Below are 72089 nucleotides of genomic sequence, written 5' to 3'. Positions count from 1 at the left end.
GCTATATACATATATAGCCAAAGCTATCTCCAATCGCACATCAAGTGCCACATTTAGCCGAAGCTATTTCGAACCGCACACTAAGTGCCTTTTTTTTTAGTCGATATGTCGTTAAACATAACAATAGTCACGTATATAAAATTTATATAGTATCAAAGCATTAAAAGCATAAATTTAACAATACTTATTACATACAAACTTACCTCAATCGTTAAAACGACGGAACAGATCAATTAGTCCGGTACTTTATTTTTCCCCCGTTCTAGATCCTATTCTCGATTATCTCAATCTATATAATATCAAATTTACTTATTTAATCAACATTTCATTCAATTTAACACAATTTACACATTTTGGAAAAATTATATTTTTGCCCCTATTATTTCACATTTTTGCAATTTAGTCCTTATCACTTAAAATCACAATTTCATGAAATTAAACACAAACTCAAGCTAGCCGAATTTTCCATATATTACTATTAGCCCATATTTTCAATTTATTTCACATTTTAACCACTAAATTTCCACCTTATATAATTTGGTCCAAAATTGACATTTTTACTCAAAATCACTTTATAAAACTTGTTAATCTAACAACAATGATTTATTTTCCATCATCAACACTCAAAAACATCAAGCTATCATCAATGGCAACTCACAAATTCATCAACAAATTTAGAAATTAGGGTACGGGCTAGCTAGAACAGGAAGCAACAATCACAAAAATATAAAAATCATCAAAAACCGAGCTCAAAACACTTACAAATTGAGCCATGAAGATGCCGAACCCTAAAACCCAACCATGGATGTTTCTTTTCTCTATATTCGGTGGAAGATGAAGAAATATAACATGGTTTTGGCTTTTAATTTATTTATTATTAACTTTAATTACCTATTTACCTTTTTACCCTTTAAAAATATTACTAAATACACTAAATGCCACTCCACTAACATCCACTATCTCATAAATGGGATATTTACTACATAAGGTCCATAGCCATTTAATACTTTTAACTTACAGAATTCAACTTTTACGCTTTACGCGATTTAGTCCTTTTTACCGAATTAACCACTCAAACAGTAAAATTTCTTTACAAAATTTTCACACGAACATTATATCATACTGTAAACCTTATTAAAACAATAAAATAAATATTTTTTACTTCGGATTTGTGGTCTCGAAACACTGTTTTGATCTGACCCAAAAACGGGCTGTTACAATTCTCCCTTCCTTTAGGGATTTTTGCCCCCGAAAATCTTACCAAAAGAAGTTGCGTCCAAATTTTATGAATCACTTTCACTAATTTCTCAGGGTCACAAATTGATTTCAGCCTCGCATACCTTTTTCCCCTAGCCTTTTAACTTTAACACATAGTGCTGGAGCATATTGTTAAAATTTTGAATTACTCACTCAAAACACATAGCTCAGTTGATCTGTCAAATAGGAACTCTGTATATACTAAATCAATCATGCGGATTTTTGGCCAAACGATCAACCACAATACAAATAACATCTCTTTTATTGGTGATAATGACAACCCCAATACGAAGTCTATAGTGACTCGATCTGTTTATCACACCTTTACCATCACTGACTGCATTAGACCTGAATACACTTGATCTTCGGATTAAACCTATTGGCAATTCAACATCTGAGCACAGAATTAGAAATATCGGGTTTCATACCCGTACTCCAAAACATTTACTTTATATAACTATACATTTTGTTACTCTTGGATGAACAGACGAGCTACTACTGAACCTCATACAAAAACTTCTAAAATTCAGAATCGAAAGTCGTTTCACATTGTACCCGTTTAGCTTGCAATTCACTAACATGTTTCTGAGTTTTTCAAACTCGCAAGGAAAACATCACTTTAGCTTTTTATTTAGCTAACATCAGACCATCATCAAATAAGATCGATCGAGTAATCATTTGCACAAAATAAGCAAAGATCTTTCCATTCGGCATCTGTAACTATATCTGTTTTCTCAGAGATCAATCAACAACTATTTAGAGTCTTTCAATATCTCAAATCATTGATACTGTCTTAATTCCAGATCTTTTTCAGTAACATTAGATACTTTAATCCTGGAAGCATATGACATTTTCTGTCGAACACATGATATCATCAAAGTCACAACACAGTCAAAAAAGTGGTCGTCTTTAAATTGCTAATCGAACAGTTCTCTTTTATTGTGACTTTAACCGTCTGGAAGAACAAACTGCTTGTTGACATTCTCATAATGAAACATATTTCAATCAGTTCAATAGTATATTGCTAAAAATCATAAATTCTTTACTTAATTCAAGCTGAATTCAGCACTAAAGCTTCAGTTAATAATACTTTCAACTGTTTCCAACTTTGCTAACTTGCATCGATCATTCAACTTTCATGAATATGGTAATCTCATTAACTAGAACAACTTTAACTCATAACAACATCATTCGGTTAGAACAATTCAATAAGCATAGTTCCGTATCATACTCTCGAGAATATAATTTCTTTATTCAGATTATCCATATATCTATATACTCATGATTGCTCAAAAATTCATTACCATACCAGAGAATCCTTTAAATACACATAACTTAATTCACATCTCAACAAATTAGTTCACGCCAATATAAACAACTGAGTTGATTTCCACTATCAAATAATAACATATCAAGGTACTTTTCTTTTTCATTCTGCTACTACAACCCAAGTACATGCACTCATTCATAATTCTCTTATCGTGCAAATCAAAGATCTCACAACCATATTTGCTCAAGGAAACGGAGATATTCTGATTAAACTCACTAACCTTAGTCAAGCTTACCCGAGAAAAGAAAACCACTACACATTTCAAGCTTGGGTTTCCATCATTTATGCCTTTTCCAATGATAATTCTTTACATTGAAAATTAGGGAAATCCAGATACTAGAATTTTCCACATTCCTGATATCGAATCCTGAAATACCATCACAATAAACATAATCATCATAGATAAAAAATTTAACAACGTAGTATTCCAGTCATTAATGAAAACCAATTCGGAGGAAATTTCAGCAAACATATCTTTAGACCCCATACCCGATTGAATCAAATAACCGAGACTAATTTTCTTCTTTAACCATAGCATTACATAATCCGTATAATCCTTAAAACATTCCGATATTTCACCCAAACTATTTTTACTTTCCAAACTATTCTCATCTCTATATGCATTACTAATTATTTCACCACCGAACTCTTTAGTTTTCACACTTATGAACTTATTCGACATAATTCTCATAAATTTTTCGTCACAAAAGCAACACTGGTAATGGGGAGTTGTAAAGCCTCTAACTTGACTCTTATAAATACACACATATGACTCAACATTCTTCGTCAATATAATATCATCATAATCACATAATTTACTCCAAGCAAATTAACATACTTATTTATTTTACAAATGTTTCTGTCATCCACAATTTCAAACATCAAATTTACTTACTTGAGCCCAATATCAGTATCTAATTAAATTTCAACATTTAACTTTAATTTTACTTACCAACATTTGTCAAATTAGAGAACGTCTTACGGGTCTAAGTACGTCATTTACTTGATGCCATAGTCCAACCATGGTCTTACACAAAGTCTCACGTCAATGCCATATCCCAAACATGGTCTTATACGAAATCACGTATCAATGCTGCATCCCAGGCACGGTCTTACACGAAATCTCATACTGAAGTCATATCCCAGATATGGTCTTACACGTAATCTCATATCGATGCTAATGTCATATCCCAGATATGGTCTTACACAAGATCTCATATCGATGCTGATCCCATATCTCAGATATGGTCTTACACAGGATCTCATATCGATGCCATGTCTCAGTCATGGTCTTACACGTATCACAATGCCATAGCCCAGCTATGGTCTTACATGTCATCATGATGCCATAGCCCAGCTATGGTCTTACACGCTATTACGATGCCATAGCCCAGTTATGGTCTTACACGTACTACATGTATTGCCATGGTCCAACCATGGTCTTATCCGTTAATTCATCATCGAACGATCGTACTCATTTCTTGCGTTCTACTCAATTTGATCTTTCAACTCAATTTCATATTATCATATTATTTATGATTCCATATCAAAACCATAAAACATAACATTATAATACCTTTAATTTAGCAATTTAAACATAAGAGTCAACCATCTGAACATACTGATTATACATTATTCGATAAGTGTACATTTATTCGATAAGTGTACATAAACACACATTCCGTCAACTTGAGTAAATTAGCTTATCATATTCACTTAATCAGATAGGCTCGGTACACAACATCATACAAATACCAAAACACATGGATAAACTTATCACAACATAAACTTCCATTTCATTCCATGTTTCCACATTTCTCAACTTATAGTTATCTCATTTCGTATATTAACACATAAAGATCATGAACTTATATTCATACATTTCTAAATTTCGACACATCATAGGCACATTTCAATCATCTCAATATCATTTCCAGTATTATCGAAAAATAGCTCGGTTGGAGGTCATCTCTGTCTTACAAAATAATTTCGTTAGAGCCGGGAGATGTCACACTATCAAGAGTAGTAATATGACATGTATAGCTAGACTCACATATGCTAGGTTAGTCTGAGAATTGACTAACCCATAGCTCTAATACCACTAAATGTAACACCCCTTACCCATGTCTGAGGCCGGGACAGTATACGAGGCATTATCGGACTTAAACATACACAATCACATAAAATCAGACCATAAAATTTCATTCAAATAAAAAACATTCATACATATGTATAACGTCCCTTAAACGTGTGGGCTTTGTTTTATTTTAATATTAAAACTAGTCAAAATTGGTGACCAAAAACTCACCTAATTTTGACTTTCTCATCAATTTGTCTCTTATGGCCGGCCAAGCTATCTCTATCTAATTACCCTTTAAAGACTCCTAATTTATAAACTCTAACTATTTGACACTTCTAGCAATTAATTAAGGACTTTTTAACTTTATGCGATTTAGTCCTTTTTCTGCAATTGGGCTCACAAATGTCAAAATTAACTCACCAAATTTTTCATACACTAATATAAACATGCAATGACTCCAAAATAAAATTAAAATAATTTATTCAACTTCAAATTTGTGATCCTGTGACAGCCCAAAATTGACCCTAGTCGGAATGTGGTTTCGGGACCACAAAACCGAGGCATAAAAATAATTAAAAATTTATTTTGATGCCTATAATATGTGTGTGCTCATGTATGACATTTTATGATGATTGATTTAGTGTTATAAAGGCGAATTCCACAAGAAAGGACTTAGTAGTGAACTTTGAAAGTACGATAGGGAAATGTGTGATGACTAATTAAAGCATGCATGCAAAATAATGGACTTGCATGTCAAATTCCCTTTTACAAGTGATGGCCGCCATGACAAAGAGATATGGGCTAAACATGTCATGAAACATGTTTTGTTGGGCATTAGGGAGAAATAATAAACAAATAAGCATGGGTAAGAAAAGAATGAAAAAAAAAATGTGTGTGAGAGAGTAGCATTCCCCATTGCCGTGCAACCAAGAAGAGAAAAAAAAAATTTGTTCATCCTTGTTCTCTCCTTTTGGCCAAAAATACTAAGAGGAAGAAGAGATTTTGCTTCATTTCCTTTGTTTAGAAGAGATCTAGAAGGATATTTGGCTAAACTTGCATCAAGATTGAGGTATGTATGAGGTTGTGTCATCGATTCATGCATGTTTTAGTTGCCAACTTGATGTTCATGTTAGCCATGGTTCAAATCCTTGTTATGCCATGGAAGTGGTATTTGGTCAAGGTTGGTATTGTGATAAAGCCATTGCATGTTAAGTGTGAAGCTTGATGATGATGCATGCAATGATAGATTGTCTACTCTTGAAATTTCTTTGTAGCCATCTTGAGTAAGACGTTGAGTTTTCTTTTGTTTAACCATGATTGAAGATAAAAGGGCATGATTATGATGTATTCGGCCATGATGCATTCATGAGCATGGTTCATGCTTCTTGCATGTTAGTTAAAATTTGTGTTTTAGATGGCTATGGACACCTTGAAATTCGCCATGCTCATATATGTATATATATGTTTGCACATGATGTTTTGGCTATGAAGTAAGTGATGAATATGTTTGTTTAAAGAAGAAGATGTTGAAGAATGCTTGTGAAATTGCAAGCACATTCGGCCTAGCACACATATGAGTGCTTGATGCTATATTATAAGTTTTGAGCTACAACATGCAAAGCATTAACTAGTAAAATGCATGCTGTTTTTGTGTGGTATTAAGTGCATAATTGGCCTCAACATGGACATGTATTGAATTGCTTGATGTAGTATAAAATGTGCATGACCATTGTGTATTCAAGCTAAAGGGTGGCCATTTGACCATTTAAACTCCTTGTCATATTCGGCCATAAGCTAGCACAATGAGGTTTTAATAAATTGAATTTGTTTAAATTAGCTCAAGAGCTTAGAGGGCCACAATTGGACAAGGGGAAGGAAAAAGTGATCGAATAGCCGTAAAAGCCGTTCGACAACATCCGAGGTAAGTCCTCAAGAAGTGACCTTAATTGAATTATGTGGAATGAAATATGGATGTATTGATTATTGATTTATGTGTGTATGAGTATTCGAATGATACCCGGCTAAGTCCCAAGGCGATTATGCTAGTGATTATAATTGTGTTTGAGCCTTAGTAACGAAAATGAAATATGTATGTCCAATGATTATTGATGTATGTGTGCATGAGAAATTGAATGATACCGGGCTAAGCCCGAAGACAATTATGCTGGAAATTATATCCGGTTAAGACCAAGGCAATTGTGCTAGTGGCTACATCCGGCTAAGACCAAGGCATTCGTGCGAGTCATTCTATCCGGCTAAGACCAAGGCATTCGTGCACGTGGTTATATCCGGTTGTATTCAAGAAGCTTGGGCTGGAGGTGAGTGTTGGTTGCTGTAATAAATTCAATTAGTACGCTCGAAAAGCCCAAAGAATAAGGTACGTTTATATGTGCATTGGAAAGTCGACATATTTGAGCAACATTCGCTCAATCGACTAACAATTTCAGCTATTGGAATGGTTGATACTTTGTGAAAGTATATAATGATGAAGTGTGAAGTAAGAATGATTATGAGAATGTGTATTAATGAAATGATGCATTTGGTTATGTGAATGTATTGCCTAAATTAAAGCTGATTTTATTCCTTGAGACTTACTAAGCATAAAAATGCTTACCCGTTGCTTTGGCTCTCTGTTATATAGATTACGCCGATAGCAATCGGATTCGGGATCATTAAAGTCAAGTCATCCACACTATCAACGCCTCTATTTTGGTATAAATTTTGGTTGAACTTTGAAATGGCATGTATAGGACTACCCTTGTTGGTTTAAATATGCTGTGATGTATATGTGTACGGCCATGCGAAAATGGCTCGTAAAAGTGAAGTACGAACTTAGACTATTTGCGGTTTGTATATATATATATATATATGGTGTCATGATGTGATTATGGATTGGAGATGGGAATGTTGGTCACATGATCAGCCATTGGTATGGTTAAAATGATCATATATGAACCTATGTATGGCAAGACTAGTTGGTTCATGGAGACTACAAAATAGGTAAGACCTACCTTAAAACAGATGCTGCCAGCTGCAGTGACGTGAATGTGAAAAATCACCAAAATTTGTAGGAATGGTATTAAATAGTGAATAAGCTATGTAAATTAACCTTGATGAGTCTATTTTCATATGGAAGAAACGAAATGGTCATAGGAGTTACATGTTAAGAGATATTAAAGCTATTGTGAGACAGGGCCAGAACGGTTTCTGGGTCCCCTGTCGCAACTTTAAAAATTTACTATAAATTATCCAGAAAGAATTATGAGTCATGCCTTATATGTACAGATTCCATTTTGAGTCTAGTTTCATTAGAAACAAACGGCACCAGTATTAAAGCCCTGTACAGAGAGATATTCAAGTTATAACGCGCAAAGGTCCGAGCAGTCGATCCCTGTAACATGGGTGACTTTAACTAATAAACTGTACCAATTGGCCCGACCAAAAATTCTAGAAATAAATACATGGATGGATATATGAGTCTAAATTCAGGGAAAATTTACAAAACCAGTTTCCGAGTTTTGAAACTCGAGATATGATTTTTAAGGCGACGGTGATGCAGTTTTCCAGCCTGACTGGAAATGTCAAATTGGGGTCAAAATATGTGAACTTGGCTTGTTAACCCCTCGTGTCCGACACCGGCGATGGTCTCGGGTTCGGGGTGTTACAGATCCCAAGACCACTAATCTGACTAGGCCCTACATCGAGCTGTTACATACACAATTTCTTTCATGCATTGAATTAGAATGAATGAATAATAATAAATTCAAGCATTCATGTCTCTACGACTATCTATAAGACTTATATCTCATATGGCATCATCAAACATTCTTACCTAGGTACTTTTAATCTATTATGTAATTTAACTAAGTCACCTAATCAATTTCCTTTAAAAATAATCAAATTCTCTCATATTAATAAAAAATTGTACTTGACAAAAATCATTACATGCTTTACTATTTTTAACCACTATTCATAGTATTAATATAATCCAAGAACCATGCAACAATTTTTTTAGTAAATAAATAATTAACCAAAGTAATCACACAAATAAAAACACACAAATTAATCCTATATACTTCCTCCCACAATTTAGAACGTACATTATCCCTGAAGTAAAATAATGAAAGTGCAAATAAGAAAACTTCCTTAAGTAGGTTGAATCCTTGTTGTTATGATAATCTCGAGATTTGTAAGCTCCAAGCTGATGAAAAAGTACCTAAAAAATACAACGACAAGAATTACGAAATATAAAATAAAAGAAATTAAAATTCAAAGAAAAAGAAAAAGTGTCGATAATGGAGGACAAAACGTCTAAAAATATTTAGATGAACTGGCTCTTCAATGTTGTAAGGTGGCGTTGTGTTGGATGTCACGACTGTAATACCCCTAGCCATATCCATTGCCAGAATAGAGCTACGGAGCATTACCAGAAGTTTACATATCACAACGAACAAATATTCAATATATTCAAACATAACATAAATCATAGTAAAATTATTCAAACTCAAACATATAGTCCCTTATACGAGCCCTCAAGGCCCAAAAATTACCTTAGAAATGAATCAGGACTAAATTAGAAACATATAGAAGTTTGGGGAGAAAGTTCAAAAATTTCATACAGCAGAGCTCACATGGTCGTGTGGCTAGGTCGTGTGACTCACACAGTTGAAACACACACTCATGTATCAGGCTGTGTGGGTATTCAAAAAAGGGACATATGACCATGTCCCGGCCCGTGTAACTCTTTAACTTGGGTTACACGGCCAAGCCACACGCCCGTGTGCCAAGTCATGTACCCCACGAAACGGCCTCACACGCCTGTATGCTAGGCTGTGTAACTGCCTAACTTGCAAAACGTTGTAAGCTACAATGGACACACGGCTAAGACACACGCTCATTTCTTTGGCTGTATGAACGATAAAAAGGCCATTTCCAAGCCATTTTTCTCACCCAAAGCCTAGTTAATTACACCAACCAAAAGCACCTATTTTCATGCATTCAAGATACACCTAAAACATGTATAAACATGCTAAAACATCATGGTACTTAGCTATACAACCAATACGCCTTAAAGGCACCTCAAACACAACAATCAAAATTGACTAAACATTTGCTAAATTAAGCCATAATCAATCAACCAATTGAACAACTTATATACTACATTTAACATAATATTCACATATCATTTTCGTACTCATAACCACTAATATGACCATTCACACAACTCAATCAATACCTTAGCAACTTAGCCATATGCCAACCACAAACAAAACTACCAAAACTAGCCATTTAATAACTCAATGCACTATCTCATTCCATACCAAGCCAACATTTCATAGCATACCTTTATATTCATCATTTTAACTACCATCATGTAAGTACTTAGATACCAAACTAACAACCATTAAAGTACCATACATACATGTCAACATAAAAACTATTTCATCACTTAAAATAGCAAATTTACAAGCCAAATATAATGGCTAATTTCATCAAACAAAGACACCTATACATGCTATTATAACCATGACTCAAAATCATGAAAATCTATCGATATAGCCGATGGATAGTGTGATGGATATCCGGCTAGCTTCTAACTCGATTGAGCTTTGGAATAATCTGTAAAATAAGAAAGACAACCACATAAGCAATGAATGCTTAGTAAGCTCGTATAAATTTAAACATAATATTCCATTTTAAATATGAACTTTATAAGTCATAAATAAACCTATAACAATGCTTCAAGATTTATCAAACTATATAACTATCATCTCACAAATGAATATGTTCATTAACATCCCGAATACTTTCCATTTATAACATAATAAAGTCTTTTACGCTGAACTACATAATCATCAACCTTTTCTTAAAATGGCGAATCATTTTATTTAGTTACTTACCATTCCATTTACTTAGTATAAGCTTAATTATGTTATCATAATCGATGTATCTATTCATAACATAAGTAAATATCTTCCTTATAAGTAAGTCCTTTAACTCAACAATTCTTTTTTATTTCATCATATTTTGTTACATCTATGAACTTATCATTTCAATATCTATTCTCACCCATTTCATTTGAAAAACTCATTAGAAATAAGCATAAACATCAACCATAACCACAAGCTAGTGCATTTTGACATAGCTCTTTCGCATTTAACTAATAATCATTCTATAATTCATTCATCTCAAACTTTCTTATAAAAATGTCATTCTAGAATCACTTACCTTCACTAAACAAGATTAAAGCTAAATGAATAAATTAATCATTCCTATTATACATTTACGAAGCACTTATAAGCTTAGTATTGAAAATGATTCATCGTATGCTTCCTGTACTATAATAATTCAACCCAAACTCTATATAAACATATATCTTTAACCGAATAATCATCAATATAACGATACTCACATATGATCAAGTAATTTATTAAACATTTAACATTTACTAATATCTTGACTATACATTAGCCTTTAACATTAAAATAATTTTATAAATTCCATTCACAATTAGCCCGACGAACTAGTAACTTGTCTCGGATACTCAGGTAACTACACTACACCAAAGGCATCATAGATGCATAACAGGGGCTCCAAAGTGCAAACAAGGGCACAAATGTGCAAACAGGGGCACCGTAGTGTGAACAGAGACACCAAAGTGCAAACAGGGGCATCGAAGTGCAAATCCCGTACAAGCACACATTCTAACCCTATTGGCATGCCAATCGTATCCTAGTGATTACTACGTTCAACCAGGCATTTCATGTAATCCATTTCCTTTAAACATATTTATCATTCAAGGGCACTTCATCGTTTCCGTACACATTAGATAACATCAATACATATATTCATACTATCAATGTGTCATCACAATGATTAACATCATCTATTAATCACTATCATATTTCTCGATACACATGATGTAACAATTCATAATCATATTGAAATAGCATATATATCATATCTCATAAATATTCAATAGTTTTCTAATAAATCATTTCTCACATTATGTTCAGTCATAATATTTCGAGTTTCACTTACATTTTAAGCATCATATATATAAGAATATACATTCATGAATCAACATTAACAATATTTATATTTATAGGTATGTACAATTCTATACGCATAAGCTTACCTAGGTAAATTGTAGAAATGTCAAAGTACATGGCCATTTTGATCATTTTCTATTCTCTTCGATTTTCCACTTGATCTTGATCTAAATTAATAATTTCATTCAATTTATATATTTAGACAGTAAAACAATGTATTTTATGCACTTTAGTAATTTTGACATTTTTACAAAATTACCCCTAAAATGTTACTTTTATTCAATTTAGTCTCTGAGCCCAAAACATGCAAATTAACCATTTTTAATGCCAATCTATAATAGCCAAATATTCATGGTACCCATATTAGCCCATATTTGCAACAATTTCATATCAAATCCTTGAACTTTTATTATTTTAACAAATTAGTCCCTAATCGATAAATTCATCAAAAAATCACTTAACAAAATACTTTTAATTATCAATCAACATTCCAAATTCATCATTTAACATAAAAAAATTACAAGATTCATCAATGGAAACATTCAAAATCTTTAACAGTTTCAAAATTGAAGGTACGGACTAGCTAGACCAGTTCCAATAATCTCAAAAACATAAAAATTATGAGAAACTAATAAAAAACGGCTTACCAGTTGTTGCTTGAAACTAGACGTGGGTTAGGTTTCTTCTCCCGCTTTTAGTTTCGGCTAAGTGATGAAGAAGATGAATGAATCATCTTTCTTTCTTTCTTTCTTTCTTTCTTTCTTTTTTATTCTTTTACTTATTTAATTAACATATATTATAATGTACTATAATTTAATAAACATATATTTTTTTAACTATAACTCCACTAATCGTCCAACACATTTTAAAAATGGTATATTTACCATGCAAGTCCATATAATTTCATTCATTAAGCCATTTAATCACTCAAATCAAATAGCGATCAAATTTTACATCTTTTACGATCTAGTCTTTTTTAATTAATTAACTATCGAAACGTTAAAATTTTTCAACGAAACTTTAATACCACCTTAATGACACTCCGTAAATATTTATAAAAATATTTACAGCTCGATTTATAGAAATGAGGTCCTGATACCTCATTTTCTAAAACCACTTGATCTTAGAGTCTTACCACTTGAACTTAATAAATCGCTTATATAACAAAAATAACTATATCAACGACCTTTTTTTAATCCATGTTTGACTCGTAAATATTAAATAATAATATTTACGAACTTACTCGTCAGATTTGGTGGCCCCAAAACCATTATGTTTGTCACCACTGAAAAACGAGCTGTTACAGTGACATTAGGGTGTAATGTCACAACATCGAGCCTAGTTTCTACTTCTTCACTTTTTTTTTCAGTTTTGTCACTTTATGATATCTACACCTACTATAGGGAAAAAAACTAAGCACAACCAAGATTAATAAAAATAAAATAAACGAATAAAAAAACTAACAAAATTTAAAGCAGGAAATATAAATTCTTTAAAAATCGAGACGATCTATGTTGCCACCATAGAAGAACTTTCAATTGGTTTTCAACACTTTGATCCATCATTTGTTCCATTGTCAATGTATATGAACCAGCCCCTTCAGTCGATTCCATTAATATTGCCTTATTTTCGATTGACGCGACATCCATATTATGAGCCATTTGGTACGGAATCAGAGCCATCCCCAAATTATTTTTTGAGGTATTATTTCCTTGAACTTTCTCCCCTCTGAGGTTTTGGTAACTCAAGATTTGTTGCCGTTTTTGGATGAGAATAGGTAGAACTCATCGATCTCTTTGACTGGTACATTCTCTGCTATGGCAAGAAAGTGTATTGGCTCTTTTACACTTTTATTCAGAATCAGTTTAAGCTTCATGTTAGTGGTTACTTCTACTTTTACATCAATGGCCACATCTACTTTTATGTTTGTTTCTACATTAATTAGATCGGAGACCACTTTGGACATATTCAATTCGTCCCCATGATCGTCAGTTGCCAACTCTTGTTGACTACTATTGTTTGATTCAGGGTGGTCAACGATAATGTAAGGGTCCTCCAAATCAAGGTTGGGAACATCCTGCACGAATTCTTCCTTTGGAGGAAGTGCCTCATAAATTTCTTGGAGCATTTTCCTCATCTGTTCCATCATGCCCAACATGTTTGATAATATTTCAGAGTTGGACGGCTTAGTAGTTTCACATGAAAGTATCTTATACAAATCACAAGGAGGCTCATTTGAGTGTTTCAGCATATCATTATCTTTGTCATACGGCTCAAAGAGAGGTTTGTCTGAGTACTCATTGTCCTCACACCCGTTATTACCACTCCATTTGTTTGTCCCAGCTATGTTCGACCAACTTGTTATGTAGTTCCATTCATCGTCGCAATAACTTTTTTCAACTTTAAACCACTTATAATCAAATTTCTCCATGATTAAATCTTCTAGTCAACAAGGTAAATAAAAAATAATTGAGAATAAAAATAACACAATTAATAAATATAAAATTAGTACACTATCTATCTCGTTCGTCTTTCGATTATTATTTTACAAAGTAATTAAAAAAATAATTTTCATTATCGTAATCCCCAAAAATGACACAAACAACTTGAACGCCTCCGGACGTTGGCCAAAGCCCTCTTCATGGCCATTGTTTCCTCTTTTAAAGCCATCACCATGGCCTTGAGAGCATCATTCCTCTCTGTCAGCTTATTCCTTATAGAATTGAGTGGCCCTTGCATCTTTCCCATATTGGTCTCGTGAGATTCTAACACAAACTCTCTGAGCTAATCCTCTATTAAATCAAACCCATCAGTGCGTCCCACAACCACCTTGAGCGTCTCACTCATGTCTCATATGGACTCCTTGAGATTGACCTCTCATTCCTCTAAAGCCAACAACAAGCCCCTCAATAAGAATATTTTTCTAGCCTTACCTCAGGTTTCCATTGGCTCAATATGATCAACAATTTCTTTCGACATCTCGAAGAGTGCCTTCCTAACCTAAGCTCTGATACCAACTGTAACTGATCTAAACTTTTGGTCTCACAATCTGTGTGGCCATAAGAAATTCTATCATTTCAAATACACCTAAGCCAGCCTAACTCCCATGAAGTAAAGATTCTTGCAGAATTCCTCCAAGGTACCAATTTATATATCGGAAACAACTCAAGCCAAAAGAATGTTCAAAAGAACAGAATAGTGGCAAAAAAAATGCACGAGAGGTATTTGAGTAAATGCTCTCAATTTAATATTCACTATCAAAGAATATAGAAACAATGAATGATTTACAACCAAGGGAAAAGCTCTCTATTTATATTTGAGCTCCCCCAAATCCAACTGTCTAGCTAAATTTACATCGACAAACGAGATGAAGCCTATCCCTACAATTAAAGGATTTACAAGATTTACAACAATCAAATCAAATCTAATCTTATCAGATTTTATTCTCTTCAATCATATAAAATTAGTTTCCCTATTTACCAAGGTAACCTAATTTTCCATATATGCTTCATTGGGCCTCCCAGACTTAAAACAGACAAGCTTCTCCATCAGTTTTTTGAATCAGGCCAGCTCTCACAGGTCAAATGAGTCCCATCTAACTGATAGACCACCATGGAACACATTTTGCGCAATGGTCACGGGTTTTGAATTACGGACTATGACACTTACTTATGCATAATTAATGCAAGGAAGTATATGAACTACGTATTCAATACAAACAAGATGATAATTAGTAGACGCAATATTTGAATGGTGCATGTTGATTTCTTAATGATTGAATTAGTAATGATATTTAGCAATATTGTTACATTGCGTAACCCCTAAATATGATGTCTGATTATGAAACATTGAAATGAATTAAACATAGAAGTATGCCAAAGGAACTTAAAGGTTAAAAAGTATGACTTCATATGTAACACCTCATACCTGACCCGATCGTTGGATCAAGACTATAGAGTGCTATACTTCATAATCAAACCTAACTAAGACATTTATTTAATACATTTTGGCTATCAGGTTAATTAATTTCCCATAATATTTATATCTCATATCAATAATGAAGTTTTCCAGTTACAAGAAATTAATAGATTTATATTAAACAAAGTAACTTTACTATACAGACAGTTTATTGAGACTTAGGAATATATCTTACAGACCTATGAAATTTTGATTTGTGCCTGACCCTGAAACTCCGCCTCTAGATCACCCCGCAATATGCATATTACACCTAAAGAGCAAGTTCGTCAGAGTCCAGTGGATTCTTGCCTAGTCCCTCATTGAATCCTCACAATTTTCTTTCTACTTGCAATAATACAAAATGACAAAAATGCAAGTTCAACCGAACCTAGTAAGTTATGCATACCTTACAATAGCAGAATGTTAATCAAACTAGCATTCTATGGTATAGAATTTAAGTCTAACTATCGATACTAGAATGGTTCATCATTCTCATTAGCGCATTATTTACATCCTACAAACTATCATACTTGTACTGGGTACATTATCTTCAATGACACCATTACTTATTTACTCACACATCCAGAAGAACATTTCAACTGAATTCCATTTGATCTACTACTGGTGCCTTGAACATAGAAGATTGCATATTCAGTTATACAGAGTCCTATACACAAAAAGCTTTCAATAAGAAGATTTTATAGATGTAATATCAAGATACAGATTAGATAATGTTTAACCTCTTGATGGATTATTTTTGCAAACTTTATCTTCATCAATTACCTATGCGGATCCATATGTACCCATTCCTTGAGGGGAAATCCTCACAAATTATTACTTGCAGGATTATAAAAGTAAACTTATCTCACCCTTTTGCTCAATCATATATTGACAACCAGATAAGATAGATATTGGTGGATAGTTCCTGTTGTGGACTAACATAAATGGCTTGTCCTAATAGACTCATATATGCATATTTATGCTTTACTAAACATACTGGCAGATTTATAAGAAAGATTCCCATAACGATTAATAAAAAGGACCAACACATCTTACTCAAGCAGACAAATCTGACAGATCGTTGTATCCTGCCTCGATCTTATAATAACAAATAATCTTTCATTTACAACTCACATAACTGATAGCTCATACTTGACAGAGACATAACTGATAGCTCATACTTGAAAGACTTATTAAGAGCAGATCCCTTCTTCGTAGAATCCTGTTTGTACAATAGCTCTGACAGATTTCCACTTATAATATAGTTCCAATGAACTTTCACATATAAGATAGTCCCAATGGTCTTCCACATATAAGATAGCCTTGACGGACTTCCACATATCTTTCATAACTTTCATATGCCATGGCCATCAACTTGTTTACACATATGAAGCTTAAAGCATTAGACTCTACAGAGTCACAAATGTTCATAGAACCCACATTGGGTTATCATATTCGTTTGTGCATATATCTTCATACAATCCAACCGAACCTCTGAAAAACTGAAACCATGCATATTCATTCTCTATACTATTCGCTCGAGCTTTCGCAAAGCTAGAAAACACATGTGGCACAAAGTGCACAACGTCATATTTTTTCATCTGTCATCCACTGAAACCACCCTGTACACTCCACATATCATAAACATGCATTTCATACACAGACATTCTATCAACACTACTGTTGATGCATGACACACATTACACCAAACATTTCATGCATTTTTCACATCAACATAACAAGCCTACAATACATCAATATTCAACTATGGAGTAACTCATTATTTATATAACACCCAACCATAGGATGACATATCATTTGCTCAATACTCAACCAACATATCCAGCGAACATCATGCCAACATCTCATTTACCTTATAAATAGACTTACAACCATCCATATACTTTCATATCTACACATAGCATACATCTCGACATATCATCACTCAACCATAAAATTCATCAACTTAGGGCAGGAATTATAGGCCCAACAACAATACCAAAGCGTAAACATCCATTTAAGGCTTGAGTTTTGGAACTCACCTGGAAGTTGATGCTAAAACCTTCTACTTACCTTTTTTCTATGCTACTCGAGCTTTCAGCTTACAAAACATAACACTATTTCAGAATCTTCAATGAATATATCTCATCATCATAAAAACTAAAATTTGTTTACATGCAGAGGCCATTAAAATTATTATCCACAAATTAATCCCATACAGAGCAAAATTGATGGAAAATTGAAATTGTAACAGCAAGTTTTTGGGTCAAATCAAAACAGTGGTTTTGAGACCACAAATCTGAAGTAAAAATATTTATTTTATTATTTCTTTAAGGTCTACAGCATGATAGAATAATTGTGTGAAAATTTTTTTAAGAAATTTTATTATTTGAGTACTCAATTTGACTAGAAGGACTAAATTGTAATTGGTACAAAACTTGAGTTCTATAAGTCAAAGGTGTCTAATTGCTATGAAATTTTAAATTGGATGTCCTTAAATGGTAATTAGACCATTATACTTTAGGACGAACAAAAATAAACATGGTTAGGTAAAATTTTAAAGTTATGCATTGAGGATATTTTAGTAAATTGGTAAATAAAGACAAATTAACCAAATAAGAAGTCATAGCTAAGGTTTTCGACCAAGCTTTCAAGCTCGATTGTAAGTCCGTTCTTGCCCCGTTTTTAATATTTTTATATTTTTGATATCGTTGTAACTTGATTTTGCTATTCCAATGACTAATCTGAAAGAAAGTTAAAAGTCTAAAATTTCACCCATGTTGAATTTGTTTGTATTTTGATGTTAGATGGTAGAAAATGCATGTTTGTTGTTAGCTAAACAATATTTATAAAGTGATTTTCAGTAAAAACGTAAAATAGGGATTTATTTATAAAAAGTTATAAAATGAGTAGAAAAGTGTGAATAAATGAAAATTGTGGGCTAATATGAGTACTTGTAATATTAGGCTAGGCTTGGGTTATGATGAAATTGAAAAAAATTCATTTTACGATCCTAGGGACTAAATCATAAAATGTTAAAATGTTAAGGGCAAAAATGTATTTTTTCCATAATGTGTTTTGGCTTATATTGACTAATGTGATGATTAAATAAGTTAAATTTGACATTATAGATTAAGAAAAACAAAGTTCAGGTCTAGATCGGGGGGAAAACAAAATAATTGACGAATAGATCCTTTTGCCATTTTAGGAACCGAGGTAAGTTTATATGTTAATAAGCTTTGTTATAATTGTATTTTAAATGCTTTAATTTATGTATGAATTGTGATATCGACTCTACGGACACATTTGATGATGTTCTGGCAAGCGAGAAATCCCAATTGAACCTTAGGAATAGATTAGGATACAAGTGTCATGTCACTACAGTTTTATGTTATGTGATCTGGGTGCTGGTCCTGTACGTCCTACCAGTTGCTGAGTATACCGACATATGTTGCTGTTACTTTACAGATTGTGTTAGCAGCACCGGGTATCTACGTCTTGACTGACGGCTAGTGTGAGCAGTCCCGTTGATGGCTCGAGAGTGAGCATATATGTGTTATGAGATAGAGGTAGCAATGGCTACATATGTGACACCTTATGTGTAATATTTCCCGAGTATCCGACATTATTATTCTAAGTGGTTCATTATGTATGTTAAAGATGAGAATAAGTATGAAATTATTATGAGATGGTACAGGTATGTGCATAAAACTTATGATCCCATAGCTCCTCAAGGTATGGAATTGTTAAGACTGAACAAGCCTCCATTTGATAAGATTAGAAAGCAAGGGGCTGAAGAATTTAGAGCCAATGTTGACGATGATCCCGAGAGAGCAGAGTTTTGGCTTGATAACTCTATAAGGGTTTTTTATGAGCTTTCTAGCACACCAGATGAGTGCTTGAAATATGCTATATCACTTCTGAGGTACTCGGCATATCAGTAGTGGAATACTCTTGTATCCGTGGTACCGAGAGAAAAGGTTACCTGGGAATTCTTTCAAGATGAGTTCAGAAAGAAATATATCAGTTAGCGGTTCATTGATAAAAAACACAAAGAGCTTTTAAATCTGAAACAGGGTCATATGTCTATGACTGAATATGATCGAGAGTTTCTTAAGGTCAGTAAGTACGCTGGAGAATGTGTTTCAAGAGAGGCTATCATGTACAAGAGATTCAAAGATGGGTTGAATGAGGATATCAAACTACTAGTTGGGATTTTAAAGTTGAAAGAATTTGTGGTGCTGGTTGACCGAGCTTGCAAAGCCGAAGAGCTAAGCAAAGAAAAGAGAAAAGCTAAGTTTGAGTTAGAGATTCGAAAACAAGGCCAATGAATAAGTTATTTCAATCTTTGTCAAAGAAATCGAGGGTTCTGTATACTCATTTGAATGTTTCAACTGGGTATCCCAATAGAGATCGTGGGAGGCAATATTCGGGTTCTAAGGCTCAAACTACGTCAATAGCGAGCATTGGTAATGCTAGGTCTAATAGGCTTGAATGTCAACACTGTGGTAGACGACATCCCAGTGAATGCAGAATGAATAACCAGGCTTGCTTTAAATGTGGTTCCTCAGATCACTTTATTCGAGATTGCCTAGAAATGGTCGAGAAAGATAATTTTCAGAATGCAAGGCCGAGTAACACTGCCACTAAAAGGAGGCCACCGAGAAATAGGGAACTGAGATGAGATCAAAAGTCAGAATACCTGCTAGAACTTGCACTATCACGCTCGCAAAGATGCGTCATCCCCTAATGTTATTGCTGGGCACATTTTCTCTTTATGATACTAATGTAGTTGCATTGATTGACCCTGGATCGACTCATTCTTATATTTGTATGAATTTGGTATCTAGTAAGAATTTCCTGTTGAGTTCACTGAGTTTGTGATTAAAATGTCGAACCCCTTAGGCAAATATGTTTTAGTCGATAAAGTTTGCAAGAATTGTCCTTTAACGATTCGAGGTCATTATTTTCCGACTGACTTAATACTTTTACCGTTTGATGAGTTCGATGTAATTCTTGGAATGGATTGGTTGACTCTACATGATGTCGTAGTGAATTGTAGACGAAAGATTATTGAATTGAAATGTCAAAATAATGAAATCCTTCGGATTAAACCGGATGAGTCGTGTGAGTTGCCTATTATGATTTGTTGATGTTAGCTTAAAGATATGTAAGAAAAGGTTATGAAACTTATCTTGCATATGTACTGAATATGAACGTGTCTGAATTAAAAATCGAATCCATGCTGGTAGTTTGTGAATGCCCAGATGTGTTTCCAGAAGAGTTGCCTGGGTTGTCACCGATTAGAGAAGTCGAGTTTGCTATTGATTTAGTACAGGGAACTTCACAGATATCGATAGCTTCGTATAGAATGTCTCCGTCTGAATTGAAAGAATTGAAATCTCAGTTGCAAGAATTGACAAATAAGGGTTTTACGAGACCGATTTTTTCACCTTGGGGTGCACCAATGTTATTCGTCAAGAAGAAAGATGGGTCCATGAGACTTTGTATTGATTATGTCAGCTAAATAAGGTTACAACAAAGAACAAGTATCCCTTACCGAAAATTGATGATTAGTTCGATTAGTTGAAAGGGGCAACAGTGTTTTCGAAGATAGACTTGAGATCAGGCTATTACCAATTGAGAGTTAAAGATTAAGATGTGCTGAAGACCGCGTTCAGAACAAGGTACGAGCATTATGAATTCCTTGTTATGCCGTTTGGATTAGGAAATGCTCCTGCAGTTTTTATGGACTTGACGAATAAAATCTTCAGACTGTATTTAGATAAGTTTGTGGTTGTATTTATTAATGACATCCTGATTTGTTCATGAGATGAGTCTGAACATGCTGGGCATTTAAGAATTGTATTACAGACTTTGAGAGATAAGAAACTGTTTGCTAAATTCAGCAAAAGTGAGTTTTGGCTCTGAGAAGTCAAATTTTTGGAACACATTACGAGTTGATCAAAGTAAGATTTCGATAGTTGTTGATTGGTAACCATAAAGAAATGTATCCTAAGTCAAAAGCTTTCTGGTTTGGCTGGTTATTATCGACGTTTTGTTAAAGGATTTTTGATGATTGCTACACCTATGACCAGATTGTTATAAAAAGATGTGAAATTTGAGTGGTCTGAGAAATGTCAAAAGAGTTTTGAGTAGCTGAAAGCGTTGTTGATTGAGGCACCAGTGTTACTGCAACCTGAGTCAGGGAAAGAGTTTGTGATTTTCAGTGTCGCGTCATTGAACGGTTTAGGTTGTGTGTTGATGCAAGAGGGTAAAATGATAGCTTATGCCTCAAGACAGTTGAAACTGCATGAAAAAAATTATTCGATGCACGACTTGGAATTAGCCGCTATTATGTTTGCATTAAAAATTTGGAAACATCATTTATTTAGTGAGAAGTGTCACATCTTACAGATCACAAGAGTATAAAGTATTTGATGACTCAGAAAGATTTGAACTTGCGACAACAGAGATGGCTCGAACTATTGAAAGATTATGAGTTAGTGATCGATTATCACCTAAGGAAAGCGAACGTAGTCGCATATGCTTTAAGTAGAAAGTCTTTGTTTGCTTTGAGAATGATGAATACGCGTTACCTTATCCAATGATGGATCGATTTTGGCCGAGTTGAAAGCTAAATCGGTATTTCTTCAATAAATTTTCAAAGCTCTGAAAGGTGACAATAGTTACAAGCTAAAAGAGTTCAGTGCAAATCGAATAGTGATTCAAAATATTAGATTGGACCAGATGATTGTTTGGGGTTCTGAGGTAGGATTTCTGTACCAAGAAATACTGAATTGATTCTAAAAATTCTTCATGAAGAACATAATGGTTGTCTATCTATTCGTCCTGGAAGTACAAAGATGTATAATGATTTGAAGGAATTGTATTGGTGGTCAGGTATGAAATGAGACATTTCAGAGTTTGTAATGAGATGTTTGATTTGTCAACAAGTGAAAGCCGAACATCAAGTGACTTCGGGTTTACTTCAGCCCGTGACTATGCCCGAGTGGAAATGGGATAGAGTTACGATGCATTTCATATCGGGGTTACCTATGACTCCGAATAAGAAAGATGTTGTTTAGGTAGTTGTTGATAGATTGACGAAATCAACTTATTTCATTCCAGTACGTACCGATTATTCACTTGATAAACTAGTCGAATTGTACATTGCTGAGATTGTTAGATTGCACGGAGTGCCTACTTCTATTATTTCAGATAGAGATTCGAGGTTCACGTCGCGATTTTGGAAGAAATTGCAAGAAGCTTTGGGTACAAAGTTGAATTTTAGCACCTCATTTTATCCACAAACCGACGGTCAATCTGAGAGAGTGATTCAAATTCTTGAAGATATGCTTCATTGTTGTGTTTTAGAATTCGAAGGTAGTTGGGAGAAATACCGTTGGTTGAAATTCGAAGGCAGTTGGGAGAAATACCGTTGGTTGAATTTGCTTATAACAACAGTTTCCAATTGAATATAAAGATGGCACCATATGAAGCATTGTATAGTCGCAAGTGTCGAACTCCACTATACTAGACCGAGATTAGTGAGAAACAGATTCACAGGGTTGATTTGGTTAGAGAAATAAAAAAAAAAGTAAAAGTAATTCGTGATTGTTTAAAAGCAACTTTGAATTGATAGAATCTTATACAGATTTGAAATGGAAGAATATCGAATTTCAGGTTAGTGATAAGGTGTTTCTAAAAGTGTCTCCGTGGAAGAAGATTCTTAGATTTGGTCGTAAAGGCAAATTGAGTCCACATTTCATCGGGCTGTATGAGATTATTGAAAGAATAAGGCCAGTAGCATATCGACTAGTCTTGCCATCAAAGTTAGAAAGGATCCACAATGTATTTCATGTGTCGATGTTAGAAAGGATCCACAATGTATTTCATGTGTCGATGTTGCAACGATGTCAATCAAATCCATTGCATATAACCTCACCATCAGAGATTGAGATTCGACCCGATATGACATACGATGAAGAACCGATCAAAGTGTTAGCTCGAGAGATAAAACAGTTGAGAAACAAAAGCATAGCTCTAGTGAAAGTTTTGTGGCAACGACCAAGGTCGAAGAGGCTACGTGGGAACCCAAGGAAGCTATGAGAAAATAGTACCCAAACCTCTTTTTTGGTAAGATTTTCGTGGACAAAAATCCCTAAAGGGGGAGAGTTGTAACAACTCGTTTTTGAGTCAAATTGGATCAGTGGTTTTGGGACCAGAAATTCGAAGTAGAAATATTTATTCTATTATTTCTTTAAGGTCTACAGCATGATAGAATAATTGTGTGAAAATTTCGTCAAGAAATTTTATCGTTTGAGTGCTCCATTTGACTAGAAGGACTAAATTGTAATAGGTGCAAAACTTGTGTTCTATAAGTTAAAGGCATCTAATTGCTATGAAATTTTAAATTGGAGGTCTTTAAATGGTAATTAGACCATTATTCTTTTGGATAGACAAAAATGGATATGGTTAGGTAAAATTTTAAAGTGATGCATTAAGGGTATTTTAGTAAATTGGTAACTAAAGACAAACTAACTAAATAAAAGTGTTCATCTTCTTCAATGTAGTCCCCCATAATAGAAATTCTCAAGAAGCCATAGCTAGGGTTTGTGGCCAAGCTTTCAAACTCGATTGTAAGTCCGTTCTTGCCCAGTTTTTAATGATTTTTATATTTTTAAGATCATTGTAACTTGATTTAGCTATTCCAAGGACTAATTTGAAAGAAAATTAAAGTATAAAGTTTTACCCATTTTGAATATGTTTGTATTTTTATGTTCGATGATAGAAAATGTACGTTTGTTGTTAGTTAAACAACATTTGTAAAGTGATTTTCGATAAAAACGTCAAATAGGGATTTATTTGTAAAAAGTTATAAAATGAGTAGAAAAGTGTGAATAAATGAAAAATGTGGGCTGATATGAGTACTTGTAATATTTGGCTAGGCTTGGGTTGTGATGAAATTGAAAGAAATTCATTTTACGAGCATAGGGACTAAATTGTAAAATGTTAAAATGTTAGGGTAAAAATTTAATTTTTGCCATAATGTGTTTTTGGGCTATATTTAATAGATGATTAAATAAGCTAAATTTGACATTATAGATCAAGAAAAACAAAGTTTGGGTCTAGATCGGGGGAAAAACAAAATAATTGACGAATAGATCCTTTTGCCATTTTTGGAACCAAGGTAAGTTCGTATGTTAATAAGCTTTGTTAGAATTGTATTTTAAATGCTTTAATTTATGTATGAATTGTGAAATCGACTCTACGAACACATTTGATGATGTTCTGACAACCGAGAAATCCCAATTGAACCTTAGGAATAGATTAGGATACAAGTGCCATGTCACTAGGGTTTTATGTTATGTGATCTGGGCGCTGGTCCTGTACTTCCTACCGATGGCTGAGTATACTGGCATATGTTTCGATTACTTGATAGCTTGTGTGAGCAGCACCGGGTAGCTATGTCTTGACTGACAACTTTTATGAGCAGGCCCGTTGATGGCTCGAGAGTGAACATATATGTGTTATGAGATAGAGGTAGCAATGGCTACATATGTGACACCTTGTGTGTAATATTTCCCGAGTATCTGACATTAATATTCCAAGTGGTTCATTGGGTATGTCAAAGATGAGAATAAGTATGAAATTATTATGAGATGGTACTGGTATGTGCATAAAACTTATGACTATTAAATTCGTGGAATGATGAATCCAATTAAGTTGTGATGGAATGAACTATGGTTATGAGATTATGGTAAATTACATCGTATAATATTTATTACCTAAATGTTAAATGTATGGTAAGATTTGCTTATTTCTTTCATACGAGCTTACTAAGCTATATAGCTTACTCCGTTTTATTTTCCATGTTTTATAGTGTCACCAAGCTAGCTCGGATTGGGAATCGTCGGAGATCGCATCACACTACCAAACTATCATTTTTGGGTATCGATGATTTTAAACATTTTGAGTATATGGCATGTATGGGAACTTGGTAATTTTTTTATATCTATTTTCATGATTTTAGCCAAATGTATTGGCTTGTAATTGTCAAAGGCTTGATTTGGTATTTGACCATGTAAATTGGCTCATTTTGGTTAAATTGGTTGTGAGCTTAAGTATATTCGTACATGTGCAAATATCTCCTTTACGATGTGGTTTATATATGATTGGTGAATAGTTGAATGTGACTTAATGGTTTTGTTGTTGAATTGTTGAGATTGGCTCATTGGTATGCTAGGAAATCTAAGAAGAATTATGCATGATAAAAGTATTTGTGTTGGTACTTGTGGATGTGAGTTTGGTATGATTTGGTTTGGTAGAAAAAGATGTTGTAAGTATGTTATGTGTGATAATGAAATGATATGGTCTAATCTTGATTATGAATGTTTTGGTTGCCAAGTATACCATGATTTATGCCATTCAACTTGTCTGTGAGTAAGTTTAAATGAGGGTTACAAATGGCTTGGTAAATAGCCTTTATTTTTCCCACACGGGTAGACACACGGGCATGTGTCTAGACCGTGTGTGACACACGGCCTGTCTCATGGGCATGTGTTTTGGCAGTGTGTCCCCTGCATCTTAATTTTGAGAAATAGAATGCTTAAAATTGAGCACACGGACAGAGACACGGGCGTGTGTCTCAGCCATGTGAGGGACACGGCCTCAAGCACAGGTGTATGTCCCGACCGTGTGAAGTCTGCACCTACTTTATGAAAATTAAATTAACCACACAACCCAGCACATGGGCGTGTGACTTGGCCATGTGATTTCAATTTGTTCATGACTTGCAAAATAGAAAGTTACACGGGTTAAGGACATGGGCGTGTGTGACAACACGGCCTGCGCACACGGGCGTGTCCCAAACCACACAAGAGTGTGACCCCTGTTTATGGCAAAAATTTTCTAAGTTTTGTAAAAATTCCCTGAGTTATCGGTTTAGTCCTGAACCACTTTCAAAGTATGTTTTGGGCCTCTTAGGCTCGTATTAGGGACTTTATGATTGAATACAAATAGTTTTAATTTGGATGCAAATTTATGACTCGATTTGTATGTTTACTTGTGATGTAAGTCCGATGATGCCTCGTATCCTATTCCGGCATTGAATACGGGTAAGGGGTGTTACAAAAATCCTTAACTTTATTTCCTTTACTTGAATCCGTAACATAGAAAAGTTAAGAAGCTTACCAACTTAATAATTTATCAACTTTTTATGCATAACTTTAGCTTCTTTCCTCCATGCATACCGCTCTTAATCTTTCTTTTCTTTAATTAGACCAATGATGAAGGTGAAGGAAGAATAGAAAAAATGAAGGAATTCCACCGAAAAATAACATTTCTCCCTTATATACTACTCATCAATTTCCTACACAGACCCCAAACTCAATAGGCAAGTGTCCACGTCCATAACCATCATGTCTCCCACTAAAATTTTCCTATTTTAAACTCAACGGAACCAAGGTCGAAATCTGACCTTTACACATCTAGCCTATCATTTCTTCTTATTTCTACTAGAACCCGCAGAAATTGTAAGCTTGTAACAGCCTGATTTAGACCCTAATCGGAACAGTGGTTTTGAGACCACGAATCTGATCAGAAAAATATTTAAAATTTATTTTTTGTATTTATTATATGTGAATTTATATGTGTAAAATTTTCGTGATTTAATTTTATCGTTTGAGTGCCTGATTTAATAAAAGGGCTTAATCGCATAAAGTGAAAATTTGATGGTTATTTTTAAAAGGGCCAAATTGATGATGTCTTTCTTATATGGGGTATTTATGTTTCAATTTGACCATATGGAATATTGATGGACGGTTGTGACCTTAGAATATGTGTTTTAGTTATTAATTTTTAAAGGTTAAATATGTAAAATAATAAATAACATATATATGATATAATATACCATAATTAAAAGCCATGTTCTTCATATTTTCTCATGACCGAAACTAAAGAAAAGAAAAAGAAATAAAGAAAGCTTAGGTTCGACCATTGTCCAAGCTTGATTCAAGGTAAGTTCTAGCTCGGCTTTTGATAATTTTTACGTTTTTGAGATCGTTGTTATGTTATCTACAAAGCCTATGCTCGAATTTCTGATTTTGGTGAATATTTTGAGTTATGTCATTGATGAATATTTGAGTTTTGTGATGTTAGTTGGTGAAATATGAAAGATATGATTTGGATTGATATGTTTTGTATTGGAATTTTTGATAATTTTGAGTAATTAGGACTAAATTGCAAAAATAATAAATTGAGGGACTAAATTGTGAAATAAATAAAATTTATGGACTTGTATGAACACTAGGAACATTCGGCCTAAGCATGATGTGTGCAAATTTTGCATGTTTTGTGTTTTATGCAATTTGGATTAAATTGTAAAAAGTATGAAATGTTAAGGGTAAAATGATAATTTGCCCATTTATGTGTTTTTGGACTAAATTGAGTGAAAATATGTTTGAATGAGTTTAATTTGAATATGTTTAGATCAAGAACCAAAGAAATTGAATTTGGATCGAGGGAAAACTAAAGTTGTCGACTAGTCGTTTCGTTTCGTTTTTCATCGTCCGAGGTAAGTTTATAAGCAAGTAAATGTTGTTAATTTTGAATAATTTAAACTAAAATGTTGAATTGAATTTTATTAGTATTTATATATTATGACCGAATGTGTATATGCTTGGGATTTAAATTTATGAGTTCGATTCGACTGAGTTATAATGTCCGAAAGCCTTGTACAAACCGTAGGATTCTGATATGTTTTTTCGTGTAAGACCCCATCTAGGACGTTGGCATCGATATATGTGTTTTGGTGTAAGACCACGTCTGGGACGTTGGCATCGATATATGTGTTTTCGTGTAAGACCACGTTTGGGACGTTGGCATCGATATATGTGGTTACGTGTAAGACCATGTCTGGGACATCGACATTGTATTGATTCGTGTAAGACCCTGTCTGGGACAGTGGCATTGATATGAGATAGCATGTAAGACCACGTCTGGGACGTTGGCATTGTTCATATATGTGGTTAACGGGCTTAATCCACTTACTTGCACAGTTCATTTTAAAAATTTCCAGACAGCCGGCTAACTGTGTCACTGTCACCTTAAAAATCATATCTTGAGTTACACAACTCAAAAATCTGTTTCGTGATTTTTCTCTGAAACTAGACTCATATATGCATCTACAAATTTTTTTTCTAGAATTTTTGGTCACGCCAATTAGTACAGTTTATTAGTTAAAATCTCCCCTGTTACAGGGTATGACTACACTGACCTTCCTGCATTACGATTTGGATATCTCCCTGTACAGGGCTTCAATACTGATGCTGTTTGTTTATACGGAAACTAGACTCGAAAAGGAATCTGTACATATATGGCATGACTTCTAATTATCTCTGGTAAATTTATAATGAATTTCCAAAGTCGGAACATGGAATCCAGAAACCATTCTGGCCCTGTTTCACAAAAACCTAAATATCTCTTAACATACAACTCATATGACCGTTTTGTTTCTTCCATATGAAAGTAGATTCATCAAGGTTCATTTACATAATTTATTCACTATTTAATTTCATTCCTACTATTTTTAGTGATTTTTCACATCCACATCACTGCTGCTGTCAGCATCTGCCTTTAAGGTAGACTTTACCTATTTCATAGTTTCCATGATTCAATTAGCCCTTTTTGCATACATAGCACAAAGTATAATCATGATTAACCATTCCAATGGCTAATTGTTTCCAAACATTTCCATACCTCTTAGTGATCAACATACAAAACGATTATAGTACTATGCTAAAAACGTATAAAAGCCATTTTCGCATGGCTATCCAAATTTACACAAAATCCATGGGTACATGACCAACAACAAAAAGGGTAGTCCTATACATGCCATTTCAAAGTTCAACCAAAATTGTACCAAAAGGGGGCTTTGATAGTGTGGGAGACTTTGACTTCCAAAAATCCCGAGTCCGATAGCTGAAGAACCAAAATCTATAAAACAGAGAATCAAAGAAACGGAGTAAGCATTTAATGCTTAGTAAGTTTGAGCCATGAATTTAAACACAACCAAAGTATAGCATTCATGTAGCTAAACAGATAATTTCATATGCACAAATTCTCAATATCATACTTACTTCACATTACCAACCCTTATATTCATACACAAAGATCAACTTAGCCAAAGGCTGGTAGCTCATTTATCAACTGAGCGAATACTTATTTGTAAGGGCTCAACTAATTCAAAGCGCATACGAAACATACCTCAATGTTGGGATGTTACAAGCGTATTAACTGAAATTTTTACAGCAAGATCGTTCATTCCCGAATCACGTACCTTCGGAATTTAACCAGATATAGCTACTCATTCAAATGCCTTCGGGACATAGCCCGGTTATAGTAACTCGCACAAATGCCTTCGGGACTTAACCCGGATTTAGTAACTCGCACAAATGCCTTCGGATCTTAGTCCGGATTTAGTAACTCGCACGAATGCCTTCGGATCTTAGTCCGGATATAGTCACTTAGCACAAAGCCTTCGGGACTTAGCCCGGACATCATTCGAATAACCATGCACATTTAACAATAAATCATGACACATTCGTATTTCATTTTCATTAGCAAAACTCAAACACAAGACACTTATCACACTTGCAATTTCGGCTCAATAGCCACACACAAAGAGCATGATTTTGATTTTCTTAAAACATGATCTAATCAAATCATAATTTAAGCTCTATTACTCAAGAACTTACCTCGGATGTTGTCGAACGATTCCGATGGCTATTCGACCACTTTTTCCTTCCCTTTATCGGATTTAGTTCCCCTTTGCTCTTGAGCTTAATTTAACAAATAAATTGATTTAATCATTTGAGCATCGAAAAGAGGAACTCAAGGTACTTAGCCCACATATATTCATTAGACATTAAAGTCACATATGTACGGAATCATGAATCAAACTCAACACATTAGTTAGTACTCTCCTTAGCCGAATTTTCTAAGTCAAGATAAAGCCTTCAACATGCTTACCTATGGCCGAACAACACATCAACCTATGTACTCATTCATATGGCCGATTATGCATGTCTATGTTGAGGCCAATTATATACTCAATACCACACACAAATGGCATACCTTTTACTAACTAATGCATTACATATTATAACTCAATATGCATCCATCATGTACTCCATAACCGAAACACCATCATATGTAAGTATATACCTTGAGATATCGTATATGTCATACCAATACGTCATGTGCAAACATATATATATATGTGCAAGAGCCGAATCTCAAAGTTGATTATAACTAAACATGAACATAAATCCAAAACACAAATCTTACCTACCATGCAATAAGCATAAATCATACTTATGGATATACCATGGCCAAATACATCACAACACCATACCATTTCAATTTTGGTCATGGTTAAACAAAGAACTTAATGTCTCACTCAAAAATGCTAAAAAGAAAATCCAAGAGTCATCAATCCACCATCACATGTATCATTATCAAGCTTCATATTTAGCATGCAATGGCATTAACACAAAATCCACCTTGGCCGAATATCATCCCCATGATATAGCAAAGATTTGAACCATGGGCTAATTAGAACTCAAGCTAGCAACTAAAAACATGCATGAATCTCATGGCACAACCTCAAACATACCTTAATCTAGATACAAGTATGGCCAAACCTCTTCCTAATCCTCTTCCAAACCAAACATGAGCAAGAACTCCTTCCTTCTTCCTTAGAATTTTCGGCCAAAAGAAATGAAAAAGGATGAACAAATTTTTTTTCTCTTTTCTTCAACTCACGGCAATGGGGGGGGGAAACACTCACACCATTCTTTTTTTTTTCCCATTTCTTTATTACCCATACTCCTTATTTTATTTTTTTCCTAACATACACCATTGTCACAACATGTTTTATGACATGTTTTGCCCATCACTCTTTGTCATGGCCGGCCACTAGCAATTAGAGGGGGAAATTTGACATGCAAGTCCTCCCATTTGATTACATGCACTATTAGGTCCTTATAGATTAGCCTATCGCATTTCAAAAGTGTCACACAAGTCCTACTAACTGAATTCACATGCAATCGACTAAATCGAAGCTTGAAATTTTAACACATTCATAATTACATATTCTAGACAATAAATATTACGTTCAAACATTTCGGTGACTCGGTTTAGCGGTCTCGAAACCACTCCCTGACTAGGGTCAATTTTGGGCTGTCACAATCCGAGTATCCTATTCAATTCCAAATAGTTCAACGAGCAATGATAAGTTGTGTTCGAAGGTGTAAAACGAACTAAATGATCGGGTATGAGTTAGTTGATCACTTCTTTGAAATTAAGGTAAGTTGGCCATTTGATATGTTATGTTAAATTTTACTAGTTATTAATGTGAACATATGTGTATTTTAGTCGTATATTCAACCATATACTATGAATATGTATATTAAGTTATATTTTGATTCATGAGTATTTGTGTACGAGAGTAAATGTACTTTGTTAATATATGTATGTACATTCGGTTCCAACTAATTCTATATGTGAAAGTATATGATATACATGAAATTGTAAGTTTGTGATTTAATGTGAATATGATAGTATAGTTTGAGTTGATTATGTTATTGAGATGTTTATTTGCTTATGACTTACTAAGCTTAAATAACTTACTGTGTGTGTTCTTGTTTACCTCTGTTTTATAGATTTTGGATTCAAGTTACAAGCTTCGGGATCGTCAGCAAAGTCTATCACACTATCGACCATTTTTGGTACATTATAAGTTAGAACTTGACTTTATGGCATGTGTAAGCTAGGTTATGTTTAATAAGTTTAAAGTTGTGTATATATATTAAGCCATGCGAAAATGGCTAATATGTTAAGTGATTATATGAAACTTTAGTCATGTTTATATGTGTTATATGCTTTGAAAATGGTTGGTGATTTTGGATGTGTATATGAGGTTGATTTGGCTATGGTTTATGCATGGATAAAAGTATATGTGAATTTTGTTAATATGTTTTGTTAAGATGTTATTATGTGATTTGGTGATAAGGAATATTCAGTTAAATCCAAACATGGTTGGAGATTAATTTGGTATGTATATTATATGATATGTTTTATATTTATGATTAATTTAATAATTTATAAATATATATATGTATATTAGAATGTGCAATAATCTTTATGTTCAGTTTGTAATGGAAATGTATAAGTATAATTTGTCTAGTGAATTGAGCATGACTTGGTAATAAGGTAAATTGATGAACACATGGTTGATTGTGTAATGGCTAGTTTGATACGATTTGTTATGGCAAGATGGAAATATGTTTTATGAATGAATGGTTGGTTAATTGAGCTAGCATAATGTGTATAATATTTAAGGTTAAATAACTATAAAATGGTATATTTAGTTAAGGTATCATTACATGTGGTATAATCTTATGTGATTAAATTGATAGTGAATAGATGTGAAGTGAATTGGTCATGTATATGTAATTTAGTATAATGTTTAAATATAATTCTTAGTTTGTGAATTATAATATGAAATAAATTGTTATTTGTGTCCAAATATGGTTAATGATGATATGGTGATTTGTGTTTGAACTTGGTGAAATATGGTTGTGCTTAATATATGTTAGGTTGAATATTAATCCGTAAATGTGACTTGCCATAATGCTTTATTTGGATATGCTTATATATATATATATACACATACATACATCTGAATAGGTGTTTTTAATTTGCATTAATGTACAAAACAGGTAAATTCATATTGACTATTATATTAATGCCGCATAAATGATTGATAAGTTAAATTTTGAAATTTGTTTTGTTTGATGTATAATTTATACCTATGCTAAAGCCATATAATGATTGGTTACTATTTCAATTAATGAAATAGATGATTTGTTATATGTTCTGTATATATATAATTTGTTCTGATATATGTTAGATTAAATTTTGAATTGTGAAATGTAATGAATATCTGTATGAACTGGGATATGACCGGTAATACCTCAAATCTTAATCCGGTGACAGATACAGGTTAAGGGTGTTACAAAGCTTGTCAAATTAGTCCCCAAATTCACTTTTCTAACTTAACTTTGACAATTCGGGGTGTGACATCATAACTTAAAAATTCTAGGGCAATAAATAGCCAAATTGCCATGCTTCTGTTGTAACATAATTTACTTTGTTTTTTAATAATTTTAAGTTAAGGAAAGAAATTATTTTAGCTCATTCATGTCATAGTAATTTAATCTTGTGGTTTGCTGCTTATTATTTTGTGTTAACACTTACATTTTTTTTTTGCTTACTTAGTAATTTTATTTAGGTTAATTAAGTAACTCAATTCATATTTCAATATTTCTATAACTAACTTGCCATTTGAAAAGTTTCACAATATTTTCCTTTCATATACAGTCCCTGTGGAGACGATACTCTATACTTACTACTTTATTACTTCTTAACGACTGTGTACACTTGCACATCATTCAATAATCTCGCGATAGATACCTTCTTCAGCTCGTCTTTCAATATGGTGTTGGCTTTCTTCTAAATAACTTTGTCGTCCATGATTTATCCTACACAAACAAAGAAAGTCAGAAAGAAATTAGTAACCTAACGGAGACCACAAAGTGAGAAGATATTTTACGACATTTTCTTTTCCTCAAATGAAGGAGAGGAAAAACATAACCCACATTCTTTAGGAATTGTTCAGTCCTATATCAAATGGTTCAATAGGGGCCCCTACCCAGGGGTAATAGAGGCAAAGGGTCCACCACTACTGATCTAGTTACATTTGGGCTATGTGAGAATTACAATAGAAGGGATAAGATTCAGTTCGTGCTTTCCAACACCCTTCAAGATCAAACCCTTCCACAAGATCTACCAAAGTATACCTACAACCTTCTACATAAAAAAAGAGTATTTGAAAACCTTTCAAAGAGAGATATTGTGACACTCCATGCCAAACCGACCCTTAGTTCCAGGTATGGAGCATTACAGGTTGACCCCTTCTAAAACACATCTATTTACTTTTCCTTTCTAGAAGAGAACGTTAACCATTTTGGCAGATATCCTCTCTATCGGGGAGATATTCCTTTAGTCTAAGTTCACATTTATTTGGAAGTACAATTTTTAGTGTAATAGTCCGCCATATTTAAGTACTTAAATATACTTGGGTTACTCTATTTTAGCTACTAGATTTACATTCAGTACAAGTTAAAAATTCCAAAGTGACGGTATTTAACAAAAAACCTACACCCCTAGAAATTACATGTTAACCCTAAAAATTTAGAAGGCTCACAAATAGCCATAGACCTGACTATATCCCTTCAATCACCACGCTTAACCATAATTAGCCATGTATGCATTGACTCTTTGAATGAGACTTATCATACATGAACATCTAAAACAAATGACTAAACCACTCACCTGGTTGTATAGAGTTTAGGAGTAAATGATTATAACATAGATACCACACACAGGCTACAGAGGAACTCACCAAAATACTTTACTTAGAGCTCTATCTACTCTATCGATTCTTTTCTTTTAGTATTGGGACCTTCTCTCATTTCTTTAGCTAAATGACCACCTTCGGATGTACTAACATCTAGAGTATAATTCCTACAACCAAATAAGAGTTAGTTAGTTTTCGGAAGTATACGGGTCATGATGTAATATTGTTTTTATAATAAAGTATGGAAGTTCTTCGAGGATTGTACCCAATGGAGGTGAATACTAAATTAATAATAAGTCTGGCATTAATAGATCTCATTAGGATTTTAATTCAATTATATTAGATAAAACATAAAGTGAAGAGAAATTATTTTATAATAAAAATAAATAAATCTAAGCATGGAAGACTAACTTGATACAGAGGTCTTAACTAATTCCTATAACAGGTTATACTCAATCAATTAGTCGCTAACCTAGCAGGATCTCTCGATCTTCCACTAAACAAATGAGCCGGCAAGACCTACTTATCTCTTAACCTCACAATCCAGATTGGGGTAAAGGGTTCGTGGATAGGCAATACCAATTTTAGGTTTGTTCCCACCTAGATGACTTCCTAGGGCTGTCAGGCCTATGGCTTAAGTTCTTTCTATCCCAACCAGCTGACCCACTAAGAAACCCTACATAGAAATTAATTACTCCCACATTTACTTGCTAAGAAACCCTAGTTCGGCTATCATTTTTATGTTAAAGTTCATTGTGCAGACCAAAATGCCCTCAGCTCATTAATTCTTCACGTCAAGGTGATGTCGCAACATCCTCCTCCCTATGTCGACACTGGTGATAGTTTGCTTGGCTCAGGCTCAGATTCAGGGCTGTGTCGCGACATCATTTGGCTAGGTCACAACATCAAAGGCAGTCTTGTTATTTTGGGTATCCTACTTACTATGTTGTGAAATCGAACCTCCGTGTTGTAACAAGGCAACCAGTCTCATGTTCTCATACCTTTGAATGATGTCGTACACACTCACATAACACATTAGTCTTCCTTTTGGACTACTTTGGCCTCTAAAGTCATATAAATTTCTCAAATTACACTTTTTATTATTTGAGAACTAAAAGTGAAAAACTAAATAAAACATGATGGAATTGATTTTATTCAAGTTCCTTGCATACAAAAAATGGTTTAATCTGCTACAACGAATTGCGGTAGATCACTAAATAGAAAAAATTCTTTAATCATCAAAAATAAAAAAAAAAACTTAAGATATAATAAGAATCTATATACAGGTAAATGATTTCTAGTTAGGAATTTCCTTCCTACTCAATAGTTAAGGAAATCCTACCAATCTTGTTCTTAAGTTAGTCTCTATCTATCAGGTAAAACTTAAAGGAAGGATTAAGAATTTACCAGTAGGCAACTAGTAACAAAGTTCTCCTAACTTTATAGTTAATACCCTTGCTAGCAGCGAAGAACTTTCTTGGTTTCTTCAATGATAACAAAATCTGGTAGAGGAGATAAATCAGAAATCTTTTCTCTACAACCATACTATCTTATTTATAGCTAAAGCATATCCAAACCCAAATCAGGATTATCTCTAGTCATTACTTGTTCTCGCATGCTTCCACTAATTAATTGCAATCCTATAAGCCTCTACAAATGTCCTAATTATTGACACATATCCTCTACTAGGATGTTAGGTTACTTAAACGTGTCCTACAAGCCATCGATCTTAAAACACGATTGGTGATCTTTTTAGAGGGAAAGTCTGCCTAGTAAGGTATTCGCCCTTCTATAGCATGCTTATTAATAGGACTAGTACTTAAAAAAATTAGTGAAGTTCTTTATAGCTCTCTACCATGAAGTTACCACCCTCACCCATTCTATGTTTTGCAACTTAGGCTGTCTCCACTGTCGTAGTCTCTCAAATCGATCTGATTTGCATAACCAGGGTGTGACAACTCCCCCACCATAAAAATAAATTTCGTCCCCAAAATTTCGTACCAAAGAAAATATGTGGGTATTGTTCCCTTATGGTGCTTTTTCTTTCCAATGTAGCTTCTTCTACCTTATGGTTCCACCACAACACCTTGACTAAAGGAATCTATTTGTTTCGGAGCATCTTAATTTCCCTATCCAGGATACATACAGGCTCTTCTTCATATGACAAATTTGGTTCCACCTCCAACATTTCCACTTGAACCACATCAATAGGATCTAAGCGATACCTTTACAAAATTGACACATAGATATGTTGTGGATTTTGGATAGTTCTAGTGGAAGGGCTAAATGATATGCCATCAGCCTAATACACTCTAGTATCTTGTAATGACCAATAAATTGTGAGCTAAGTTTCCCCTTTAATCCAAAGCAAACGATCTTTTTCCAAAGTGAAACTTAAAGAATACTTTGTCACCAACTTCATAAGATATATCATTCCTCCTTTCTGTTCGCGTATGCCTTTTGGCCATCTTGAGCAGCCTTCAAGTGGTTTTTAATGGCCATTACTTTTTCTTCTGTCTCACAAACTAAGTTCGGCCCTACTAGCTTCCTCTCATTAAGCTCTATCCAACATATCGGTGACCTATATTTTCTCTCATATAATGCTTTAAAAAGTGACATGCCCAAGCTGACGTGATAACTATTCTTGTAGGTAAATTCAGCCAAAGGTAGATACTTCTCCAATTTATCCCAATGTCGATCACACAACTTCGAAACATATCTTTCAACACTTGGATCACTCTCTCCGTTTGCCCATCGATTTATGGATGGAAAGCAGTACTAAACCAGAGCTTGGTTCCTAGAGATATCTGTTACTATTTCCAAAACCTCAATGTAAATCTAGGATCTCGTTCAGACACAATTGTAGAGGTTATGCTGTGCAGGTGAACTATTTTTGGGATGTATAACTTTGCTAACTTTTCCAACTTGTAGTTTGCTCGTATTGCCACAAAATGATTTGATTTCATCAATCGATCTACAATCACCCAAACAATATTTTCCTTGGATGCACTAATAGGCAAACCCAAGACAAAATCCATCGTGATTCTATCTCACTTCCATTCCGAAGTTACCAATTAGCACAATTACTAAAAGGAACCTGATGTTCTACCTTGACCCTCTAGCAAGTTAGGCACTTCAGTACAAACTCCGATATCTTTACTTTCATTCCTAACCACTAAAATAGCTATTCCAAATCTGTATACATTTTTACACTTCAAAGATGAAGGGAATAGTGTCCTTGATGAGCTTCATCCAAAATTTCTTACCTCAACTTTTATTCGTTGGGGACATACAACCTTCCCATGAAGTGTAATTCACCTTCTTTACCTAGGCTAAAATTATTAGCACTCCCAAACTTAATGCACTCTTTTATTTATTCACATCGTCTGTCTCTTAGCTGTGACTCTAGGATTTGAGATAGGAACACGATTCATGCCCTTAACTTAGCGAGAATCGAATCATCACTCTCCAAACATACATTTGCTCTTAAAGAGGCTAAAGTTGTTACAATATTCCTGCTCAAGGCATCAGCAACCACATTCACTTTTCCTGGATGGTATTCAATGGTCAAGTCGTAATCCTTTAGTAGCTCGATCCATCTTCATTGACATATATTCAGCTCTATTTGAGAGAGCAAATACTTTTGGCTCTTACGATCGAATAATATAAGGCACTTCTACCCATAGTGATAATGCCTCTAAATCTTCAGAGGTAACACCATAACAACTAACTCCAAATCATGAGTTGGGTAGTTCCACTCATGCGATTTGAGTTGGCGTGACACGTAAGTAATCATCTTCCCTTTCTGCATGAGTACACACCCTAACCCATTCAAGGATGCATCCATAAATACAACATATTACACTCTTGATTTTTCTTGACTCAACACTAAAGCTTCAATCAACACTTTCTTCAACTCATCAAAACTACGCTGACATTCCTTAGTCCAATGGAACTTCACATCTTTCATTAGTAATCGTGTTAATGGCATCACTATTGTAGATAACCCTTTCACAAACCTCTTGTAATATATTTCCAATCCAAGGAAACTACGCACCTTAGTAACATTTTTCGGTAGATTCTAGTCAAGTACAACCTGTATCTTCTCGAGATCTACTTTGAATTCTTCACCAAAGTTTATGTGGCCTAAGAAATGGACTTCTCGAAGCCCAAAATCACACTTGATAAATTTAGCATACAACCTAATCTCTCGAAGGATACTTAGAACTATCTATAAGTGTTCCTTATGATCCTCTTCACTCTTTGAGTAGACCAAAATGTCATCTATGAGGACAATGACACAAAGATCTAGATAAGGCTAGAATACTTTATTCATTAGATCCATGAATACGGCTAGTGGGTTGATTAAACCAAAGGGCATTACCAAAAATTCATAACGACTATAGCAAGTACAGAACTTAGTCTTCTGAATATCATCCCATTTTATCTTCACCTAATAATATCTAGATCGTAGATAATATCTGAAAATACCTTAGCTCCACTAAGTTGTTCAAACAAGTCCTCAATCCTAAACAACAAGTACTTGTTCTTTATGATCACTTTGTTTAGTTGCCTATAATTGATACATAGCCAAAGGGTTCTATCGTTTTTCTTGATGAATAGTATTGGAACACCCCAAGGTGAACACTTGGTCTAGTAAACCCTTTGTCCAATTCTTGCAACTAAGTTTTCAACTCTTTTAACTCCACTAGGGTCATTCTATAAGTCACACTTGATATGGGAGCAATTTTTGGTGTCACATCAGTAGAGAATCTCATATTTCTGTTCAGTAAAATCCTTGGTAATTCTTCTAGAAAGGCATTGGGAAATTCATTCACAATTGGTACTCATATGGAGTCTCCCCTCACCGTATTAGAATCTAAGATATATGCCAAATAAGATTCTTCACCCTTAACCAACAACTTCTGGGCTAAAATTGCAGAAACTAAAATGTTCCTAACATCCCGCTTTTTCCAGAGACAAACATATTATCACCATTAACGATTATTAACCATACCCCTCGGGACTTGCACTCAACTACAGCACTATGCCTAGTCTGCCAATCTAGTCCCAATATAACGTCGAACTCATGAATATATCCACCAGAAACATATATCCACTATAACTTAGTGAACAATCCTTTACCACTATGTTCACTACGGTACTTTGGCCTAGGGGGTTGGTAGCTAACATACTGACCTCTTTGGGGGTAACTCTGAGACTCCGCCCAATCACAATTGAATTCTAAAACTCATACATTTGAATAAAAAGATAAAGCATTCTTCTTAAGCCCACTGTAATTTCTTACCACCAACTACAAAATTCAAATTATTAGAAATAAAATATAGCTTTATAAATAGAGGTGTGCATAGGCCAGGCCAAGCTAGGTTCGGGCCAGGCTCAACTAAAAATTTAGGCCCATTTGCTAGACCCGGGCCCGGCCCGACCCAAAAAATGGGCCTAAAAGTTTTCCCAAGCCCAACTCGGATAAGAATGTTAAAACACAGTCCGACCCTATTACCCATATTAATTTTATATTATTTTTATATAATTTTAAAATATATATAATACATCAAAATACTAAAAACATTAAAATAAATATTTCAACAAATTGAAAATAAATTTTAATAAATATGTATACTTAGATAACACTAAGATAGATGCAATTTAACAAGCAAATGCCTCTAAAATAATAACATAATTAACAAATGTCTTTAAAATAATAACAAAATTTACAATAAAATAAGTTTTATACAATATCCAAACAATAACAACAAATAGTAGCAACATAATAGTAAAATGGTAGCAAAATAGGGAGAAAATAATAAGAAAATAATATTAAAAAACAAAAAAAAATTGTCCTTTAGTGAATTTGGCCCCGGGCCAAAAATGCCTTACCTGAAGCCCAGCCCATTTTTTAAACGGGCCTTATTTTTTTATCCAAGCCCATTTTTTGGGACTATATTTTTGCCCAAACCCTCCTACATTTCGAGCGAGCCTTCGGGCTAGGCCGGGTGGCCCGACCCATGAACAAGTCTACTTGTAAACTAGTCCATATAAAGAAATGTTATCATAACAAACATTGAATAATAGTGACAAATCCTACCATAATCTACAAAATCTGGACAAATGGGTTTTTTAACAATTGTTGAATTAATTTAAAAAAATCTTCAAGCTAGCCATGAAATACGTAGTATTCCAGCTTAGCCATTAAATTGTCTTATCTCCCTCAATATATAAGCGATTTATTAGCAAATTCATTAAAGCAACCTAACCTCTTCTTCAACCCCTATTAAATAGATAGAGAGTGTAAAAGGAAGAAGGATAGGTCGCCAAACAAAAACCATTGAAGTCAAAAAGACTTAGACATGCATGGATTTCCAGTGAAAATTCATGTAGTCAATGTACCTCGTCAGGGAATGGCCACACCATTGGCTCTGTGACAGCCCTAAATTGACCCTAGTCGAAAAGTGGTTTCGGGACCGCTAAACCGAGTCATCGAAGTATTTGAATATGATATTTATTGTCTAAAATATGTGAATATGAATGTGTGAAAGTTTTAAGCTTCGATTTAGTCGATTGCATGTGAATTTAATTAATAGGACTTATGTGTGGCACTTTTAAAAGGTGATAGGTTAATCTATAAGGACCTATTAATGCATGTTATATAAATGAGGGGTTTGCATGTCAAATTTCCATTTATAATAGCTAGTGGCCGGCCATGGTATGGGTCATGAATGATAATATGTATTTTCTATTAGCATTATTAGTTTACAAAATAAAATAAGGAATTAAGAATAATAAAACATGTGGTAATGGGAGGAGAAACCAAAGTTGTCATCTTTGCTCCTCATTGCCGTGACTAGAAGAGAAAAAGCTTGGAAAAAAATCAGCTATGGTGGTTAGCTAAATCAAGGTAAGTTCAAGGATGATTCTTGGATTTCTAGCATTTTTTTTTTTTGAGTTAGTCATTAAGCTCTTTGCTTAACTCATGACCAAACTTGAAATGGTAGGGTGTCTTGAGCATTCGGAAATATGGTTGTTGTTCATGTTATTTGGATGAAAAAAAAAATTGGTAGTTAGATGGAGAGGATATGATTTTGGATATTATTGGGCAATGTATGTGCTTTGAATTGAAGGAATGGAGAGGATGCTTTAATTGTGTTATGAACAATTATATGTTAAATTAAGGTTTGCTAAGCTAGCTATTAAGGTGATTTTGGAAAATCGCCATAAATTTGAAGAGTCTAGTTTCTTAGAAAAGAAACCATAAAAACAAAAGAGTTACCGATCTTGAGATATTTGAAGTATTGTGGGGCTGAGTCAAAATGACTACTAGATTCCCTGTTCTGTATTTATAAAATAAGTATAAATTGTACAAAAATGGCCCTAAGATAAAATTTATATGCTTAGACTCCTTAATGAGTCTAGTTTCAAATGAAATAAACGAGAACATATTTTGAATTATGTACAATGAGAAATTTGATTCGTAGTGAAGAGTAGTCATTTAGTCAAATAGTGAAACAAGGTGAGCTTTAAGAAAAATCTGGTATTGTTGGGCTAAACTAAAATTTTGAAAATTTTATGGATAATAGATAAATGAGTCTTCTATCAAGAAAAATTTATGGCAATTGATTTGGAGTTTTGTAGCTCCAATTATAAAAACTTTAGTGATGTTGTTCAGAAGTCACTTATAAGGAAATTGTAATTATATTGTAAACATTAATGAAAATTTGCTAATGAATTAATTATTCATTTTATAAAGCTTACTATAAACTATATGTGTGAAAGTTGAATCCATATGTATTATATTCTGAAAGTAATGCTTGAATAGTCGATTAATGACTAGTTAAAATTTGTTGAACTTAAGCTCAAGAGCTTGGAGGATCAAAGTTGGATAAGGAAAGGAAAAAGTGATCGAATAGCCGTTGAAATCATTCGACAACATCCGAGGTAAGTCGTCGAGTAATGAAACTTAGTTTATGATTTGATTAAGTCATGACATACAAGCATAACAAATAAACGGTGATATAATGATTCTACTTGAATTATATATTGAGGTGATTAGTTTATGCCTATGACGGGTAGCCGAATGTGTATAGAGATCATGTTATAAAGCCAATCAAAATCATGCTCTTTGTATGTGGCTATTGAGCCGAAATTGGTAAGTGTGATAAGTGTCTTGTGTTTGAGCTTTAGTAATGAAAATGAAATATGGATGTGTCATGATTTATTGATATATGTGCATGGTTATTCGAATGATATCCGGGCTAAGTCCCGAAGGCATTTATGTTAGTGACTATATCCGGGCTAAGACCCGAAGGCATTTGTGCGAGTTGTTATATCCGGCTAAATCTCGAAGATACTTGGGTTTGGAAGTGAGCGATCTTGCTGTAATAATTTCAATTAATACGCTCGTAAAATCCCAACGATGAGGTATGTTTCGTATATGCATTGGAATAGTTGATTCCTTTTAAATAGTATTCGCCACCGATTAATAAGCTTCCTACTTTGGTTAAGTTGATCCCTTATGTATGAATATAAGGGTTGGAAATGTGAAGTAGGTATGATTTTGAGAATATGTATATGAAATTATCCGTTTAGTCATATGAATGCAATACTTGCTTGTGCCTAATTTCATTGCTCAAAACTTACTAAGCATTAAATGCTTATTCCGCTTTTTGATTCTCTGTTTTATAGATTTTGGTTCGTCACTATCGGACTCGGAGTGTCAAAGTCGAAGTCGCCCACACTATCAAAGCCCTTTTGGTACTCTTTTAGTTGAACTCGATAATGGCATGTATAGGGCTTCCTTTGTTGTTAGTCAAGTACTTTGGTATTGTATATATTTGGATAGCCATGCGAAAATGGCTTATATATTTTGAGCATAGCGTTATAATCATTTTGTATATATATGGTTATTGAGAGGTGTGGAATGCTTGGCAATGATTAGCCATTGGAATGGTTAATCACGATCATATTTTTGTGCTATGTATGTTAAAGGGCTAGTTGAATCATGGAAATTATGAAATAGGTAAAGTCTACCTTAAAAACAGATGCCAACAGCAGCAGTGATGTGAATTTGAAAAATCACTAAAAATAGTAGGAATAGAATTAAATAGTGAATAAATTATTTAATCGAACCTTGATGAGTCTATTTTCATATGGATGAAACGAAACGATCATATGAGTCGTAATTTAAGAGATGTTTAAGTTTTCGTGAAATAGGGCCAGAGCAATTTCTGGATCCACTGATCTGACTTTGGAAATTCACTATAAATTAACCAGAGATAATTAGAAGTCATGCCCTATATTTACAGATTCCTCTTCGAGTCTAGTTTTATTAGAAACAAATGACATAAGTATTAAAGCTCTGTACAGGGAGATATCTAAGTGGTAATGCATGAAGGTCAGAGTAGTTGAACTCTGAAACAGGGGAGACTTTAACTAATAAACTGTACTAATTGGCCCAACCAAAAATCCTAGAAAAACATTTGTAGATAGATATATGAGTCTAGTTTCAGGAAAAATTTACGGAATTGGTTTTCGAGCTTCGGAACTCGAGATATGATTTTTAAAGTTACTGTGATGCAGTTAACCAGCATGTCTGGAAATTTAAAAATGAACTGTGTAAGTAAATGAAATAAGTCCGTAAATACCTAGTGTTCGACTCCGGCAACGGTCTCGGGTACGGGGCGTTACAATTTTAATGGTATCAGAGCTACGGTTTAGTCGATTCTAAGACTACCGTGATACGTTTGGGTCTAGCTATACATGCCATTATGTGATTATTTGATAGTGTGGTGATTTCTGACAATTGAAAATGTGTTTATTTATAGTAATGGATCCCGATCCCAACCGAGCGGTAGCTGATGATCTTGAGAGTGTAGCGCCTGCTCCCGCACAATGGACGTCACCGGCGGACTCTCAACCTATTGCTAGTAATCCGAATGATGAAGCTAGACAAGCTTTCTATAGCGTGATGAATGATTGGTTCAACCAATACATTCGAACTAATACGGCTGTTCCACAACCCCCATTGCCGACTAATACAACCCCCGCACCTGCAATACCTCCGGTAACTGACCAAATAAGGTCAAATAAGCCTCCAGTTGATAGAATCCGAAAACACGGGGCTACTGAATTTAAAGCTACGGACAGCGACGATGCCAAGCAAGCTGAATTTTGGTTGGACAACACTATTCGGGTACTTGACAAACTATCTTGCACACCCGATGAATGCCTAAAGTGTGCTATCTCCTTGCTAAGTGATTCTGCCTACTATTGGTGGAATACGTTGATTTCTGTTGTGCCCAGAGAGCAAGTAACTTGGGAGTTTTTCCAAACCGAGTTTCAAAAAAAGTATATCAGTCAGAGATTCATTGATCAAAAATGGAAGGAATTTCTTGAACTTAAACAAGGTTCCATGTCGGTTACCGACTATGAACGAAAGTTTGTAAGGCTTAGCCGGTACGCGCGAGAATGCATTTCTTCAGAAGCTGTGATGTGTAAACATTTCGAAGATGGACTAAACGATGATATAAAGCTGTATGTTGGCATTTTAGAAATCCGAGAATTTGTGGTACTTGTCGAGCGAGCTTGCAAAGCCGAGGAGCTCAGTAAGGAGAAAAGAAAAGCTGATATGGGAGCAAAGGAGTTTCATAAGAGATCTTCGGGGAAGCCCTTTCAACAGTTATCGAAGAAATTTAGAGATGGTTTAGGCCGATGTAGAGACACTTCGGGCTTTTCTAGACGAGATCATGATCGACCCCTTGTGAGTGCACGAGTCACTTCGGTCGCCAGTGTTGGAAATGATTGTCGAGACGAATCTGAGTGTCGATTTGTGGTAAATGGCATTCAGGGAGTTGTAGATTCCATGACCGCTCCTGTTACAAGTGCGGATCAGCTGATCACTTTATTAAAGATTGCCCGAGATTGTCTGAACAAAATGTAAATCAGAGTGGGAAACCTGGTGCTACTACTTTGTTGGGTAGACCATCTAGAAATACGGCAATACTAGTGGCGGTCGAGAGGATCTAGAGATGCTACAACCAGATCTCGAGGCTCGTGCTCTGCTAGAGCTTATGCTATACGCAAGACGCCGAGGATGCTTCCTCTCCGGATGTTATTACCGGTACTTTTACTCTCTTTGATACTAATGTGATTGCTTTGATTGACCCCGGTTCTACTCATTCTTATATATGTGAAACCTTAACATCCAAAGAAGACTTTACTGTTGAGTCTCATCGAGTTCGGTGTCAAATCCCTTGGGTCGTTCGTGCTTGTCGACAAAGTGTGTAAGAAATGTCCCCTAGTAATCCGAGGTTCTGTTTCCTACCGATTTGATGCTTTTACCGCTTGATGAATTTGATGTTATCCTCGGTATGGATTGGTTGATCGTACATGATGCAATTGTAAATTGCAAAAGAAAACCATCGATTTGAGGTGTGTAAATAACGAGATAATCCGAGTTGAGTCTCATCGACTTGAATAGGTTGCCACCGTAATATCATCGATGTTGGCTCGTAAATATGTAAGAAAGGGGTGTGAAGCATACCTTGCGTATGTACTTGATGACAAAGAGTTAGAAAAGAAGCTGAATCTGCTTGGTGGTTTGTGAATATCTAGATGTTTTTCCCAAAGAATTACCAGGTTTACCGCCTGTTCGGGAGGTAGAGTTTGGCATCGAGCTTGTACCTGGGACTACACCGATTTCGATAGCTCCATATCATATGGCACCAACGGAATTAAAGGAATTGAAAGCTCAGTTGCAAGAGTTGATGGATAGAGGTTTCGTTCGACCAAGTTTCTCACCTTGGGGTTCACCAGTATTGTTTGTGAAAAGAAGGACGGAACCATGAGGTTGTGCATCGACTATCGTCACCGAATAAGGTGACAATAAAGAATAAATATCCGATACCGCGCATTGACGATTTGTTTGATCAACTAAAGGGAGCCTCGGTGTTTTCAAAGATAGATTTGAGATCGGGTTATTATCGATTCATGAATTCGAGATTCGGATATACCCAAAACAAATTTTCGAATCGAGATACGGTCACTACGAGTTCTTAGTGATGCCATTTGGGCTCACTAATGCCCCTGCGGTATTTATGGATCTGATGAATCGGGTCTTCAGACAGTATTTGGACCGGTTTGTAGTTGTGTTTATTGATGACATCTTGGTTTATTCAAGAGATGAAACCGAGCATGCTGAGCACCTGAGATTAGTGTTGCAGATTTTACGAGATAAGCAGTTATATGCTAAGTTCAGTAAGTGTGAGTTCTGGTTAAGAGAGGTGAGCTTCTTAGGTCATGTGGTATCCGCATCGGGTATTCGAGTTGATCCGAGCAAAATTTCAGCCATACTTTACTGGAAGCCCCCGAGAAATATTACTGAGGTTCGGAGCTTTTTGGGACTTGCCGGTTACTACAGACGGTTTGTAAAGGGTTTCTCGATGATAGCCACACCAATGACGAAGCTACTTGAAAAGATGTTAAGTTCGAATGGTCGAAAAATGTCGAAAAGTTTCGATCAACTAAAAACTTACTTGATCGAAGCTCGATGCTAGTGCAAATTTGAATCGAGCAAAGAGTTTGTCATTTACAAAGGACGTATCCTTACTTGGGCTGGATTGTGTATTGATGCAAGAAGGTCGAGTTGTAGCTTATGCGTCGAGACAATTGAAGCCACATGAGAAAAATTATCCAGCCCATGATCTCGAACTAGCTGCCATCGTATTCGCTTTGAAAATATGGCGACATTACTTATTTGGTGAGAAGTGCCATGTATATTCGGATCATAAAAGTCTCAAATATTTGATGACTCAAAGAGACTTGAATCTGTGACAAAGACGTTGGCTCGAGTTGTTAAAAGATTATGAGCTTGTCATTGACTATCACCCGGGAAAGGCTAATGTGGTTGCGGATGCTTTAAGTCATAAATCACTATTTTCTTTACGAGCGATGAATGTACACTTGTCTGTTCTATCCGACAATGTGTTAGTAGCGGAATTAAAGGCTAGACCATCGTTGATTCATCAAATTCGTGAAGCTCATAAAGTCGATGATGAATTAGTTGCAAAACGGGCTGAATGTGTTTCGAATATGGAATCAGAGTTTCAAATTGATGATGACAATTGTTTGAGGTTCAGAAGTCGTTTGTGTGTTCCAAGAAATTCGGAACTTATTTCGATGATTCTGAACGAAGCTCATTGTAGCCGAATATCAAGTCACCCGGGGAGTACGAAAATGTACAACGATCTGAGACGTCAGTTTTGGTGGCATGGTATGAAACGAGACATTTTCGATTTCGTTTCGAAGTGTTTAATATGCCAACAAGTGAAAGCGGAACATCAAGTGCCTACAAGTTTACTTCAGCCGATCATGATACCTGAATGGAAATGGGAACGAATCACGATGGACTTTGTATCTGGGTTACCATTGTCGGCGAGTAAGAAAGATGCAATTTGGGTTGTTGTTGATAGACTGACTAAGTCGGCTCATTTTATTCCCGTACGTACGGATATTCATTGGATAAACTAGCTGAATTGTATGTTTCTCAGATTGTGAGATTACACGGGGTACCCATTTCTATTGTGTCGGATAGAGATCCGAGATTCACCTCGCGATTTTGGAAGAAATTGCAAGAAGCTTTGGGTACCAAGTTGCATTTTAGCACCGCTTTTCATCCCCAAACCAATGGTTAATCCGAGCGGATAATTCAGATACTCGAGGATATGTTGAGATGTTGCATCCTTGAGTTTAGTGGTTCATGGGAACGGTATTTACCTTTGATCGAATTCGCTTACAACAATAGTTTTCAATCAAGTATTAAGATGGCACCTTACGAGGCTTTGTACGATCGTAAATGCCATACACCATTGTTTTGGACCGAGCTCGGTGAAAGTAAAATTTTCGGAGTTGATTTGATTAAAGATGCCGAGCGAAAGTAAAAATAATTCGTGAAAGTCCGAAGGCGAGATCGGATCGTCGAAGTCGACGCAGATTTGAAACGAAAAGACATTGAGTATCAGGTGGGAGATAAAGTGTTTCTTAAAGTTTCGCCTTGGAAAAAGATACTCAGATTTGGCCGTAAGGGCAAACTGAGTCCGAGGTTCATAGGGCCGTATGAAATATCCGAACGAGTTGGCCCAGTGGCATATAGATTGATTTTACCCCCTGACCTCGAGAAGATTCACAACGTTTTTCATGTTTCGATGCTTCGACGTTACAGATCCGACCCTTCGCACATAATAAATCCCTCCGAGGTTGAAATTCAAGCTGATATGAGTTATGAAGAAGAACTGATTCGTATCCTAGCTCGTGAAGTGAAAGAGTTGCGAAACAAAAGGGTTCCGTTAGTAAAGGTGTTATGGCTCAAACACGGGATCGAAGAAGATACTTGGGAAACCGAGAACTCTATGAAAGAACGATACCCAAACCTATTTACCGTAAGATTTTCGGGACAAAAATTTCTTAAGTGGGGAGAGTTGTGACAGCCCTAAATTGACCCTAGTCGGAAAGTGGTTTCGGACCGCTAAACCGAAGTCACCAAGTATTTGAATATGATATTTATTGTCTAAAATATGTGAATATGAATGTGTGAAAGTTTTAAGCTTGATTTAGTCGATTGCATGTGAATTTAATTAATAGGACTTATGTGTGGCACTTTTAAAAGGTGATAGGTTAATCTATAAGGACCTATTAATGCATGTTATATAAATGAGGGGTTTGCATGTCAAATTTCCATTTATAATAGCTAGTGGCCGCCATGGTATGGGTCATGAATGATAATATGTATTTTCTATTAGCATTATTAGTTTACAAAATAAAATAAGGAATTAAGAATAATAAAACATGTGGTAATGGGAGGAGAAACCAAAGTTGTCATCTTTGCTCCTCATTGTCGTGACTAGAAGAGAAAAGCTTGGAAAAATTCAGCTATGGTGGTTAGCTAAATCAAGGTAAGTTCAAGGATGATTCTTGGATTTCTAGCATTTTTTTTTGAGTTAGTCATTAAGCTCTTTGCTTAACCCATGACCAAACTTGAAATGGTAGGGTGTCTTGAGCATTCGGAAATATGGTTGTTGTTCATGTTATTTGGACGAAAAAAAAATTGGTAGTTAGATGGAGAGGATATGATTTTGGATATTATTGGGCAATGTATGTGCTTTGAATTGAAGGAATGGAGAGGATGCTTTAATTATGTTATGAACAATTATATGTTAAATTAAGGTTTGCTAAGCTAGCTATTAAGGTGATTTTGGAAAATCGCCATAAATTGTAGGAGTTGAGTTAGAGGCTGAATGAATTATGTCATTAAATCTTGAAGAGTCTAGTTTCTTAGAAAAGAAACCATAAAAACAAAAGAGTTACCAATCTTGAGATATTTGAAGTATTGTAGGGCTGAGGCAAAATGACTACTAGATTCCCTGTTCTGTTTTTATAAAATCAGTATAAATTGTACAAAAATGGCCCTAAGATAAAATTTATATGCTTAGACTCCTTAATGAGTCTAGTTTCAAATGAAATAAACGAGAACATATTTTGAATTCTGTACAATGAGAAATTTGATTCGTAGTGAAGAGTAGTCAATTTAGTCAAACAGTGAAACAAGGTGAGCTTTAAGAAAAATCTGGTATTGTTGGGCTAAACTAAAAATTTTGAAAATTTTATGGATAATAGATAAATGAGTCTTCTATCAAGAAAAATTTACGGCAATTGATTTGGAGTTTTGTATCTCCAGTTATAAAAAATTTAGTGACTGTTGTTCAGGAAGTCAGCTTATAAGGAAATTGTAATTATATTGTAAACATTAATGAAAATTTGCTAATGAATTAATTATTGATTTTTATAAAGCTTACTATAAACTATATGTGTGAAAGTCGAATCCATATGTATTATATTCTGAAAGTAATGCTTGAATTGTAACGCCCCCACGCCCGAGACTGTCACCGGAGTCGAGTATGAGGTGTTACTAAGCTTAGTTTAACATTTTTAGAACTTTGGATTATTTGTTTCTACATTCACAGCTTTTAAGCTACTTGCATCACAGTCACAAGAAAAATCATATCTCTAGTTACGAAACTCAAAATCAAGATCCGTAAATTTTCCCTGAATCTAGACTCATATACCTATCTAATAATTTTTTTATAAAATTTTTGGTTGTGCCAATTAGTACAGTTTATTAGTTAAAGTTACCCCTGTTTCAGGACTTGGCTGGTCTGACCTCTGTTTACTACGAACCACATTTCTCTCTGTAAAAAATTCATATGACTATGAGGTTTGTTTCTCCTAAAACTAGACTCAATAAGGATTCTGAGGATATAAAATACACTACATAATTATATCTTTACAATTTATGGTGAATTTCTAAAGTAGGAACAGGGGATTCAGAAACTGCTATGAACCTGTTTCACTAAAATTCAAATATCTTCTAACATATAATTCCTTTACCTGTTTCATTTGTTTCATGTGAAACTAGACATAATAAGATTCAATTTTATATGTATTCCATCACCAAATTCAATTGCTATGATTTTTAGTAAATTTTCAAACTCACGTCAATGTTGCTGCAGTATTCTGTTTATGGCAAATTTCATCCCTCTTATGAGTTTTTATGCACTAAGTATCTTAATAATTTTCCTTAACATCAAACATAATCTAAACTTACCATTTTCATAATTTATCATTATCAAATATTTTCTCAACCATTCTATCACCATATCATAAAATCATTTACACAAAATAAGTATATTGGTATACATGTTATACTTAAATTTACAAGCCATTTACCAAAAATCTTCCTGATAGTGTGACTGAGCCTTCGACCTATCCCGACTCCTGAACTGGCTTGTCCAAAACTACAATGAGTAATAAGGAGGGAGTAAGCATAAATGCTTAGTAAGTTCATATGTAAATAATAAATAACATAACAAACAATCAAACTAATCAACATTAGCATATATCATCAACACACTTATCACATTTTTAATCATTTTCATCATCTTATTACCTTATCGTGGTTGTAATCAACACTCAACCCGAGGGTTAAATACATACCTGTCCAAAATATCCATTTCTCATCACTTACCAATACGTCTCTTTTCATCTCGAGTATTCCTCCATTTGAGTAAAACTTTACCGTTGAACACATCGAATATAATTCGGATACATGGATAATTTGCATATAAGTGCCACATATTCAATCAAGCAATCATGTAACCCGCCCATAAGCGAACTCGGACTCAACTCAACGAGCTCGGGCGTTCACATCCATAAGTGAACTCGGACTCAACTCAACGAGTTCGGATGCCTAGTTACATCTCACGAACTCGGACTCAACTCAACGAGTTCGGACATTCGCATCCATAAGTGAACACGGACTCAACTCAACGAGTTCGGATGCTCAACCATCCTAGTGACATGTCACTTGTATCCTAATCTATTCCTAAGGTTCAAACGGTATTTTTCTCGAACACTTATCCTTGCCGTCTTCCGTAGAATGCCGAAATCAATACTCGGTAATAATTATATTTAACAAGTAGCTCACATAATTTACATATTATTTGAAATTAACCACAAAGCATACATTTCATAATGAAATTCAGCATAACACATAATTAATATCAATAACTTAAAAATAACAATTATGCTACATTATTTACACATGAACTTACCTTGGTACCAAAATACAAAGATTTTGCAATTTAGTCCACAATCTTTTCTTTTCCTCGATTGAGGTCGATTCCACGTCTTTCTTGATCTAAAATAACACATTTAGCTCATTTAATACTCACATTATCAAATTAATCCTTAACTCAAATTTTGGCAAAATTACAATTTTGCACTTTTGCATATTTACATTTTTGCCCCTAGGCTCGGGATTAAACTTTATTCCTTATTCTTATATTTTACAACATGCTGATCACTTTTCTCTTCTATGGCAACATCAAATTCTCACTCTAGCATGTACTTGTGACTATTAGGTATTTTTACCGATTAAGCCCTTTTACTCGTTTTTGCTTAAAATCGAGTAGTACAAGTTGTCTAACATAATTTAAAACCCCATATTCTATCATAAAACATCAAAATACACAAATTTCACCTATGGGTATTTTTCCAAATACAAACCCTAGGTTGAATTATTGCTAACATAAGCTTAATCGAGCTACTAGGATTCCAAAAACGTAAAGAACATTAAAAACGGGGCTTGGAATCACTTACTATGGAGCTTGGAAGCTTGAAACAAACCCTAGCTATGGAGAACCCTTGAAATTTCGGCCTAATGAAGAAGATGGACAAAAATTGGCTTTTAATTTTGTTTTTAATTCATTTTAATAACTAAATGACCAAAATACCCTTACTACTAAACTTTCCAAAAATTCCTTCCATGTCCTAATTTTGTCCATGAACTTAAAATTGGTCAAATTTCTATTTAAGACCTCCTCATTAATATTCCAAAACAATTTCAAACTAAAAATTTCTAGAATGCAAGTTTTGCAACTTATTCGATTTAGTCCCTTCTTTCAATTTAAGCACTTTAGGCATAGAATTTCATCACGAAATTTTCACACAATCATGCAATCATATCATAATCATTAAAATAATTATAAAATAATTATTTCTATCTCGGATTTGTGGTCGCGAAACCACTATTCCGATTAGGCCCTAATTCGGGATATTACATGAATAGTCGATTAATGACTAGTTAAAATTTGTTGAACTTAAGCTCAAGAGCTTGGAGGATCAAAGTTGGATAAGGGAAAGGAAAAAGTGATCGAATAGCCGTTGAAATCATTCGACAACATCCGAGGTAAGTCGTCGAGTAATGAAACTTAGTTTATGATTTGATTAAGTCATGACGTACAAGCATAACAAATAAACGGTGATATAATGATTCTACTTGAATTATATATTGAGGTGATTAGTTTATGCCTATGACGGGTAGCCGAATGTGTATAGAGATCATGTTATAAAGCCAATCAAAATCATGCTCTTTGTATGTGGCTATTGAGCCGAAATTGGTAAGTGTGATAAGTGTCTTGTGTTTGAGCTTTAGTAATGAAAATGAAATATGGATGTGTCATGATTTATTGATATATGTGCATGGTTATTCGAATGATATCCGGGCTAAGCCCCGAAGGCATTTATGCTAGTGACTATATCCGGGCTAAGACCCGAAGGCATTTGTGCGAGTTGTTATATCCGCTAAATCTCAAGATACTTGGGTTTGGAAGTGAGCGATCTTGCTGTAATAATTTCAATTAATACGCTCGTAAAATCCCAACGATGAGGTATGTTTCGTATATGCATTAGAATAGTTGATTCCTTTTAAATAGTATTCGCTCATCGATTAATAAGCTTCCCTTTGGTTAAGTTGATCCCTTATGTATGAATATAAGGGTTGGAAATGTGAAGTAGGTATGATTTTGAGAATATGTGTATATGAAATTATCCGTTTAGTCATATGAATGCTATACTTGCTTGTGCCTAATTTCATTGCTCAAAACTTACTAAGCATTAAATGCTTATTCCGTTTCTTTGATTCTCTGCTTTATAGATTTTGGTTCGTCACCATCGGACTCGAGAGTGTCAAAGTCGAAGTCGCCCACACTATCAAAGCCCTTTTGGTACTCTTTTAGTTGAACTCTGATAATGGCATGTATAGGGCTGCCCTTTTGTTGTTAGTCAAGTACTTTGGTATTGTATATATTTGGATAGCCATGCGAAAATGGCTTATATATTTTGAGCATAGAGTTATAATCATTTTGTATATATATGGTTATTGAAAGGTGTGGAAATGCTTGGCAATGATTAGCCATTGGAATGGTTAATCACGATCATATTTTTGTGCTATGTATGTTAAAGGGCTAGTTGAATCGTGGAAATTATGAAATAGGTAAAGTCTACCTTAAAAACAGATGCCGACAGCAGCAGTGATGTGAATTTGAAAAATCACTAAAAATAGTAGGAATAGAATTGAATAGTGAATAAATTATTTAATCGAACCTTGATGAGTCTATTTTCATATGGATGAAATGAAACGATCATATGAGTCGTAATTTAAGATATGTTTAAGTTTTCGTGAAACAGGGCTAGAGCAATTTCTGGATCCCCTGATCTGACTTTGGAAATTCACTATAAATTAACCAGAGATAAGTAGAAGTCATGCCCTTTATGTACTGATTTCTCTTCGAGTCTAGTTTCATTAGAAATAAACGGAATAACTATTGAAGCCCTGTACAGGGAGATATCTAAGTGGTAATGCATGAAGGTCAGAGTAGTCGAACCCTGAAACAGGGGAGACTTTAACTAATAAAATGTACTAATTGGCCCAACCAAAAATCCTAGAAAAACATTTGTAGATAGAATTATGAGTCTAGTTTTAGGAAAAATTTACAGAATTGGTTTTCGAGCTTCGGAACTCGAGATATGATTTTTAAAGTGACTGTGATGCAGTTAACCAGCATGTCTGGAAATTTAAAAATGAACTGTGTAAGTAAATAAAATAAGTCCGTAAATACCTCGTGTTCGACTCCAGCAACGGTCTCGGGTACGGGGCGTTACAGGCTCATTGTTTTCCAGGCTATACACGATAACACCATCTTTAAAACTTCATTGAATGCTCAACTCTCTGATTTTTTTTCAATAACTCAAACCTCTTTTTTAGCTCGATTCTTGTAAAACTTCCATTAATAATCGATGCAAGTTTCACCTTATTCATTCATGGTGTCACACAAGTATTAGAGTATTCGTTGCACCATTGCGTGTGATGAGCACATCGCCAACTCATTGTGAAGCTACTATAGATGATAAAATCGACCTTGATTCTACGAAGATTGGTAAGCTCACTAACTTTCTTCCATAGTCCAAACCTCATTTTCTTGAGACTAGCTCTTCCACCACTATCATTTGCCATGGAAGTAAACTTTACCTTCTTTCTTCGATTGGTAATGAAGTGCTAGAAGATCTAGTCTCAAAAAAAGAAGTTAGGCATCTTGAAGAAAGCCAATGAGTTGACCACTCTTTACAGTGTCAATGTTGGTTTCATAATCCATGCCCAGATTACAAGTCAGAGGTGCAACCGTCACATGCTATGGAGTAATAAAAGGTGCAGTCATCAGTTGGTTTAAAATTACAATTTTTTGTGGCAAATTAAATCCTTTTTAACATTTCGTGACCTTATTTTCTAGCCGTTATGTATTGTTTTAGTGTATTTTCTATTTTAGCATGGTTTTTGTTAAAACTAATAAAATAAGAATTTTTGGAGTGCTTTATGACCTTGTAGGATAATTCGGGTATAAGGGAAGACTATCGTATTGAATAAGTGTGTAGGACATTAATCTAGGCCAACGAGTCGGTGGAACGCCTCCGATGTCGTGACACCAAGCTTTGTTGCTGCAACACCTACTCCAAACCCTCCAATGAAGCAGTCTACCACCAATGTCATGACACCAGTCATGTGATGTCTCGACACTAGCCATGGGATGTCACGACACCCAACCTAGACGAGGAAATGAGTATCTTTCCCACAATGTAGTGACATGAACTTGAAGATGTCACAACACCGCTGCGACGAGGCCAATTAATTCACTAAGGGTGTTTCTGTCTGCACAAATTAAATTGAACATGTTTAGTCATTTGTATTAAGCCTAATATGGTCATTTAAATAAGAACTCTATAAATAGAAATGCTCTGGACATTAAAAGAGACTATTTCTCTTCATTTTAGTTTACTTTTTAAATTAGGTTTTTCATTATTAGTAAACTTTCAACTTTAGTTTTAGTTTTAGTTTGCTTATCCAATTGTTTGTGTTTTTTGATGGATTGCTAGGGAAAGCATTTGAACTCCAGTCTATAAGTCAATTACACTATATCCTTATTCATTCTTAACCATTAAACCAATAGCTTATCCTTGAAATAATTTTACAACATTTGTTTTTACGACAAGGCATGACACTTTTTAAGGTTTGAAGCAAACTTTTCAAAATAATAAAAATGATGTGATGAAGGGGATTTGAACTTGGGTTTCATGGGAAATTTCACTATCACTGAACCATCAGATCAAAAACTTATTTTTTTAATAGTACAAAGATAACCCTAAAAGTCGAGGGCGTGACAACTCTCAGTTCACCAACCCAATTCTACTAACCCAATTTTTGGGATGTGACAACTACCATGTTTGCAAATTGTAATTTAACGAATATACACCTTAACTCAAATGGCTCACCAACTTTCTTAAGAAAGTGGATTTCTGCAATGCTCGGCCTTTTTTTTTTGTACAACAATGCCATAAACTAGCAAAGGAAAAAGTGGTGAGATTTGAATTTTATACTTGTTAAATGTTGTCCTTTAATATAAATGTTGTCCTTTAAAAGTTATTATGATTTTATGCATCAAAAATCAAAATAATTTCTTTCATTAATACCAAAATGAAAGCAAGTTAAATTCTACAAAAATTGAACTAAAACCAAATAACATGTTTATTCAGAATCATTTTGATTTTTTTTAAAAATTTTTAACCTTAGTTGCTTGAACTAATCAAATTAAATCTTGAATTCTAAAATTCATCCTATTTGAATGAAAACATTATGCATTACTCTTGAGTCTACTGTAATTTTTTACCATCAACCACAAAATTCAAATTATTCGAAGCAAAATATAGCCTTGTAAACTAGTACATATAAAGAAATGTTATCATAAAAAACATTGAATAATAGTGACAAATCCTACCATAATCTACAGAATCTGGACAAATGGAATTTTTAACCTATAATTGCTGAATTAATTTAAAAAATCTTCAAGCTAGCCGTGAAATACTTAGTTTTCCAGCTTAGACATTAAATCCCTTGTCTTATCTCCCTCAATATATAAACGATTCATTGGAAAATTCATTAAAGCAACCTAAACTCACTTCTTTAACCCTTATCAAATATATAGAGAGTGTAAAGGGAAGAAGGATATGTCCCCAAACAAAAACCATGAAAGTCAAAAGCATGGATTTTCAGTGAAAATTCATGTAGTCATTGTACCTCATCGGGCGATGGCCACACCATTGGCTCATTATTTTCCAGGCTATAAATGATAACACCATCTTGAAGATTTTCTTCAATAACTCGAACTTCTTTTTTTTTAAACCAATTCTTCTAAAACTTATATTGATAATCATGCAAGTTTCACTTTTTTCATTCATGGTTTCACACAAGTATTAGAGTAGTCGTTGCACCATTGCGTGTGATGAGCACATCGCCAACCTATTATGAAGTTGCTATAGATGATAAAATTGACCTTGATTCTCCGAAGATTGGTAAGCTCAGTAACTTTCTTCTATAGTCCAAACCTCATTTTCTTGATACTAGCTCTTCCACCGTGGTCATTTGCAATGGAAGCAAGCTTTACCTTCTTTCTTCAATTGGTAATGAAGTGCTAGAAGATCTAGTCTCAAAAAAAGAAGTTAGCCATCTTGAAGAAAGCCAATGAGTTGACCACTCTTTGTAATGTCAATGTCGGTTTCATAATCCATGCCCAGATTACAAGTCAGAGGTGCAATCGTCACATGCTATGGAGTAATAAAAGGTGCAGTCGTCAGTTGGTTTAAAATTACAATTTGTTGTGGCAAATTAAATCCTTTTTAACATTTCGTGACCTTATTTTCTAGTTGTTATGTATTGTTTTAGTGTATTTTCCATTTTAGTATGTTTTTGTTAAAAGTAATAAAATAAGAATTTTTAGAGTGTTTTATGACCTTGTAGGATAATTAGATGAGAAAAAGAAAAAACAAGACGTGAGGACGAATAGTACTTATAATAGGGGTAGACCACAGAAGAACCCGAGTAGTGGGGCTAGCAGTAGAGATGCCCCTAGAGATTCAGCTGTGAGGTTCGAAGGTCGTGTGCCTGCAAGGACTTATGCCATTCGCGCTCGCAAAAAGGCATCTTCACCAGATGTGATTACGGGTACTTTTTCTTTTCACGATATCTCTGTTATTGCCTTAATTGATCCAGGGTCTACTCATTCCTATGTATGCATGAAATTAGTACCCAGTATGAATATGTCTATTGAGTCCACCGAATTTGTGATAAAAGTGTCAAACCCATTAGGCAGGCATGTGATAATTGATAAAGTGTGTAGAAATTGCCTTTTGATGGTTAGAGGTTATTGTTTTCCGGCTAACCTCATGCTATTACCGTTTGATAAATTTGACCTAATTCTTGTCGTGGATTGGTTAACTGCTCATGATATGATAGTGAATTGTGGTAGTAAGTTCATTGAAATGAAATGTGAGAATAGGGATATTATTCAAGTTGAATCAGGTGAACCGGATAACTCATCAGTACTGATCTCGGCTTTGACTGCCGAGAAATATTTGAAAAAAGGGTATGAGTCCTACCTAGCATTTGTGTTGAACACCAAAGAGTCTGAAGTGAAAATTGAGACAGTGCTTATAGTACGTGAGTTCACAGATGTGTTTCCAGACGGCTTCTACGTGATCCAAATGTCCCTGTACATGAAAGATATGTTTTGTAGGCCAATTAGGAGTCTTTTTCCTAGTTGAACTTTAAGTACTTCAATGATAGTTTAGGCACATATTCCAATTTTAGCCTATATAAAGGTTATTATAATCAGTTTAAACACATAATTTGAAAGGATTGATTCTTAAGTTTTTATTTCGTTCTTATTTTTTACTTAGTTTATTTTATGTTCCTGTAATTGAAAGATCCTATTCCAAAGTGAAACTTTCGCAAGCGAAGATTGTTTAGGAGCCACGCTTTCATTGATAAATCCACGAGCATCTCTTTTCTTTATTCTATTCTTTATATTTCTCTCTTTAACATTATTAATTGAATGTTTGTCTAAAGATTAGAATCATTTTATGCTTTATACATAGTTCGCATGTTTTGACTATTTTAATTTAATCAATTGATTGACAGTAGAGTTTGATTTGGATTGGTTGGATCTAGTTGAGTGCAATTAGACCCTAGGATTGACGACCCTAAAAAGTTATCTGTGTAGGAATTAACCCGAAATCGGTATTGCCTACCAAGCATCAATTAACAGATCAGTGATTAGGGAAGGAAGAACTTAAACCCTAGGCATGACGACCATAGGAAGTCATATAGGAATTAATTAACCCGAAATTGGTATTTTCTATCTGTGAAAACCTTACTCTACCCCGATCTTAACTGTGTCATCAAGAAGTGAGTAGTTCTTACCGACTAGTGAGGTTAGTAGAAGACTGAGAAGCCCTGCTAGGTTAATTAGTAACAAACTATTTAGAACTCTACATCAATAGTTGATCAAGTAAAACAATTAGATCTAGGCTAAAGGAACTCGCATAGTCGAAACAAGGCATAGGAGAAACTGGTACATGAACTTAGGAGTAGATTTAGATTTAATTCAATTTATTTGGTCATTATTATTATCATTTCACTTCCAAATTAACACTACTAATTCATAGATTGATTAGATTAGTTGTTACTTTCGGTAATTAACTTAATAGCAGTTTTCCCAAACTAAAATTCCTAAGGTACAATCATTGGAATACTTACCAAGTGTTTTGTTGTAAACAAACTATATTACAATCTGACCCATAAACTTGCAAACACAATCTTAATTCATATCTTCTAGTTGTAATATTAACACTCTGAACATTAGTACATCTGAAGGCGGTCAGCCTACCAAAGGCTACACAAACAGATCTCCTCATCTCCATCACCTCATATCAATTCATATCATATCATACATATCAGAAGCAGATGGTAGTGGCTTAAGTATGAAGAATGATGCTTACTTTATATCACAAACAAATTAAACTTAAACTAAAGACTTTGGATAACCATTATCCACACTACACCATACAACATCTGTCATCCATTACAAATGAGGAATACTTACCTTACATGAATTATAAAATAAAGAAAAGTACAACACATGGAAATAAAAAGGAACTTACCAGAAATTGTAGCACAAATCCATAAAGTAGGTTTTTTGTCTTTATCACTTGGACCTTCATTAACTTCTTAAGCTAAAATAAAGATAATTAATCATATCAGATCATTAATTGATCAAATCTGATCATGCATGCAAAAATCAACAACGCTCAATCCAGAATTAAAAAGTTTCTTTCCTCACACGTTATTCTAACATCTATGCATGCAGAACGAGAAACATGTAAATAACTTAGAGGGTAACCTAGGGCATCAGTAATTACCAGTGAGCTGGTACTAACGTAGAAGTTAGCTGAATACTGTGAACCTTACTTCAAACTGGTTTTCTAAACTTAGGTTTTTAAATATTTTTTAGAGGAAATCAAGGAACAAGAAGAAAACATAAGAGTATTTAGAAAGACCACTGCTATCCTTATATACTTAAGCTTGGAGACAAAGATTAATGGAAAATTAGATAATTCCACTAACAATAATTTAAATATTATCATAAAATTAGATAATTCAGGTTTCTTGGTTCCCGTGATTAAGTGCACTTAACATAATTTAAGTATTATTATCAACAGTAGTCTAGTTCCTTTCTAACTAAATCTCAACTTAGCTAACCAAATTACCATACTTAAATACTAAACATTTGGGTTGGGTGAATACTTAACAGAAGAGTTCGCCAAATCACAGAGCTCGCCAAACTAAGAGTTCTCCAAATGGTGCATTACACATAATTATATACTTAGCCAAGACAAACATTTTACTTGCTCATATATATCCTTATTTTTCCAACTATACGCCAAATAGTAACCAGATGCAGAGACTTCGTCGAGTAAGCTAATACAGTAGGTGGAAAAACTTAATAATATAGTAGATAGTCTCTGAGGTCACCCCCTGAAGACACTTGGCTATCCCATACTTGATGTAAAAAGGAGAAGCATAGGACGATAAGGGCATATTCCTATTGTTTTGAAAACCATCTTGAAGACACTTTTGAAAGTGATCTCAAGAGGGATCACCAATATCCCCTTCCAGTTTATCATTTTATGCTCGCATGAACCCCCAAGGACATCTTGTAAATGCGGGTGGTAATAGCATTTCCTAGTAGAATGGCGTGTCCACTCAATAGGAAAATCAATTGTCCTCTCAAACTTCAACTCTATGAAGATGTACTTGTTGTAGTCCACATTCATTGTTACCTCTTTGCCATAAAACAAGTTCTCTATCTAGGGAGAAGTTGTTCAAGAGGCAATCAAACAACCCAAGAAGCCTCTCTTCATTCATTTCCCGTAAGAAATACATATATCGAAACAATCGATGGGACTTCCATACTCATTGGTTATTTTGTTTCAACTTCTAAATGAAAGGAATTTTGATTTACATTACATACTAAAAATGCAAAGATACATTAAGAACAGGGGCGAAGCTAGAAAATTTTTTTAGGGGGCGAAATTAAATTGTAATTTTTATGATAGTAAAAATACAATTTCACCATTTGAATAATTTATATTTTTATAATTTTTAAATGATTAAATTAAAATTTTATCATTTTTAGGGGGGCAAAGTGTAATTTTACCTTTACTAATTTAAAATTTTAAAAATTTTAAAGGCCCTAAATAGAAAATTTTCTATTTTAGGGGGGATCGGGGCCCCTACCAGCCCCCTGAATTTGCCCCTAATCAAGACACAACACAAACTCATAAACAAAAAGTTTTTATTCCCTTCCATCTTTTAATTTTCAAAGTTTATTCTGTAAAGAATTACTGCAAAAATTCCTTATAGAACTTGATACTTTTGTTATTCCCCCACTCAATGTTCGATGAATTATTTTCATCAATACAAAATATTAACAATCATTAGATTTTATTGTATCATCGAAATTCATTTACCATTATTTCTTTTATAAACTGAAATATAAACGGGATGAATACAACTGTTCCATAAGTACATCTTTATCCAATGGAACTCATGAAAAAAAACAAAATATGGTGAAGAATATCATGTAGGATACTTAGTCTGTGAATTTGGCAGTTTGTTGCATGTTTCATTTCAGTAGAATTTTGTCAAACGAAAGGATTTAATGTTTGCACGGACAAATGCAACCGCCCGAAAGAGACAAGACATGCAAGAAAACCATCGGATTCTTCATCATAACTAAAGTCGCAAACAATTAATTTCTGGTGGACCTCAGCCTTCATCATTGTAGCCCAATATTAGGTCAGCTCACAAATAGTTAATTACGCTAACACTTGCTTTTGCTTTTCTCTTCTCTTCTCTTTTCTTTTTGTTAATGCCACAAACCACTAAGTTTGTATAGTATTAGAATTTGTATTATTAATTGTAACCAGTCTACTAGGTTTGAATTTTTTTTTTCTTTGATAGAGAAAAAGAACAATGTTAAATAATTCAAAACACTAAAACTTTCGAGTGTGGAGTTTAAAACTTAAATGAAGCAAGCAAGTGTCGAATTTTTTAGCTTTTGTGTTCTACGCTTCTATTTTGACATACAGTATATATACTGAATGTTGAATACAAAGTTAAAATAAAATAATAATAATAATAATAATAATAATAAGAGAACGGTGAGAAAATTTTGAATGGGGAAAAGGAAAATTTTAATAAATGGAAAAGAGGAATATAATGGAGCCGAGCAGACTTTTAATGCTTTTCCAGAAGTATAGCAAGAAAGAGAAGATACCAATCAAACAAAGATAAACAGTATGCAAAGTAGTAAATAAAGGGGTCATTGAATATGGACCCATGCCTGCAAGTGCCATTACTTTGCTCTCAAGACCAATCAACTCCCAAGTCCCCCCTTACAATTTGGTTGAGTGAATGAATTCAAGCTTAAAGCTTAATATTAAAACCCATTTCCTTGTTTCCTTGCATCGAAGGAAACAGCTTAGTTAAAGTGCTCTCTTTTGTCTCATGATTGAGTAGAGGAAGAGAAAAAAAAAAGACATGGGGAATTGTGTTACAGTTTACAAGAATAAAGATCCTGCAGACATTGATCTTAGTGCCCGAATTCAATCACCCATTAAGGAGAACAATGTTAGAAGGGAGCCCTCAATTGTTGGATACGATTCCAGGCTTCAGCCTTCATCTATGGAACAAGAAACTAGTTTACAAGAGATGGGTATGTTTCTAACTTGCCTTTCTTCATTCCTTTATCATCATGGGTTACCCTCACTTCAGGTTTTAAATTACTGCATTTGTTTGATCTCATTTGTCAGATATATATAAAATAAAAGTTGGAAACTCTATTTGTTCTTGGGTCATTGGACTGACTGCAATCTGCTTGATTGATCGGGACAGTCCTTTACTATTTCGCTCAGAACCCTTTGGCTTTGGACCACTCACATTAGCCAAATTAGATATTTTGGTGTTTTTTCTCATTACAAACAAGGGAAACAGTGTTTATTCATGGCATCTTCCTATTTTTGTGTCTTTTTTCAGAGTTGAAAGTTACTGTCCTAACAGCTAACCAAGAAATAGAGGAGTGATATGAAGTTGAGAATCCCAAGTCCTCACCTACTTGTCCCTTTGCTCTTAAGTAAATACTCAAACAAGATTATCTTATGTAAATCATCTCTAATTTTGTCAGCAACTATAGTATGTTCTGTGATCTTTCAGTCAAATGGCCCTTTTTTTTCTTATTGTATACGTTATCACTGGAATATCAAATATTCTCCTGCAGGCACATGTTCCTAGAATAATGAACTATTTGAGGTTTACTCATTTTACAAGATATGCTGATGTATGAAGCAAAGTGTAATGGCATGATTAATCAAAAACCTAATTCAGTGCTGCATGATTAATCATGCATGCAATGGCAATTTCTTTGCAGGATTCAAGATGGTGTGGATATTTTGCTCCATAAATGCATTATGTAAAATTGGGTCATGTTTAGCATGTGTAATTAAGTGTGCCTATAATTTCTCTCCAGGTAACACAGAGGAGAGCTTTTTTGATTCACAACCTTCGTTAGAATCTGACTTTGAAGATTTCTTCAGTGCCAATGGTGGTGAGAGTCTCCCCTAACTATGTTTCCCCTCTATAGTTGAATCAAACATTGCATATGGATATGAAGTATGATCCTCAAAATATATGAAAAAACTACACACGCTCGTGTCAGACACTCACATTGGACTCTCACAGTCCGAGTAACATAGTGGCGGCAGGGTTTTTGTAAGTGGTTTTGAGTTGGAGTAATGCTTGTTTTCATACAGATTCCGCCTCTTCTTCGGGGAACAGTCCAAACCACCAGAAAAGCAACCATTCGATGGAGGGTGCGGTGGATGCACATGGGGAGTCTCCAACTGATACAAAGAAGCAACTAATCGAGTTATTTCGTGAGAGCTTGGATAGTGATGATGATGGAAACTCAGCTGCTGGAAGTAGTAAAGCGACACCATACAGGAGACACCTCCCAAGGAAAGACGTGAAAGCAGCGGAGTCTGCGCAGTGCTGCCTTCCAAGTTTGGTGCGGAACATGAGCTTTGGTGAAAGAAAGAAACGGCTACCAAGCCCTGCTGCCCAATATTAATGGATGGGTTGGATTTGGTAAGGTAAGCTACATATTTACTTTGTATAAATCTCTTCACAAGTTATCAAGATTAGCATGTTTGAAAAAGGTACAATCTTAAACAAACACTAGTTATTTACAACCACCACAATCCTATGCTTTTGTTACCCAAACTCGGGTGTAAATGTATTCTATAATGAAAAGTGAAAAGTTGAACTAATATTTACCCGTGGGGGCATTGATAGGGATATATATATATATACACTTCGATTGTTTGTATTTCTTTTTCTTCTCCCAACAATATCATTTTAAGATTTGAACCAATGCCTCTCTTTAAGGATACAATATTGCAATGTGTTTTACCATTGCACCTAACATTTATAGATGATTATTAAGGACATTAAATTAAATTATATAATAAATTATTAAACTATATGTAAATTTAAATTAAATTTATTTTTATTAAATTATAAGTAAGAATATATATATTTATATTAAAATTATATTTATTAAAAATACTTATCTATACTATTATTTAAGCACCTAATTGGGTTGGTATTACTAGTCAATCGAGCACCAACTTAGTTAGAAAAATTATAGAAATATCCTTTCGTAATTAAAATGAATTATATTATTTGATGGTATGTTAATCTTTTTATTTTAAAAAATCCAATAAAATTACGCATAAAGTGAGATTTGAGCCCATGCCAACTAAGTTATTAAAATCTTAAATTTACCAATCAAACATTTTTTATGTTATTTATACATTTTTATTTTAGGCTTAATGGTTTAAAAAGCCCTCAAACTTTTTTGAAAAATCAATTAAGCCCTTGCGACCTTTTTGCACCCAATTGAGCTCTTGAACTAACAAAATTGGCCAAATAGGCCCTGTGACTAACGTTGACCGTTACAGCACTAACGTGGCCGTTAACGGTGCTAACATATTCAAAACTTTTTTAAAAAAATTTCATTTTTTTTGGAATGACCTGGACATATGGTTAATGGTTGTTCAGTTAATTTGTTTCAAAGCTTAGGTTTTTTAATTAAAATATATAATTTTTATTTTATAAATTTTAAAACAATATTAAAATTTATAAAAATACTAAATAAATTTCAAAAAAATTAATTAAAAAATCATTTAAAAGTTAAGTCCAGAATGATTCTGGACAAATGGTTGTCCAGAGTCACTTTGAATCAAGACAAACATATGTTCAAATTCATTCAACACAATTTTTCTAAATTATATAAAGTTTAAAAATATTAAAATTAATTTTCTTTAAAAAATTATATGTGTATCAATATTTTAATTCTATTATTACCTTTTAGGATGTATAAAAATAAAATATTTATAAAATAAATATAAATAATTTTAATATTATTAATTGCAGGTATAAATTTTTTAATGTATGAATATATTGAATTACAAAAGTGTACCAGTTATTTTATTACATGTGTAGCCTAAAAAGTGTATCAGCCTAAAATGTTTAAATAATTGGATTTATTCATACATTAAAAAAAAACTGTACACATATGATTAATAAATTTAAAATTATTTATAGTTATTTATTTTATAAAAGATTATATTTTATATATCTTTTAGAGTACCGATAGAATTAAAACAATGATACACATCATTGAAATCTTAGAGCGTAGGAAATTCTCTCTATCGGCAACAGATTGAAAATATTTGGAGAACTTCAAACGGTGGATGGATTCCACGGAGCATGAATGTAGTGATGGTGGAGAAGTTGCAAATCGATTCACAAAAAAAGTACGCTTAAGAGAGACGGAGGAAGAGTCGAATGTTGTTATGGAATCGACACTGACTACAGAAAAGCCTCTTTCTTGGAAGGATCGATTCGTGGGAACTGGTATTCGAGCTAATAGGCAAACAGCAACATTGGATGATCTTCATGAGGGAGGAGATTTCGAGCTTTCGGAGGATGACGTTGTACGATCTATGATAGATGGAAATCCGTCGATCAATTTCTCTAAGCGTGTGATTCAGATCCTTATCAAGGGCATGGCACACACAGTGGTAATTAAGCTCCTAGGGAGAAATATTGAGTATTCCGCGCTCCAGAACGAAGTTTATTCTCTTTGGAAACCATCTCAATCGTTTCGCCTAATGGACGTTGAGAATGGTTATTTTTGGCTAAATTCAAGAATTCGGAGGACTTCGAGAAGGTCTTGTGTCAAGGCCCCTGGATTGTCTACGGGCAGTACCTAACACTTCAGCCATGAACCATGAATTTCAACCCTGCTCAACCTTACCCGAGCATGGTCACGGCGTGGATTCAGCTTCCTGGGTTGCTTGGACACATGTATAATCAAAAAATCATATGGGAAATCGGAGGGTTGATAGGGAAAGTCGCGAAACTAGATTTTAACACCGACACTGGGGTCAGGGGAAGATTCGCCAGAATGGTGGTGTATGTGAACCTTGATAGGGCACTGATTTCTTAGGTGTTAGTTAATGGAGTACTTCAGAAGATAGAATAGGAGTACCTGCCCACCGTTTGCTTTTCGTGCTGCCATTATGGGCATATGAAAGAAATTTGCCCTAAGGTGCAATTGGCAGAAAGAATCAGAGGGAAGCCCTTTGAGGGAAGGAGAATAGATGCAAGGTGCGGCTTCGAATACATATGATTCATTAAAAAAATATGGAAATTTGGGTCCTTGGATGTTAGTTGAAAGGAAAGGAAGACGCGCGACAAAGACTAGAAAGGATAACGACGGTAAAGTTCAGGGTGGGACGGTGAGCAGTTCATGATATCAGGCCTTGGAAACCCTAGGTGAAGAAAGAAACACTCCAGAACAAAGGGTTGACTTCAAGGCTGATGTGGGCCAAAGACGCCCAGGCCCTTCGCTCTTGGGCGCAGGTAAAGAAGGAGCTATGTCACAAATGGGCCTGCATCAGCATCCTACTGCTGGGGTCAGCCTGTCTCATAATGGAATAGGCCGAAACAGGGTAACTGCTAGATTTGGGCTGGAAAAGGAAGCAGGTCAAAAAGGAACTGGTCCTTTGATTCTGGACAAAGGAAAGGAAGTGGTTATACCACATAAAGGCCAGATTTAGCATGGGACCACTGCAGCAAGGCCGACAACAAGAGGATTAGGCCAAGTCAGCCTATTGAGGGAAATGGTCCTAACAAAGAAAAGACGGAAGGGTGTGGTGGATCCAGAGTAGAGAGGGCTAGCTGGGCATTGAAAGGCCCAAACAAGACAACACCTAGGGTTTACGAGGAGGAGGACTTGAACCTAGCAGATGACAGTGGAAATCTTAGAGGGCCACAATGTTCACCCGGACCGATGGAACTTGGAATTGATGAGCAGAGGGGCTGGAATATTGAAGATCGCGCGATGAGTATGGATTTTGTTGGGGAGCAATAGGGAGATGATTCAGGTAAAGAGGGTTCCGCGGAGACTGCCTTAGGTTCTCTTGTCCACCATAGCCACCGTTCAGATTTAGAGGGCATATAGGAAGAGTCGGTGCTCCCGACGGAAGGAATATTGGACTCGAAGAAGCATTTCATGGTGGTGTTTAAAGAGAACATACACCCAGGAAATATGGGGTTTTCGCAAATGGAAAATTAGGGACGAAATGACACAGAATAAAAAATGCTTCCCTGCGTGTTGGTGGGGGAAAACTTGGGGGTAACCGAAAAGGCAAGAAAATAAATAAATAAGGAAAAGGGTAGCCCTTTCTAAGGCCTTTTCCCCAAAAGCCCCATTAGTTGATTCAATTAATCACATATTTGAGCTCTTACAGACTCAATTTCAACAAGGGTTAGCAAATGAGGTTTCCAAAGAAGTGGGTAAGAGTCCATAAGGCCCGCAAGATGTATGAGGGTAATTGAGAGAAGTTTTTATTTTATCTTTATTTTATTTTCCATTAATAATGAATTCCAAATTATCTGTATTTACTTGGAACTGTTAAGGATGTGCAAATGTAAAGTTTTCTCGAATTTTCAAAGAATATAACCTGTAACACAAGCATGAGATTGTAAGCTTGTTGGAGCCAAGAGTCAGTGGAAGTAAAGCTAACGAAATAATTGTGAAACTTGGGTTTCAATACTCCCACCAAGTAGAAGCAATGGGATTTTTAGGGGTAATCTGGATTAGATGGAAGAATTTAGTCAACCTTGAAATTATCCAAAATCACTTTCAATTTTTCCTAACTCAAGTTTCTTTTGGGATTCCCAAGTAGGTCATTCTAATTGCTTTTATGTATAGCAGTTTAAATAGAGCAAGAAGAAGAGTGCTATGGGAAACAGTAAAAAGGACCATACTTACTACCATTGTCCCTTAGATGGCAGTTGGTGATTTTAATGTTATTCTTTTTGAGAACGATAAAAAAGAAAGAGGCGGTGTTGGGAGACAATGTCCTCACTTTGATGAATTTGTTGAGTCAAACAACCAACATGATTTTGGGTTTTGAGGGCCATCATTTACATGACAAAGAGGAGGGATCTTGGAAAGACTGGATCGAGCGTTGGGTAATATTGCTTGGATCCAAACCTTCCCAAAGTGCTTAGTAACACACCTTGTTAGAATTAAACTAGACCATCGACCTCTACTTCTCAATATTTTCCTAGAACTTAATCTTCAAGGAGGGCGCCCTTTTTGGTTTTTGGCCGGATGAACTCAACATTAAAGTTTCTTAAGCACTATTAATGATTTATGGAGGTATAGTGGGGACATGTAAGATACATTAAAAAATCTCACTGTTGGTCTCAAAGAATGGAATATTGATGTGCACAAGCGAAAATTATTACAATCTCTTGTTAGGACTCAACAAGAGATGGAAAGGTCAAACTCAAAATCGCTTTATAAGAGAGAAATGAAAACGAGGGGGGAGCTTGAAGAGGTACTTATTCATGAAGAAATGCTTTAGAAACAGAAATCAAGAAATATATTTGGGTTCAAATTTAGTAGTCCCACTATTTCACAAAAGAATTACCAATTCTACCTTACGATTTGTGGTTGAAAAGGTTAGAGAAAAGTTATGTAATTGGGATGCAAAACAACTCTCTATGGCAGGCAGATTCACCCTGGCACAGTCATTTCTTATCTCTATCCCGAACTGTTTTATGCAGTCCATGAAAATGTCGAAAGGGGTTTGTGACGAGATTGAAAGGCTGGCAAGGCAATTCATCTAGGGGTCTAATACAGGGAAACAAAAAATGGCATTAGTTGATTGAGGCTCTATATGTCAACATTGTACTTGTGGAGGCTTGGGCCTCCTACATTTGGAGGATCAAACCGCTTCTTTCCTATTAAAATTAGGATTTAACCTAGTTTCCAAAAAGAGTGCCTTATGGGTTCATATATTGCGGTCAAAATATGGAATGAAAGAAATAACTCCTGAAAGCATAATAAAAGGGAATTGCTCAGTTATTTGGAGATGAATTGTGAAAGTGTGGCCTTTATTAAAAAGAGAACGTATGTTGGTTTATTGATAAAGGAACTTTGGTCAGCTGTTAGGAAGGCCCTTGGATTCCAAGAATAGGACTACTAAAGAAACATATGTTCTCGATGGAGAATCCAAGACCAGATTGTTTAGTGAGAAATATGGTAACAAAAGAAGGTATATGGAATCTGGAGACACTTAGAGAACGGTTGTCTGAAGAAGTTGTTAAAAATATTGCAAACATCTCACCTTCAAATCTTCTAGCTTCCATCGACAACATATTTTGGGTACGCACATCAAATAGAGACTTTTTGGTTAAGAGTGCCTATCAAATGATAAAAAAAAACAGATGAAATGTGAAAGATACAAAGTGAAAAGCTATTTGAAAATATCAAGGATCGCATCGTGTTCGTATCATCCTATGGCTTGTTTATAAGCAATGTTTATTTAATAATCTTGAATGTGTTCGACGAGGTGTAGGCCAAAGCATGTCTTGCCCATCATGTCATTACAAAATTGAAGATATCATACATGTCCTTAGAGATTGCTCAATAGCTAGGGATGTCTGAAGGTATCTTGTACCAGGAAATTGCCAATCTCAATTCTTCTCTAGTAGTCTCTTAGACCGGATCAAGACAAATATGGGAAATTCTAGATGGTCACTGAGGATAGAAGTTGCAACACCTCAAGTTTTGAAAATGTGTTTTAGTGCTTGAGTGACACAAATCTATGTCTGCTTCAGTGGTTAAGTGTTCTGGGTGTGTGTGTGAGGTCCCAAGTTCAAGCCTTGCTTTTGGCAAAATTTGGCTTTTTTCTTGAAATAAGCCTTAACTTCTAGTCAGCAGGCTTATATTAAATTATTTGTAATTTCATATCAGAATGGGCTTACTAGTCTGCTGGTTAAGGTGTGTGATGGAGTGTGGGAGGTCTAGAGTTCAAATTACCGTGTAAGCAAGGGAATTTATTTTTACCTCGGTTGATTGGGAGTGTTTGAGTGGAGTTGAAATTCTGATGATAGTGGAAGTAATGGGCAGTTTTGGGAGATTGAGGGGTAGT

The 72089-nt window shown here is 34.7% G+C and overlaps 1 protein-coding gene across 1 annotated transcript; it reads left to right on the top strand.

Annotated features, from left to right (window-relative positions):
- Positions 1–63748: 63748 nt before the first annotated feature.
- LOC108466591 (uncharacterized protein At3g27210-like) lies at positions 63749–65840 on the top strand. The gene is made up of 3 exons (XM_017766974.2): positions 63749–64231; positions 65042–65119; positions 65325–65840. Exons 1-3 carry the CDS (start codon positions 64057–64059, stop codon positions 65639–65641), a joined length of 570 nt encoding a protein of 189 aa, XP_017622463.1. The 5' UTR covers positions 63749–64056; the 3' UTR covers positions 65642–65840.
- The last annotated feature ends 6249 nt before the right edge of the window (positions 65841–72089 follow it).

Source organism: Gossypium arboreum, chromosome 2 (assembly GCF_025698485.1).
Source record: "Gossypium arboreum isolate Shixiya-1 chromosome 2, ASM2569848v2, whole genome shotgun sequence".
Lineage (NCBI taxonomy): Eukaryota > Viridiplantae > Streptophyta > Magnoliopsida > Malvales > Malvaceae > Gossypium > Gossypium arboreum.
This window is presented reverse-complemented; position numbering and strand designations above follow the sequence as displayed.

Coding starts and splice junctions, on each gene's coding strand:
- LOC108466591 (XM_017766974.2), top strand. CDS start 64,057: ATGGGGAATTGTGTTACAGTTTACAAGAATAAAGATCCTGCAGACATT. Junction 64,232..65,041: donor AACTAGTTTACAAGAGATGG/GTATGTTTCTAA, acceptor ATTTCTCTCCAG/GTAACACAGAGGAGAGCTTT. Junction 65,120..65,324: donor TTTCTTCAGTGCCAATGGTG/GTGAGAGTCTCC, acceptor GTTTTCATACAG/ATTCCGCCTCTTCTTCGGGG.